The following is a 72,089-nucleotide window of genomic DNA, read 5'->3' as shown; positions in this document are numbered from 1 at the left end:
CTCAATACCAGAACTCAGGCAGAGAAATGTTCAAAAGTCAGACGAAATGTACCAACAGAAAACTCGTACTTAAGTGTTGATGTCTCTTTCTCCCAATGTTTCCATCCGCGAATCTGAAAACACACACACAACCTAGTTAAATAACAAAACTAAACTGAGATGTAAAACTATGAAGTATGAAATTTTTTGTAAGTTACCTTTAATTTCCCAAGCATCATGTTTAATTCATTAAAGAACCTTTGTAATTAATTAACCACTTTAAAAATTAACGTGAACGCGACACGTAGGAAATTGACTTCTCAAATAATATTATAGAGATATCAGATAACATCTACTTTTCAGATTCAACAATAAGATTTTTGTTCTATAGCTTAGTAAATTGATTATTTTCTTATATTTGTAAATATATTTTAGTTAGGTTATGTATAATTTAATATATGTTATTTTTAAAATCATATAGTAAAAATAAACTAAAGTGCTCGATCGATTCAAAGTTCTATAAATGACTATAACATCAATAGTCTTTTAAAACCTCAAACATATATATAAATTATACAAAAGAACTTAATTGTAATAGTTGGTTAATATATCTATAATATTATTTGAGAATTTATATTTATTTATTAATATGTTGAGGTTTTCTATAATTTTTATGTGTAAAAATAATACTATAAATAATAATATAATATGATGACAAAAAATATATTATTATTTTAGTTAATTTTTTATTTTAGATATAATAATTTGGATTGGTTCAATTGCTTATTTTGTGGGTATATTGTATTACACACTAGTGGTTAGTCTCGCTTCGCGCGGGATATTGGTTAATTGTGTAACATAATATTTGTTTTTTTTATAAGATCTAATTGTGTATATTGTAAATGAACATTTGTAGCTATCGGTTAACAAATTTCATTTCAAATGTTTAAATTTGTCTAATTTTATTACCATTGTTGTCAAAGAAGGTATCTCTGAGTGCGTAAGTTATCTACACCCTTAAAGTTTAGCTATATTTATTGATCATTTGTATTATTCATATCACATATATATTGTTATGAGGCGATTTCTGAATAATTCTTTGGAAGGAGAAGGATAAATATATGTATTATCTAACATATAACTTGAGTCGCTGGCAAAATTCTCCACTAATCTGAATGCTTTTGTGTAAAAGAAGAAATGATGTAATGTATTAGTTTAAGTTTATTTAGTATGAAAATATCCTCCAAACTGTATTTTATAGTAATTTTTTTCTTATTGAGTTAAGGTGACAGTGAGTAATGATGTTAGTACTCATAAATAACGGCTTGTAGAAAATGTATAAGTAAAATTAGTACAATATTGTGGTTCTAAACATGCAGTTCCCGCAATTCAAATGTGTTTTAAATGTAATATTAATGAAGTGAAGATTATTTAGTATTTAAAGTTTAATGTTTATTTTTTTAGAGTTTAAAGTGTTTTGGGTTTAAAATTTAAAGTTTAGAGATTTGGATTTAGAGTTTAAGTATTTAATTATTTCTTAAAAACATTTACTTTTACTATAACTAAGGGTTATAGGGAAATATACATATGGGTAAATAGCCGATATTTCTCTTTATTTTATCAACGGTTAGTTTTGATGTTTACTATGAGTTGATGTAATGTGTGTGGTGTGCACAACGGTAATAATGCCTTTCTCTAGCTCTCACAAGTACAAATCTAATTTGGAGAAATCCATTTGGATCATTAGTTTACATGAAAAATATGCTATTGAGAATCAAAACCCTATTTAGATTAACAACTCATGAATGACTTTTTCTCTGCTCCAGTTGTTTTAGATAATGGAGTTTGAAAACCGGTAGAAATAAAAATATGATAGATTTATGATATCTCGATGTCTAAGAACAGGATGTAAAGAATAGTACTGAGTTTGATCCAAAAAAAAAAGAAAAGTACTGAGTATTATAGCTCTTGATATATGAAAGACAATTACACTCTCATGACAAGTATAAAAGCTTCACCGATCGGGAAAGATGACACATATCGTCAATCTACAACAACATACAAGCATAAGAACTCTAAAATGATTAACCATGCATGACGTAATGCCTTAACATCCGACCTTTCTCTCTCATTAAACTCACCCACCTAACTCTCTCCCTCCAGTGTGTGTGTTGCTCCTGCTCCGACGTACGGCCAGCGCGTGAGCGCTTCCGCCGGCGTCGGAGGCTTCTTTTCTCCCTCATCTCCGTTTTGTTTTTGCTTCTCCATCGTTCTCTCACTCTCCCGTGGCTGTTAGGCGAAGGTCCTGGTTTGAGCTTCTTCGATCCGGCGAGACCTCCGTGCGCAAGGGAGTCAATCTGGTGTCGATTTGCTCCTTCTGGTTCCCTAGCGAGGTCGTGGTAGTGGTTAAGGGTGGTTGGAGTCGGCGTTTAGGGTTCAAGAGTAGATCTCGTTTAGGGTGATTTACTTTCGGTTTTGTTGCTCCTTGCGGTGGTTGCAGGTTTGGCTTCTCCACAGAGTCTCACCGGTCTCTGGTCTTGGTGGAATCGTTCGGCTGCGGCGGTGGTCTTTGTTTTGCTTTGCGGTGTCGTGGAGTGACCGGAGTCTAGTCTCCGCTGTCAGGTGAGCTCCGGTGGTTTCCTCTAACACGGAAACGAGTCATGGATCAGGTTATGCAGGAGGAGTTGGTAACTTGGCTCAGTGGCCTGGCTCGTGTGGGTTCGTGAGCTTCTTAAAGGGTTGTCGTCTATGGCTTCTTCGCGGCTGTTCGCTGCCCACATCACTTCTAATATCCCTGCTTTGTCTCTCTCCACAACCTCCGGGGTCGACGGCGGTCTGGTTTCTCAAAGGTGTCTCTTGATTTGTCATGTTTGCTCCTCTCCATTTGTCCGAGATTAGCTTCTCTTGTCTCATGCTACTGTTGTACGGTTCTCGTGTGGTGGCAAGTATTGTGAGGCTGAGGACCCGTCCTTAGTCTCGGAGTCAATGCTTGGCTATATCACTCATCCCAGTGCCTAAGTTGCTCATTTTTTCAGCTTTGGTAGTATGATTAGCTAGTTTGTGCAGGTGCAGAGACTGTTTGGTCAGAGTTCAGTGACAATTTCAACCCGTTCTTTGGCCGTTTGGTGTTTAGGGGCGCTGTACATTAGTACTAGGTGTTCTCTGCTCGTCTCCGGTCTAATAAATGCTCGATTTAGTTGAGGCGGGTGTGCTTGGCCGCTACTGTTGTTTTCTGTTCGTGTAGGCAGGTGCTATGAAGCCCTCGGCAAGCTGTTCTCAGATGGATCAATATCTTTAAGAGCGGATCATCGGGGAAGCCAAAATTACCGGGTTCTGGCTCTCGGTTGAACTTGGCTTATCTTTTTGCTGCAAGCATGTGGTGTGGATTTGGTCGAGCCTCTAGATACGGCCATGGTTTGTTGTGTCTGCCCCTGTTGATGCTAGATAGAGCTGTGTTTAGTTTTTAATTTCGTTACTCTACTTCTTGTTATCCTTTGTAATTCTGTCAAAAACGTAAAAACCTGGTAATAATATCTTTACATTTTTACCAAAAAAAAATCTCTAAAATGATTAACACTCCTTTATTAAAAGAACTCTTCACTCTCGAGCTGTTTATTTCTTCCAACTGAAAACCTTCTGGCTGTAACCGAAGCTTTTAATCAGTTCTCCGAACTCAAGCTATTAGTCACCAACGGCTCCTCCATGTCATCATTCTCCTGCAATACTTCTTTATTCTTCCTCTTCCTATTGTTAGCCTTTTGATATCTATCAAATTCACTTTTTCTCTCGGAAGAGATGGACCAATGACTGGTCTCCTGCATAGAGCTTAAAGCATCACCACACAAAAAGAGTAAAGAACAGATTTCTCAGTCAGTTGTTGTTTGGTCAAGTACTTTGGATCAAAATAACCAAAGCTTCCTTTCACCTTAAAGTTGCACAAACACAAAGATTATAAGAACTTCTTTTTTTATTAGATTTAGAAACTCTCTCAAAACTAAACCTTTCAATGTGTTTCTCTTGATGCAACATCTCTCCATGAGAACTCTTTATATAGGAAGAAGCTACATCTTTTCCTAAAAATAATATGGAAACATTCCTAAGCTCGATATGTTTTCCTTTTTCCTTAACCCATCAAACTTCACTTTAATGAGTTAACTTGCTCCTCAAGTTAATTGGAATTATCCAACATTCTCCCCCTTAATTCCAACTTGAATCTTAGGTATGTTGATCTTCTTAACTCCGATGAACTTGCGCATTGCTTCGAACTTGATCCTTGCCAATGGCTTACTGAGTATGTCTGCCTTCTGTTCCACTCCAGGTACGTGCTTCACTTCGATAAAGTCAAACTCCACACATTCTCGAATGAAATGGTACTTCGAGAGTATGTGTTTGCTTCTACCGTGAAACACCGGGTTCTTGGTGAGGGCTATCGCTGACTTGTTGTCAATCTTCAACACGACCTTCTTGTCTTCTTTGTTCATGATCTCGACCATCAACTCCTTTAACCAAATTGCTTGTTTTGCAGCTTCCGTAGCTGCCATGAACTCCGCCTCACATGAAGAGAGTGCCACTGTGGGTTGCTTGCACGATGTCCACGTGATCGGCGATGTTCCTAGGTAGAACATAAACCCTGTAGTGCTTCTTCCATCATCAACGTCTATGTTATGGCTGCTGTCACTGTAACATGTAATCTCCGTTGTTCCATCCCGTTTGAAGAAGAGACCATACTCTGTAGTGCCCTTTATGTATCGTATTAGATGCTTCACTGCTTCTCCATGACTCTCTCTTGGACTCTGCATATATCTGCTTAATACACCAACCGAAAACGCCAAGTCCGGTCGTGTATGAAGAAGATACCTTAAGCATCCTATGATGCTTCGATACGATGTTGCATCAATCTCAGGCTCCTCCTCTGCCTTTGATACTTTCAAACTCGTGTGCATCGGAACATGAGTATAGTTACATGACTCCATCTTCGTCTTGTCAAGTATACCTTGCGCGTATCCTTCTTGTTTGATGTGAATGCCATCAGCTCCTTGCGTTACTTCTATACCAAGATAGTATGTAAGCTTCCCGAGGTCTGACATCTCAAATCTTCTTGACATATCATCTTTGAATTGCTTGATAACGTTGAGTGAAGTCCCTGTTACAAACAAGTCATCAACGTATATAGCTATGATCAGAAGCTCCCCCTTCTGTTTCTTTTGATATACCGCAGGTTCCTTGGTGCACTTTGTGAACTCCATCTCCTTGAGAACACGATCGAGTTTGATGTTCCAAGCTCTCCGAACTTGACGCAAACCGTATAGTGCTTTGCTAAGTTTGTACACATGATCCTCCTTTCCTTTCTCCACAAAGCCTTCTGGTTGAGTAACGTATACATCCTCATTTAAGACTCCATTCAGGAATGCAGTTTTCACATCTAAGTAATGGATCTCCCATCCATTAGTTGCTGCTAACGCCAAGAGTAGTCGTATGGTTTCTATCCGAGCAACTGGTGCAAATACTTCGTCGAAGTCTATGTCTTGTTGTTGCACATAACCTTTTGCAACTAGCCTCGCTTTGTATTTGATCACCGTTCCATCTGCATTCCTCTTGATCTTATAGATCCACTTCAAACCTATCGGTTTCACTCCTGCCGGCTTCTTGACGAGCTTCCAGGTTTTGTTTTTGATGATAGATTCGATCTCTGCCTTCATTGCATCGATCCAAGCTTGTATTACTGCAGCTTCGATGTAACTTTCTGGTTCACCATCGATGGTGAGCAAGAGTCTGCCACTTTCAACTTCAGCGAGTAGGATGTAATCATCGAACCGTTTTGGTTTTCTGATGTTACGACCATATCTTGATGTTACATGCGGGTCTTGGTTTGCATTGTTGTTCTCTACTACTTGCTCTTGTTCATCTGCGTCTACAGCTTCTTCTTCTTCATTATTGTTTTGCTCTTCGTGGTGTTGGTGATCTTGATGCTCATCACCATCTCCTTCTTCTGTAACATCAATATGAGGAAGCTTGAATGATCCTGGTTCTTCGTCTACGTTTGTTGATAGTGTGGACCAATCCCAACTTTTCTTCTCGTCAAAGATTACATCTCTACTAACAACTATCTTCTTCGCGACCGGATCATAGAGTCTGTAAGCTTTTGAGCCGGGCTCTGTGCCTAGGTTGATCACCATCCTTGATCGATCATCCAGCTTCTTGAGATGAGGACTGTTGATTTTTGCAAAAGCTACACATCCAAAGACCCTTAGATGCTCAATGTTCGGTTTCTTAACATACAAGCTTTCGTATGGAGTGTTGTCTTCCAAAGCCTTTGTAGCAATGCGGTTTATGAGATACGTTGAATGACGTACTGCTTCTCCCCATAGCTGATTAGGTATCTTCATAGCTTTCATCAAACTTCTAGTCATCTCCATTAGTGTTCTATTTCTTCTCTCAACCACACCGTTTTATTGCGGTGTATACGGTGCGGTGAGATGTCTAGTTACACCGTTTTTTTCACAAAAACGAATGAACTCAGAAGATGTGAACTCTCCTCCTCTATCGGTGCGAAAAGTCTTGAGTTGTAGCTTCGTTTGATTCTCCACGTACTCCTTGAACTTTTTGAACCGATCGAACGCTTCACTCTTCTCTCTTAGCAGCATCGTCCACATATATCTTGAGTAATCATCAATTAAGACAAATACATATCTATTGTTTGCTGGTGTTGATGGTGATATCGGACCGCACAAGTCACCATGTACCAACTCCAATGCGTGTGATGCTCGATACTTTGCTTTAGGCGGGAAAGACTTCCGAGTTTGCTTCCCAACTAAGCAGGCGCTGCACACATCTTTCTCGTGTATCACCTGAGGCATCCCTACTACCATCTCTTTGTCTACCATATTCTTCATGACTCCAAAGTTCACATGTCCTAGCCGTGCATGCCACGTCCATGTAACATCAGTTTCTTGTATTTGAAGACACTTCGGATATTCAACCTCCATTGGCGTCTTGTACAATCGGTTTGGTTGCCTTGCGACTTGTACTAATAGCCTTCCACGGGGATCTTTCAGCATCAGTAAGTCTTCTTTCATATTGACCTCACAACCCATCTCGGTTGCTTGTCCAAGACTTATGATATTGTGTTTAAGACTTGGGATGTAGTAGATATCTTTGAGTGCTCTTCTCTCCCATGTTTTTCCGATGAACGTGATCGAACCTTTCCCAACAATCTCGACGTTTGATCCATCACCGAATTTGACTTTGCCTTTGATGCTCTCATCTAGGTTTGAGAAGAACTCTCTCTTGCCTGACATATGGTTACTTGCACCATTGTCAAGGTACCATATACTCGTATTTCCATCGGATACATCAAACCTCTTAGGAAACACTCTCTCTTCGTTGAGGAATACTACTTCATGCATATATAATGCATCTGCTTCTTGTGTTTCCGTTAGGTTAGCTTCTTCTCTTGGTCGTGTAAGACAATGTGACACGAAGTGCCCCATCTTGTCGCATCGCCAACATCTAACCTTAGAGTAGTCCTTCTTGGTCTTGTCTGAAGCTTCTCCTCCTTTGTTATGACCATCAGAACCATTAGACCTTCCTTGTCCTCTTCCTCTTCCACCATAACCTCTACCTCTGCCTCTTCCTCGCGAGTTGCTATGGCTTCCACGACCTTGTGCATCATTCTTTACAAACATTAGCTTCGATTGATCTTCATCTTGGGTTTCTTCTTTGATGCGTTCTTCGAAAGCCTTCAATCTCCCAACAATGTCTTCGAATCCCGTTGAATTTAGATCCAACACTTGTTCTAACGAAGCTACGATGTGAATGAACTTCGTTCTTGGAAGTCCCTTCAGAAACTTCTTTACCAGCTTTGATGCTTCCATTATCCCTCCTAACGCGGCTGCTCTTGATGCTAAGCCTGAAAGTTTTCCTGCGTAGTCATCCACCGTGTCTGTGTCTGTCATCTTCAGTTTGTCGAACTCAGACATCAAAGTTTGTAACCTTGCTTCTCTCACGCGATCAGCACCTAGGTTACGGGATTTGATAGCTTCCCAAATCTTCTTCGATGTATCATGTTCTCCAATCTGAAGTATTAGCGCCTCCGGGACTGATTGAAAGATTAGAGCAATTGCCATATTGTTCTTCTTTGCATCGTTACTCCCTGGATCAATTGTATCCCAAACTTCGTATAAACGAAGCATCACTTTCATTCGCATCGACCATACGGTGTAGTTGGTCGATGTTAGCATCGGACATCGTATGTCCTTCTTCATCTCAAGACCTTTATCACGTGCTTGAGAATCGTCTCCCATGTTTTGATCGAAGTTACAACTCCTCTTGTAAACGACCTTCGAAACCTGGAGCTCTGATACCAATTAAAGTTGCACAAACACAAAGATTATAAGAACTTCTCTTCTTATTAGATTTAGAAACTCTCTCAAAACTAAACCTTTCAATGTGTTTCTCTTGATGGAACATCTCTCCATGAGAACTCTTTATATAGGAAGAAGCTACATCTTTTCCTAAGAATAATATGGAAACATTCCTAAGCTCAATATGTTTTCCTTTTTTCTTAACCCATCAAACTTCACTTTAATGAGTTAACTTGCTCCTCAAGTTAATTGGAATTATCCAACATCACCGACATACCTACATGTGTCTGGTAAAGATCCGGACCAGTCTCAGGCAATAGAAAGTCTGCAACATTGACAGGAAATTATCATCCAAGAGAACGTTAGCAGACTTCACATTGCTGTGTTTGATGGCTATTGCAAAACCAATATGGAGATAGTGAAGCCCTCTAGCTGCACCAACACATGCCTCGATCCTATGCGTCCAGCTCAACCTCGGGTTATCCGACGCATACAAATGGTCCTTCCCGTTCTCCATATACTCATACACGATTGAAGAAATGCATGTGTATGAACTGAGACAGCATTTCAATCCATGTCCTGAATTTTATTGATGTAAAGCTGTAGCTGATTAGTATTTATGTGTTTAAATATTTCATTCTGTGTGTTTAAGATCCTTCTTCAAACAAATTGATTGATTCTGGTGATAGACCATATAATACAAAATGTCTACTTTCCTCGTTTTTTCTCCTTTAACTCAGGGATCCAGAGAATGGTTCGATCCACTTTGTACTTCTAACACATTCAGTCTTTCATCAATTCAAGAGCATAGAAGTTGGTTTCAAACCTCTGGTATGGTCTGGTATCATAAGCCTTGTCCCTGGTTGGATGCTCACACCTTTTACTGCACGTCGTTCATATTTTAATTAAAAAGCATCAAGACATCAATCTTAGTTGCAACACAAAAGAAACCTTCAAGATGATATGTTTACATATCGGTGATAAAGTAAAGAATAATAACTCACTTTGAAAACATATACCTCAGAAGATAGCAAAAGCAGCAGCAGTGGTGGTTGTCCTTGCAAGGCTTGGCTCACCAAAGAGTACGCAAATCCAGATTCTAATACTTACACAGGTTCAAGATCCTTAAATCCTGTGACATAATCCTTGATATCGAACCTGTCAAAAAAAATATCTTTGTTCATCACAAATACTTCCTCGTCTCAGCAAGTCAAATGTTCAACTCAACCACAAAAGTTCAAAAATTCCAGGCGAGTGAGATCGTTATATAGAGAAGAAATAAAAAACACGACGTACCGAGGGAGAGATATCGACTCCCAAAACCTCAGCAGGCGTATCTCGACGGTGGTGCAGCGACGGCCTTCTTTAAAGTCCGAGAACATGAGAGTGAAGTCTGCCATTCTAACTTCTGAAAGTTAGGTAATGAACTGATGATTTTCTGCTATAGGAAAAGTGGTGGTGCTAATAGTGACACGTCAGCTCAACACGCCATCAAGATGGTGCAATTAGAGTTGATATAAGCTTGAGAAAACAGACGTTAGAATATCGAAAATTGTCAAGAAAGTTTGTTATCTTCTTCATCTCTATTCTGGTTTGTTTCTCTACGATTTTCTAGGAAAATCACCATGGATTGCTCATCCTTGCTTTTGAGTTGTTTTTACATGTAAACACTTGGCAGGAGAGAGAGCGATTCTTTTTGTAATAACATTGGATCAAATCCATACGAGTCACTGTTCATCGTCTTCCTTCTCTGTTACGTTTTACTGTATCATTTTCACGGAAAGAAATTATTATATTTATAGTTGTAGATTGAATAATTGAGGGGATGTACTGAATGAGAAACCATGTGAGGAGTGGCGAGATTGTGTTAATGACGATGATTGAATGCAATAGAGTTTTGTAGCGGTGTAACGGTGCCGGATAGCAATAGCCGGTTAGAAGAACTTGAAGCATCACGGACGGCGGCTTCCACCAGATATTCGCCAGAAATGGTCGTTCCCCTCAACCCAGTCGGCGTTTTATAGTCGGTTAAGTCAACATAATCTTAACTTTGACGGCGTATCTAGACTGCAGTTCATCGAACATGTCTTGGAGAAGAAGACATGTTTTTGTGGATTAAAGTAATCTGCTTGGGAAGTCTTTCTCACCAATCGGTAGAGGCCCAAATAGATTGCATCAGAAATGATTTAAGTCCAATTCAGAATGGATTATGGAAGTATGCGTACCTGTGAAAATAACTCTTGCCATCTGTTGTCTGCTTGTCAAAGTAGAAATGGGTGCCAGAAATTACGTTTAGGAATAACTGACCTGGATATGAAGTGAAGCTCAGTCACAGAGTGTTGTAAAGATTGTTTGATATCTAGTTAAGTAAATAAAAACATATAAGCAATCAGTCAGTTATCTGAAAAAAACAATAGTCAAACAGCAGGAGTATATCTACCTCCAATAATTTTTGGGTTTATGCTTGTTGCCACAATAACCTTTGGATCTACGCCGTAGCTTCGTACACTTAACCAAACCGATACATCCATGTACATGTGTAATGTTTGGACTGATGTTAAACGTTTCATATTTTTTTAATGAGAGAACAGATGTTAATAAAGAAAGTTTTTGATGTGAAAATGAGACTGACATCAATCTTCTGTCTTATTAAAATATGAGTAATTTAAGCTTTTGGTTGAAAACATAAATAGTAATTAAAAATAAATATAATGTTGTTTGGAAACATGGATAACAATAAGTTAAGAAGAAAAAGTAATGGGCTTATGCTATTAAAAAATTGGAAGTTCATTACATTATATTAATTTATATTATTCAAGTAGATGTACTTTAAGCTTTTGTTTGGAAATATGGATAGTAGTAAAAAAATAAACATAATAGGGGTCATTAGTTGGATTGTAGATGTAGAAAATTTACTTTACAATTTAGTCTGTAGAATTTTTGGATTTAGCTTTAAGGGATATAGCTTTAAAATTTCCTACGGCTAAAAAGATGGGGGTTTAGAAAATAAGATTTTTACAACCATTTTTTGTGTGTTTTTGCTATACCTTTAGTTTTTTGGTTGTAGCTTTAAAAAACAAGATAAAGTATGATTGTTAGTATTTAAGGCTGTAGATGAAAATTAAAGTTAAAGTCACTTCGTACATCTCAACCAATCACTCCCAATGTTGTTTGGAAACATATCTATACTATTAAAGCAGGATCCTATTGTCTTTTTTACCTTACCCTGCCCTTTCTTTATTAACATTGCATGTTTCATTAAGGGCAATCAAGTAATATTAATAACACATCTATATTGGGCCATTATTTTCGGATCCAGCCCACTATCCACATCAGATCTCTCTTGGGCCATTTGGGCAGATTAAGAAATCAGATCCAATTCTCACATTTTTTTTCCTTTGGGCCATTGAGTCCAAGTTCAAATAATTTTTTTTTCAACCATTCTTAATTATTTTTTTTTCTTTTCTTAATATAATTTAAGCATTCATAAAAAAAATAGATTTTTTCATTGAAAAATATAAATATTTATTAAAAGTATATAATTATTTTTATTAAATATATTAACCACATAATAAAATTAATTCATCAGAGTTATACCAACTTAATTCATTAAAAAAATAAAGTTTAATTTTTTAAACATAAATAGTCATTTAAAATGAAACACGATAAAGAAAGATAAAAAGTTTAAGTCTTTTATAAAATAAAACACAAATATATGAAATATGACGCTAAATATTTGTCAATTGAAAAAAAGGAAAATAAACCCGCGCTTTGAAAGCGCGGGTCAAAATCTAGTATCTTATTAAAGTAGAAGTACTTTAAACTTTTGTTTGGAAACATGAATAGTAGTAAAAAAATAAATATAATTCGGTTTGGAAACATGGATAACAATAAGTTAGGAAAAAAGTAATGAGTTTATGCTATTAAAAAAAATTGGAAGTCCATTACATTATATTAAAAAGTAATGGACATGGTACTTGATATACATATTCAAATCAAAATATCTATCTTATTAAAGTAGAAGTACTTTAAACTTTTGTTTGGAAACATGAATAGTAGTAAAAAAATAAATATAATGTTGTTTAGAAACATGGATAGCAATAAGTTAGGAAAAAAAAGTAATGAGTTTATGCTATTAAAAAAAATTGGAAGTCCATTACATTATATTAAAAAGTAATGGACATGTTACTTGATATACATGTTCAAATCAAAATAATAATTTAAAACTGATTTATATCAAAAATTCATTCAAAAATATACATATATTCAAAAATTGATTTTTACTAACATATTTTCCAATAACCATTATAAAAATGTTTTTATTATATATAAGAAAAATACAATACAAAGCCCAATTTCAAACACCAACTTAAATTATGGTTTTTATATTTCACATTGAAATATAAGATAGATATATGTGATTATTTATATGATTGTACGTATAAAATATTATTAATTATAAGATTACTTATTTGATGGTACGTATAAAATACGATTAATTATATGATAACACATATTTGTGTAACCTATGATGACACATATATGATATATAATAGTGATTAGGGGTGGGCGTTCAGGTTCATTTTCGGGTCTGCTTGGGATTTCGTGTTTGGTTCATATCTTTGAGGATTTGGTTCAGATTTGGATAACCAATTTAAATTATTTTAAAAAAATTTAAATTTATTGTATGCTTTAATTTTTAAATAATTTATGAAAAATCGAATATATTACATATAAATTTGAATAACATATGTTAGAGTACCTAACTTAACATATAAATTGGTTTGGTTTAAATATTTGGATAGAGAATTTATAAGTATTTTTGGAGTTTTGAGTATATTTTAACTATTTTAGATATTTATGTTTGATTATTTGTATATATTTTCAAGTATTTAAACAAACTTAAAAGTATCATATATATTCTGGAAGTTTTTATATATATTAAATCTGAAAATAATTAATATATATAAGTATATAAATCTATTTTGGATACCCAAAATACTTCGGTTCGGATCGGATTATGTTTTAGTTTTTCAAATACCAAAATTTTGAATAATTTGGATATTTAATCAATTTTGGTTCGGATTTGGTACTATTTATTCGGATTGGGATCGGTTCGGTTCTTCGAATTCGAGTTTTTTGCCTAACCCTAAATAGTAATATAAAAAACAAATAGCATCATATAAAAAAATACACTCTCGCGGGCGCATGAGGCAAAATCTAGTTTGAATTATAATCGTTGCCATAAAATGAAACTGCCTTTGCCGTGTGCTTCTTTCATGAGTGTATGAACAAAAATAAAATAAAAAACAATCACAACATCATTGCGGAATTTGAATTCTCAAAATTAAAATATTTTTTTATTTTTATAATTTTTCTTTTATTGTTGCTCAAATTTTCTTATATTTTACTTAGCTATTGTTTATTATTATTTTTTCTTTGTTTTAATGTAAGTATGACCTTTTAAGATTATTAAAATTCTACGTTTTAGTCACATAAATTAAATAAAAAAAATCTGACTACATTTAACCCTTATTTGAAGGTGGTGTCTTAAGTGTTGACAGAAACACACACAAAGACACTAACAAGAGCTCTCAAGACTAAAACTCAGGTAGATAAATGTTTAAAAGTCAAACGAAACGTACCAACAGAAAACTCGTACTTAAATGTTGATGTCTCTTTCTCCCAATGTTTCCATCCACGAATATGAAAACACACACCACCTAGTTAAATAACAAAACTAAACTGAGATGTCAAACTATGAAGTATGAACAGTTTTATAAGTTACCTTTAACCTCCCAACTCCCAAGCATCATGGTTTAGAAGCTACCAAAAACGTGGAAACAGTTAAGAAGAATATGAGTATATGCAACTGATGAAGTGCCTCACTAGAGAAAAGGGGTTCATAATGAAACTTGATCCGAATATCAGAAGCAAAGAGATGAATCCAAGAACCATCAGCTCTGTATCTGAGAATCTTAGTAAAATTCATTGTTATTTGTTAATGGGTTTTTAAGCATGAATTCTGAGAATCTCATATATATCTTTGATATTTTGAATGTTTTGGAATATGAGTAAAAATGTAGAGAATCCATCTTCCAATAACATATAGAATGTAATAGAATAAATGAATCAAAATATGAAGATTTAAAAATTCATTAACTAATAACAATGAATTTTACTAAGAATTTAAGAATCCACTAACCAATAACAAAGGATTCTGAAAATTTTAAAAATCTTTAGAAATCCGCCTCGCAATAAACTCCCTTAATTTTGAGGCAAATAAATTTCAGTAGTAATGTTTGCATAAATTTGATGTAAATATAACTGATGAATATTTAGTAATAACAAAATGTTTGTGGAATTATATATGTAATTATCACATTAACTTCTCCAACACATATTATGCATCTTCTTCGGCTTCTTTTTATTTTTCTCGTTATCATTTCATTTTTAATTAATTTTATGCTAATGTATTCTCAATTTTTCAAATATTTTTTCTAAATATTTATTTATCTCTCTCTAAATAGTAATATAAACCATACAATCAATGAACTAAAATCCATCTTAGAATTCTTTTCAATCATAATATTACCTTATTCACTATATTATTTTACTTAAATGCAAAAAAAAAAAATTAAATCAAAGTTCTCACATATTCCGTTAAATATAACAAGTCTCATCTTCAAAGCCTAATTATTTATAAAGCATATATAGACATTATAAGAGATTAATAATTATTATAGATACGAGTATACGACTATATTTTATATGAATATGAAATCATTGTGTCGATTTCAATAAATTGTTTTCTATTCATTATTTTATGTAGTATATAAATATAAAAGAATTGATTAAACATTGTCACACTTTCTATAACTTTGAAATTAGCTACCATAAATTATTATTTGTAATATCATTTAGGTTATTTTGAATGTGATAATAATTAGTTTTAGACTTACCTTTATTTTAGATCTAACTAAAATAACTAAAATAATAAAAAGTTTTGTTCGTTATATTATGTAGTTTATAAATATAAAAAAAGAATTGATCAGACATTATTATTCTTTATATAATTTTAACAATAAGTTATCATCAATAATTATTTGTAATATAATTTTATTATTTGGCAAGTGATATTAAATGGTTCTAGTTTATTTTTTATTTTTAATCTAAACTAAAATTAATAAAATTAAAAATTATTGACCAAGCAGTTTATAAAAAAATTCTTTAAGAATTTACAAAATGATCGATATGTAAGAAAAAATCACTTAAGTGAGTTCTCGTTTAATATATAGGAGGATTTCTATTTTTATAATTGTTTTATAAAACTCTTATAAATAATTTAAATTTATGATAAAATAATTTTGTAAGCCTTGATAGATAATTTTATAATTTTTTTTATAAATGACTTATAATACATATATGGACATTATAAGACATTAATAATTATTATAATACTTTATATACGAATATAATGTTTTATATAAGAATATCATATCATTATATCGATTTCTATAAATTGTGTTCTATTAATTATTTTATGTAGTATAAAAATATAAAAATAATTAATCAAAAATTATACATTTTCTATAATTTTGACAATTAATTACCACAAATTATTATTTGTAGTATCATTTAGATTGTTTGAGTAATTGTTATTATTAAGTTTTGACTTGTTTTTTTTTATAGATCTAATTAAAATAATTAAAAATCCATCAATCAATCAAATCAACACTATAATAGCGCAAGACCCTTACAAGAAATAACACATCAGATTTTTAAGAACATGGGAGAATGACGTGTCGTTAACCGAAAAAATTAAGAAGCTAATGAAAACATTTTGTTTGTCCATGTCATTGCCTTGTGCTTTACCTTTTTGTTTTTTGATCAAGTGCCTTATTATTCTTCGTTTATCACTGTCGACACCTCGACATTAGAGGTTTCAGTTATTGTCGGCGAGAAATAGAAGTGATAGTCTGATAGATGGTTAAAGTCTAATCCAAGTCCTGATCTGAGATTCTTCTTCCTCTCTGCTCAGATGTGATCTGTCAAATTTTCAAATAATATTATATTTTCTCCGTTTCATTTTAGGTGTCGATTTGAGTTTATGTACACAGATTAAAAAAAATAATTAATTTATATATTTCTAATATAGAAATACAATTTCCTATAAACCTAACCATAATTCAATCAATAAAAAAATAAATTACTGAATAAAATTGAAAGTCGAAAACGACCGACAGTAACGAAAATGTTTTTGTAACGACACTTGATATAGATACTTTACATAAATACCATTAATGGGCTTGGTTTTCATGGCCAAAATATCACATAAAATTGAGGCCTTTAAACATAGACCCAAACTGCAACGTGGCCTTTTTGTCAACGCTCTTTCTCTATCTTTTCTTTTCGTGTGTGCCTCTGTTTCTTACTCGCTTCGACAGACAGACAGACAGGTATCGCCTCCCTTCCCCCACCTTCTCTTTACTTTGGATTTGTTCGTAAGGATCATCTCTCAATTCCAATCTGCAGATCTTCTCCTTTCGATTTTCTAATTTATTTCCTGTGAATTTTCTAGGGTTTAACGTGATAACCGATGGCTTCAAGTTCAGAGAACACTCGTGGTATTGACTGTTATCTCTGTATCTCAGATTCATTCAATTTGGTATCTGTTTCGTTGTCCCTTGGGCTTATAGATAAATTGTTTTTGTGCAGATGAGAAAAACGATTCCAAGAGTAAGAGCCCTAAACAGGTATCTGGCTCAGGAGGTTCTCCTTCTCCTTCACCTGCTGATTTTGGTATTGACTTCAATGCTTTTGATTTCTCTAGCATGGCCGGTATTCTCAATGTAAGCCTCTGTTCACTTTTTTTTTGGGTATTGTTTGACTCTATAGTTGAAGCGGGTTTGGTTTGTTTTTGATTCAGGACCCAAGCATCAAGGAATTGGCTGAGCAAATTGCCAAAGACCCCACCTTTAACCAGTTAGCTGAGCAGCTTCAAAAATCTGTTCCAAGTGCATCATCAACTGAAGGAGCTCTCCCTAACTTTGATCCGGAACAGTACATGGCTACAATGAATCAGGTTATGGGTAACCCTGAGTTCAGAACCATGGCCGAGAAACTCGGTAACGCCTTGGTACAGGTATAGCAAATTCTAGCTTCTTGTGAAATTGTTATTGTTGTTCTTGAGATCCTCTTGACATTGAATCTCTGATTGTGTTTTTTTTTTTTTTTTTTTTTTCAGGATCCACAAATGTCTTCATTTATGGAGGCTTTCGCTAACCCTGGAGCAACAGAGCAGTTTACTGAGCGTATGGCACAGATGAAAGAAGATCCTACCTTGAAACCTATATTAGCTGAGATAGATGCTGATCCTTCCGCCATGATGAAGTATGTGATGAAATTTGGTTTACTATCTTTCCTTTTATAGATTAATCTATGTGTATGTGAGGTTTGTTGATAAATTTGTATCATGGTCTTAGGTATTGGAATGATAAAGATGTTTTGAAGAAGCTAGGCGAAGCAATGGGTATAGCTGTTGGAGCTGAGCAGAATGTTGCAGCTGAACCTGAACCTGAGGAGGCAGAAGAAGGAGAAGATGAAGAAGAGTCTATTGTACATCAGACTGCTAGTCTTGGTGATGTTGAGGTAGTATTTTTTTCTACGACTACTCTTGTGTTCTTAACGCTGTGGCTTTTATATTCTCTTTAATCAGGATTATTGTCCTAGTTTAACTTTGGAACTCGATGTGCTTAATTTCTTGAACCAATCAGGGTCTGAAAGCTGCGTTAGCATCTGGGGGTAACAAAGATGAAGAAGACTCTGAGGGAAGAACAGCATTACATTTTGCATGTGGATATGGGGAGGTATGTCAAATCTCTTGATACAAACCGTAGCAACAATCAAGAACCTTTTTAATTGTCACTGTCACATTATCATATTGCAAGGCAATCTATATGGCTGTACAAAACTAAGAGTTTTGCACTTAGTTTGGCTTCATTGATAAGATTATTTATTACACAGAGTCACAATTACATAATGTTATGTTACATGTTAGAAAATCTCCCGGTCTGAGCCTTAACTGTTATTGTTTGAAATTTTTTTCTAGGTGAAATGTGCTCAAGTTCTTGTGGATTGTGGAGCAAATGTCAATGCAGTTGACAAAAACAAAAACACTCCACTGCATTATGCCGCTGGTTATGGACGGAAAGAGTGTGTAAGCCTTCTCTTAGAGAATGGTGCTGCAGTGTAAGTTTACTAAAAAATCTCAGAGTAGATTTGAAACAATTTTCTTATATGTTTCTATCAAACTCAAATGTTTTTCTTTATTGTTGTATTGTTTCCAGCACACTGCAAAACACAGACAGTAAAACTCCAGTTGATGTGGCAAAGCTTAACAATCAGCTCGATGTTGTTAAGCTCCTTGAGAAGGATGCTTTCCTCTAAGAGATTTGAGAACATGTCTTGTCGCTCTTCTGTGTTCTGTAATAGTATCACAGGCCATTGCCTTCTACAACCTTCGTCTTGGTCTTTTTCAGTATTACCTTTGGAAAAAAAGAAAAATTAAGAAAGAGTAAATGGATATTTTCTTTTATGGTTTTGCAATGAAGTATTTTTCTTCTTGAATTTGTTCTTTATTTTCGTTTATAGGTTCTCTTTTCTTGTGGAAAAAAAGACCCCAACAGATTATAGAAGAGAATCATGAGATATTAAGTCTCCTAATTTTAAAAATCAATAAAAATGAGGGGGATTTGCCAAAAATGATTCAAAACTATTTTGAATACAAAAGTGTACTCCAAATTTAATCAAATGCAAAAGTAACTTAAAAGCCTATTGAAATTACAACAACAAACATGTATTCAATGATGTAAATTTAGTTCATCTGAATTGAATTATTTTCATCATAGATGAGTGAATGTATATTGGCTCATGAGTCATTGGTTTAGGGTTTGATAACATATGTTATAGTATTGTATGTATCTTGAGGGTTAGATTCTAAAATTTTACCCTTTTTTTTTTTTTTCAAATTGACCCATATATATTCTGTAGCTATCTAATAATTTGATTTAAACACTTTCTAAGTCTTTTTTTAAGTCTAAGAAAATATTTTTTGCATAGTTAATTGATTTTAGGGTTTGGAAGACTCACAGAAGACTTAAAAAGAAGTCTTTAGACACTTCCCGCCTAAATTTTAGTAGAATTTAGGTTTTCCACCTAAATCAAAGTCTTCCATAAGTCGTCCATGAGTCTTCCATAAGTCTTCTAGAAGTCTTCCATAAGTCTTCTAGAAGTCTTCCAGAAAAAGTCTTTTCATGGATTAGATCTTAAAAATAATTTAAAATTTGTATAAAATATATTTTCATGGGTTAAAATTTGAAATCATGTAATAATAAACAATTTTCAATGATGTAAATTTAGTTTATTTGAAATTGAATTATTTTGAACATAGATGAGTGAATGTAGATTGCTTCATGAGTCTTTGGTTTAGGATTTGGTAATATATGTTATAGTATTGTTGGTACCTTTAGGGTTAGATTTGAAATCTTTTTTTTTTTTTCTTTTTTCAAATTGACATATATATGTTTAGTAACTATTTAATAATTTGATTTAAACACTTTCTAAGTTTTTTTTAAGTTTAAAGAGGTTTTTTTGCATAGTTATTTGATTTTAGAGTCTAGAAGACTTACAGAAAACTTAAAAAGAAGTATTCCGACACATCCCGCCTAAGTTTAAGTAAAACTTAGGGTTCCCTCCTAAATCAAAGTCTTCCATAAGTCTTCCATGAGTCTTACATAAGTCTTCCATGAGTCTTCCATAGGTCTTCCAGAAGTCTTCTGGGTCGAAAATATTTAACCTAATTGAAATATTTGTCTCCATATATAAAGAAAATTTACACATTCTCTTTCTTCCTTTCAAATGACTGCAACAAAAATGTAATGATTCTCACTCTAAAACTCTCCAACCTCTCTCTAATCTATTTGAACATCAAAACACCAAACTTTATATCCATTTCTCACTTTTTCTTATGTCTTCTCACTAATTTATCTTCTTTTTGCAGGTTTTTCATTACATGATTATCATCTTTCACTCTTTCAAAGGTAGATCTCTAAATTTTGGATATGAATTTATGTGTGTGTTTATATGTTAGATTCTAAAAAGCTATAGATTCAACATAGTGTGACTGTTTTGTTTATTTTGTAAGCATAAAATTTTCATTTTTGAAGTTTTTCTCTGTTTTGAAGTCATTTGAATGTTTTTGAATTTGCAGGTTTTTCCAGATCTGAGAGACTTTGAAAGAATTCTCAGAAGACTCTCAGAAGATTCCCGGAAGACTTCTCAGAAGCCTTCTTAGAAAGTCTTCTAATGCATTTTATGCTAGAAGACTTCCCACGAAAACTTCAGGAAGTCTTCCGAAGTATTTTGCCTAAAGTGGTATAAATTTTGTATGTGTGTTTTGTGTGTTTTATGTATTAGATTCTAAAAAGTTATAGATCCAACCTAATGTGACTGTTTTGTTTATTATCTAAAAATTTATTTTTGAAGTCTTCTCTATTTTGAAGTCATTTGAATGCTTTTGAATATGCAGAATTTTCAGATATGAGACAGATTTTGGAAGACTTCTCGCATAATTTTTGGAAGACTCTCGAAAGACTCTTGGAAGACTCTCGAAAGACTCTTGGAAGACTCTCGGAAGACTTCTTGGAAAATCTTCTAATTTATTTTATGCTAGAAGACTTCCCACGAAGTCTTCAGAAAGTCTTATGCCCAAAGTGGTACAAAGAGATGATGTGAAGTGGAGTCCAAACTTATCTATGTTGTGGAATAATATCTAGTTGTGTAATAATTTTGTTTATGGTCTTTTTATGATTTGTATGTGTAATATTTTAGTTGAGAATTATTTTATAAACTTTAAGAGATGTTAATCAAAAGAATGGTAAATATGTTCATGTTTTGCCAAAAATACTTGACTTCATTAAAGTTATTGATGCAACATACCAAAAAATATTTTAATCATTCTACCTACACATAACAAAACACAACAACACAAAAACTTAGTAAAATTTGCTAAAACTAAGAGAGAAGACTTCTCAAGAAACTTTAGTCAAATTCACAAAATATCAAAATTGAATTTTAAGTGAAAGTTAAAATTTTAAATCTCATGAAAGTTCAAAATTGTATCTTATGAGGAAGACAACACAAACACAGAACATCAACTTAATAAAACAAAATCATCGGAGAAGAGTTCTTATGAAATCTTCTACAAGTCTTCTATGAGGAAGACTTACAAAAGACTTCTCCGTTTAGCTAGAAACATTATTAAACATCAATGTTTGTAACTTCATAATTATCACCAATTAAGTTATAAATTCGACTCAGTATTCTCAATATTGACTAATAAACATGAATTAGTAAGAAGATATTAAAAATTCATTTTAATTTTGGATAAATTTGAAGTTTAATGAAGATTTACGTAGAAGACTTCTTTGGAAGCTATCCATGGAAGACTTCAAAAGAAGTCTACTCTTTGTAGACTTCAAAATAAGTCTACTCTTTGTAGACTTCAAAAGAAGTCTTCTATTTAGGTCATTTTTGCAATTGCAAATTTATAAGTGTTAACTTTCAAAAGTGTTTAATAACTTCAAGAATATCAAGTCATGTGGTTTAATGTGTCTTTTTAGATCATAAGATATAATTTTTTAACTTACCTGAAATTTAAAAAAAAATTCAACTTTCACTTAAAATTCAAGTTTGATCTTTTGTGAATTTGACTAAGTTTTTTTTAATCTTCTCTTTTAGTTTTAGTAAATTTGACTAAGTTTTTGTGTTGTTGTGTTTTGTTATGAGTGGGTAGAATGGTTAAAAAAATTGTGTGGTATGTTGTATCAATAACTTCAATAATGTCAAAGACTTTTGGCAAAACATGAACATATTTAGCAAATTCTTTTGATTAACATTTCTTTAAGTTTACAAAAGAATTCACAACTAAATAGTGCATATACAAATCATAAAACAGACCATAAACAAAACTATTACACATGGAACTAGATATCATTCCTCAACATAGATAACCTTGGACTCCACTTGACATCATTCATTTGTACCACTTTGGACAAAAGACTTTGGAAGACTTCCCGAAGACTTCGTGGGAAGCCTTCTAGCATAAAATACATTAGAAGACTTCTCAAGAAGTCTGCCAAGAATCTTCCGAGAGTTTCCGAGTCTGTCAAGAGTCTTCCTAGAGTCTTCTGAGAAATCTTCCAATGTCTAACTCATATCTAAAAAATCTGCATATTCAAACTTTGGAAGACTTCCTGAAGACTTCGTGGGACGTCTTCTAGCATAAAATGCATTAGAAGACTTCCCAAGAAGTCTTCCGAGAGTCTTCCAAGAGTCTTTTGAGAAGTCTTCCAAAGTCTGATTTTGATCTGAAAATTTTATATATTCAAAAGCATTTAAATAACTTCAAAACAGAGAAAACTTCAAAAACACTTTTTTATGCTTAATAATAAACAAAAAATTGTCACATTAGGTTGAATTTTTGAGAAGTCTTTCAAAGTCAGTTTCAGATTTAACCTGTAAATTCAAAAACATTCAAATGGCTTCAAAACAGATAAAAACTTCAAAAATATAATTTTATGCTTAAATAATAAATAAAACAGTCACAATAGGTTGAATCTATAGCTTTTTAGAATATAATATATAAAACACAAAATAATACATATCCAACATTTATAGATCTACCTTTGAATGAGTGAAAGATGAGAACAATGTAATGAAAAACCTGCAAAAAGAAGATAAATTAGTGAGAAGACATAAGAAAAAAATGAGAAATGGATTTAAATTTGGTTTTTTGATGTTCAAAGAGATTAGAGAGAGGTTGGAGAGTTTTAGAGTAAGAAACACTACATTTTTGTTTCAGCCATTTGAAAGGAAGAAAGATAATGTGTAAATTTTCTTTATATATGGAGACAAAAATTTCAATTAGGTTTAATATTTTCGATATAGAAGACTTCTTGGGAAGTCTTCTAAGAGAAGACTTCTTTGAAAGTCTTCTAAGAGAAGACTTCTTGGGAAATATTCTAGATCCTAAATTCAAATACATGAGAAGACTTCTAGAAGATGAATTCTAAAAGACTTCTGGAAGACTTCGCTTTAGGCGGGAAACCTATATTCTACTAAAATTTAGGCGGAAAACCTAAATTCTACTAAATTTAGGCGGGAATATGTCAGAAGACTTCTTGGAAAGTCTTCTGGAAGTCTTCCAAACCATAACCTAATCAAATAACTAACTAAATAACAAATAATAATTCATTAAACTTATAATCAAGTTATAAAGTGTTTAACATACACAAAACTAAACACATGGAGGTCAAAACAAGTTTTTTAAAGTTAAGATTCCAAAATCTAATCCTAAAAATACCAACAATACTATAACATATGTTACCAAACCCTAAACTAAATGCTATCATGACTAATTCTACATTCACTCATCTATGTTAAAAATAATTCAAATTTCTATCGTTTTGAAATGTTTATTAATATATGATTTCTATTTTTTCTCTTTCAAAATATTTTTTGATTAAGTTTATTAATTATTTTTAAGATCTAATACATGAGTAGACTTTCCCTAGAAGATTTCGGGAAGACTTCGATTTAGGCAGAAAATCTATTTTTTTCTAAATTTAGGCGGGAACCCTAAATTCTACTAAAATGTATGCGGGATATGTCAGAAGATTTCTTGGAAGTCTTCTGTTAGTCTTCCAGACCCTATAAACAAATAACTAAGCAAAAAACATTTTCTTAAACTTTTAAGATATTTTGAAAGTGTTTAAATCAAGTTATTAGATAGTCACTAATCACATATATGTCAATTTTTTTTTTTTTTTTTAAATGAGATTTCAAAATCTAACCCTAAAAATACTAACAATACTACAACATATGTTACCATACTCTAAACCAAAGAATATCATGACTCAATCTACATTCACCCATCTATGTTAAAAATAATTCAATTTCAGTATAACTAAATTTCCATCTTTTTGAAATGTTTATTAATACATGATTTTGATTTTTTTCCTTTGAAAATATTTTTTATATAATTTATTAATTATTATTAAGATCTAATCCATAAGAAGACTTTTTCTGGAAGACTCCTAGATGACTTATGGAAGACTTTGATTTAGGCGGGAAACTAAATTTTGAAAATTTAGGCGGAAACCATAAACTCTACTAAATTTTAGGCGGAATGTGTCGGAAGACTTCTTTTTAAGTCTTCTGTGAGTCTTCCAGACCCTAAAATCAACTAACTATGCAAAAACCACTTTCTTAAACTTAAAAGAAACTTAGAAAATGTTTAAATCAAGTTATTAGATATTTACTAAACATATATGAGTCAATTAAAAAAAAATGAAGGTAAGATTTCAGAATCTAACCCTAAATATACATACAATACTATAACATATGTTACCAAACCCTAAACCAATGATTCATGAGCAATTATACTTTCACTCATCTATGTTGAAAATAATTCAATTTCAGATGAACTAAATTTACATCATTGAGAAATGTTTATTATTACATGATTTCAATTTTTCACCCATCAAAATATTTTTTATAAAATTATAAAATTATTTTTAAAATCTACAGAACGAGAAGACTTACAAATAAGTCATCATAGAGAAGGGTTATAATGGTAAAACTGAATACATATTTTTTGTTTGTTCATAAGAGGGATGTTGTAATTTCACTAGGCTTTTGGGTTACTTTTGTATTTCACTGAATTTGGGGTACACTTTTGTATTCAAAATCAAGTTTTGAGTCATTTTTGGCAAATCCCCCAAAAATTTATTAGATCAAAATATATTTATAATAAAATATTATTATCTTTTAGAAAAGAATATCTGAATTATTCTCTTTTTAATTTGTTTTGTAAAATTATGTTTATATATATATATATTTATAAGTATATATTTTTTAAATATTATTCTATACATTAAATTCGAAAATCCAGAAACTCAAACTGAATCTTAAAGCCCTGGTCTGGAGAGTGGATCCGCCTAGGGATGGACAAAAAACTCTAAACCGAGTTAAACCGAACCAAAATTAGTTATTTGGTTTTGGTTATGGTTTAACCTAAAACTCCATATGGTTATCATTTTATTATGTTTTTGATTTAGGTTTGGTTTGGTTAAAAACCGTAAAATCGAAAAGTTTGTTTTTTATATAAAATCTATTATAATTTAATATTTCTTTGGTTAAACAGAAGTTATATATTGATTCACAATTATTTCTGGATAAATATTTAGTGTTTAAGTGTTTTTAAATACTTTGTTTATGTTTGTGTTACAATACTATTTCTTTATTTGTTTGTGATAAGTTTATTGTAAGTTATAGATGAAGTGAATGAATTTTATATGTGTTATGATATCATTTAATACTTTGTATTAAACTTATTTTACTCATTTTTATTTTTATACTTAAAATTTTTTCTTTTTCCAGTAGATATGTTAATGATATGTAGTAGAGTTACTTTTTATGAAAAGTATTGAATAAACTGAAAAAAAAGAAACCAAAATCGAACCAAATTCCAAAGGTTTCGATATGGTTTGATTTTTGTAAAAACTGATAAACTGTAAACCAAATAAAACCAAACCGTACCAAACCGAACTACATCATCGTATAGTCTCTTCGATAAATATGCTCTCTGCAGCAAACGACCATAACGAACGGTTTTACTTGCAGTATTGTGGAACCTCAGATAAACATTGCATCCTATATAATTTGCAAAAAATGGCATTGTCTAGGATTCACAAACCGAAACCAGACCAAAACCAGAAACCCTAGATTCATCCGACAACACATTATGGAGAAAAAAAATCTAATGGGCCTCTGGTCCATGTAACTCTTATTTGTTCTGTATCTCTCTACGTAATAATTGATGTAGTTTGAAAAGAAAGAGCTCTGCGTTCTTTCTCTTACTTCCCAAGCAATCGTCATCTTCTCAAAGCTTTTTCGATCTCCTCCTCTGGCATCGTAAGTTTTTTTAATTCAGTCTAAACGTTTCTTATTCAGTCTATTGGAACCTGTGGCGCTTAATCGAGTTGTTTTAGTGCGTAGGTAGAATAATTTAATTCATGAGTTGTTCTAGGGATCGAATCAGCGGTTTGCCCGACGAGGTTCTTGGCAAAGTCCTGTCTTTAGTTCCGACGAAGGTAGCTGCTTCCACATCGGTTCTGTCCAAGAGATGGATGAATCTGCTGGTTCTTGTAGATGCTCTTAACTTTGAGGAGTCGATGGGTGTGTATCCCAACGAAGAAGAAGCAGAAAGTGGTGGTTCTTCAGATCGCTTCATAGATTTCCTAGACAAGACACTTGCCCTGTTAAGCAATTCTCCCATCAAGAAATTCTCTCTGAGTCATCGAGGCCGCTTCAGTAGTTTCCCTGGTGTCTACGGTTGGGTCTGGACTGCAATGGAGGAAAGAGGTTTATTGGAGCTACACTTGGAATGCACCACGAACGAAGTTAATTTAGAGAGAAAGTTGTTAACGAGCAAAACACTGGTTAAGCTCACACTATCCCGTGAATATGCGTGTGATTTTCCATGCGCTCAAATCACTCTCTCTCTTAACAGTTGGAGGGCTTGATTATAATAACTATCGCCGCCTCATCAAAGGCTGCCCTGTCCTTGAAGAACTATTCGTAACTGATATCTGTGCTGATGCTGATGATCCTTATCCTCCGTGTTGCACAACCTCTGTGAAAAGTGCATCCATCAAGCGACTTGTGGTTTCTGTCGATATGCCGTATGGTTCTGATAAAGAGTCCTTTGAACAGTTTCATAACCAAAGTTATGTTAAAGCACCAAGTCTTGTCTACCTTGACTATTCTAGTCATGTCTTTATGGATTATCGGTTTGTTGATTTGGATTCGCTTCCCCAAGTCAGACTGAATCTCAAGTTATGGGATCGCAAACCAAATAAGCCTATATTTGGTGATGTTACAAAGCTAGCGGTGGGTATAAGCAACATTACAACCCTTCACTTGTCTCCTGATTCACTTGAGGTAGATATCATAGCGTGGTCTCTCACTTGCTAGCTAGCTAGATAGCATGGTCTCTCACTTCGCTTGTATATGGGTTTTTTTTGTTCATTATAGGCGTTTCATTTCTGCTGTAAATATATGCCGGTGTTCAACAACCTCCTCAACTTATCTATTGAGAGAAACAAGAAGAAAGGTTGGCAAGTAATGCCACTTTTGCTTAAGAGTTGTCCTCATCTACACACTTTACTCCTTAAGGTAATTTTGAGATTCTCTTTTCTTCTTATTCTTCGTGTTTTTCTGTTGTTTATACATTGTCAAGTTTGGTTTTTTCAGGGTCTTGTGCACGGAGTAACAGATAAATGCGGAGATGCATGCGCTTGCCCTCCTAATAACAAACACAAGAATAAGAGTAAGGTAATATCTTGTTTATGGACATGTCAAGTGAAAGTGCTAGAGATTTTAGAGTATGGAGGTTCTTTTCAAGAGCTGAAACAAATGAGGCATTTCTTGGTATTGACGCGGACAACAAGAACAACAGTATGTTCTTGCGAGCTAATATGTTAACTCTCCCCATAGTCTCATCAAATTGTAACAACATCCAGTTCATCTGATTCTTTTCTTTCTCGGTTTGATGGGATTTTGCCTGCAGACTTGGTTACAATCTGTTTCTCAATATCTATTGCCTTGTTGTTTCCCCTTGGTTTTTTTTTAAATTTATTTATTTAGAAGCTCAAAGATATGGATATGTTTGAGAAGAAGACACTACAAGAAAACACATGCTTAACGACGAAAATTAACGAGGAAAAACAATCCTCGTAAATTTGCGTCGAGTTTACGACGAATTTACGTGAAAAACTAAAGTCATCGTTATTTCCTCGTAACGTAACGACAAAACTGTTTCGTCGTAAAGTGGATGTAATTTTACGAGTATTTTACGAGGAAAAACTATTTCCTCGTAAATACGACGTAAACTTTGCGTGGTATTTACGAGGGAATAGTTTACGTGTATTTAGCGAGGAAATTTTTGAATCCACCAACTTTATAGGTGTTACACGTTTTTTTTGCCCACCTAATTAATTTTCGTCGTAAATTCATAGCAAAATTACAACTACCAGATTCGAATTTTCCTATAAATATGGATGTTTGAACATCATTTTAAACACACCAACAACAAAAAACGTGAAAGAAAAAAAATGGCTGGCTCCGGGACTATTTACGAGTTGCGGAAGTGGATGTATATGCATAGAGATGCTAACGGGAGAGTGACGAAAGAATACCTTGCGGGTCTGGAGACATTTATGCATCAAGCAGATTCAACACCGCTCGCCCAAGAAAGTGGTAAGATGTTCTGTCCTTGTCGGAAATGCAACAATTCGAAACTGGCAAATCGTGAAAATGTTTGGAAGCATTTAATAAATAGAGGTTTCACGGCAAATTACTATATCTGGTTTCAACATGGAGAAGGTTTTAATTATGATCAGAATGAAGCTAGTAGTAGTAATAGCAATTTTCAGGAAAAAGAACCGGTTGATCATCATTTGCATAATGAACATAGTTACCATCAGGAGGAGATGGTAGATTATGATAGGGTTCATGATATGGTAGCTGATGCATTCGTAGCTCATGATGAAGATGAAGAACCTAATATAGATGCAAAAAAGTTTTACGAAATGTTAAACGCGGCGAATCAACCACTTTACAGTGGTTGTAGAGAAGGTCTCTCTAAATTGTCGTTAGCTGCTAGAATGATGAATATTAAAACTGATCACAATCTACCTGAAAGTTGCATGAACGAATGGGCGGACTTGTTTAAAGAGTATTTGCCGGAAGACAATGTGTCTGCTGATTCTTATTATGAGATTCAGAAACTGGTTTATAGTCTTGGGTTGCCTTCGGAGATGATAGATGTTTGCATCGACAACTGCATGATCTATTGGGGAGATGATGAGAAGCTAGAAGAATGTCGATTCTGCAAGAAGCCACGATTCAAGCCGCAAGGACGGGGACGTAATAGGGTACCGTACCAAAGGATGTGGTACCTACCAATTACAGACAGATTGAAAAGATTGTATCAATCAGAGCAGACTGCTGGAAAGATGAGATGGCATGCCGAGCATACTCAGACGGATGGTGAGATGACTCATCCATCAGATGCAAGAGCCTGGAAACATTTCAACAAAGTACATCCAGATTTCGCTAGCAATATCCGGAATGTGTATCTCGGATTATGCACAGATGGATTTAGTCCGTTCGGAATGTCAGGGAGACAATATTCATTGTGGCCAGTCTTTCTTACTCCATACAACCTGCCACCGGAGATGTGCATGCAACGGGAGTTACTATTCTTGACCATATTAATACCTGGTCCGAACCATCCAAAAAGGTCCCTGGATGTTTTCCTACAACCACTGATAAAAGAGTTGAAGGATTTGTGGTCAACAGGGGTGAGGACGTATGACTGTTCAACGAAGACGAATTTTACGATGCGAGCGATGCTTTTGTGGACCATAAGTGATTTCCCTGCCTATGGGATGTTGTCTGGATGGACTACACATGGGAGATTAGCTTGTCCATATTGTAATGGAACGACAGATGCGTTTCAACTGAAGAATGGTAGGAAGACAAGTTGGTTTGATTGTCACCGTCGATTTCTTCCCATTGGCCATCCTTACCGAAGAAACAAGAATTTGTTTAGGCACAAAAGGGTTGTGAGAGACACTCCTCCTCCATATCTAACTGGAGAACAAATTGAAGCGCAAATCGACTACTACGGAGCTAACGAAACAGTTCGTTGGGGTGGTAATTGGCATGTCCCTCGTAATATGCCAGATTCTTACGGTGTTCATCACAACTGGCACAAGAAGAGTATATTTTGGGAGTTGCCATATTGGAAGGATCTTCTTCTGCGCCACAACCTCGATGTGATGCATATAGAGAAGAATTTCTTTGAGAACATCATGAATACAATATTGAATGTCCCAAAGAAGACAAAAGACAACATAAAATCGAGGTTGGACTTGCCGGATATTTGCTCAAGAAGCGAGTTACATATTAAAAGCAATGGACAAGTTCCCGTTCCGATATTCAGATTATCTTCAGAAAAAAAGTCGGTGTTGTTCAACTGGGTGGCATCAGAAGTGAAGTTCCCCGATGGGTATGTTTCGAATCTCTCTAGATGTGTTGAAAAGGGTCAAAAGTTCTCCGGGATGAAGAGTCATGATTGTCATGTGATTGTCATGTATTTATGCAACGACTACTGCCCTTTGCATTTGCGGAGCTACTTCCAACAAACGTACATGAAGCACTTGCAAGTACGTAGTGTATTATATCACAATAATTTACAAAATAATATATGACTAACAATGTGTTTAATTTTTTTTTGAATATAAAAGGCATTGGAGCATTTTTCAGGAATCTGAGCACACGCACTCTTAAAGAAGAAGTTGTGGAACAGCTTCAGGAGAACATTCCCATCTTATTGTGCAACTTGGAGAAGATATTTCCTCCCGGATTTTTTGACGTCATGGAGCATCTAGCTGTCCACCTCCCATATGAGGCATTGCTTCGTGGACCTGTACATTACGGATGGATGTATCAGTATGAGCGAGCCATGAAATATTTGAAGGGAAAAGCAAAGAACCTCGCCAAAGTTGAAGGTTCTATAATTGCTGGAAGTTTGACGGAAGAAGTTTCTCACTTCACATCGTACTACTTTGCGTCAAAAGTACGTACACGGAGAAGAGCTCCAAGAAGATATGATGATTGGGGTGTTGCGCCAACATATGCAGTTGCTGGTGTTCCAGACATCTTTAGCCAGATTGAGCGACTCGGTGGGAAGTCTAAAGAGGTTTGGTGGTCGAGTGAAGAAGACGCTCATAGTGCACACACCTATATTCTACTCAATTGCGAAGATCCATTGATGCGTTATTTTGAAAGGTAACATATATTGACACTTCGAAACACATATAAGTATAATTAATTGTATAATTGCGAGAGATTCATTCCTATAAAATGTGATTTTACAGCCTATTTGTTTCTCAAGTCGAAGAAACATTTCCTGGTATATCCACAAGTGACGTAGACAAAAGGAAAGATCAACACTTCATTAAGTGGTTGCGGAATCAGGTATTAACTAAAACTTTTTTTCATACATTATCTGTATTTCATTAACATTCTCTTTTGTTTTGCAGGTTGATTATGACGACGACGATGCAGATTATCCTAAGTGGTTACACGAAGTAATTCAATCTCCACTTGTAAAGGTCACCACATCACAGATGTATTTCACACGAGGCTATACTTTTCATACATATGACTATGGTAGACAGCGGGCGACCAGTAACTATGGAATATGTGTGAAAGGGGAAACAGATTTCTACGGGATCTTGACGGAGATTATTGAAGTCGAATTTCCAGGGATACTGAAGCTGAAATGCGTCCTCTTCAAATGTGAATGGTTCGACCCCGTCGTCAACAGAGGTGTTCGGTCTAACAAATTCGGTGTAGTTGATGTCAACGGTGGACGAAGGTACAACAAATTCGAGCCTTTCATCTTAGCTTCACAAGCAGACCAAGTTAGCTTCCTTCCATACCCTCGGATGAGAGATTCAGGTATAAATTGGTTAGCAGTGATCAAAGTTACACCTCGAGGACGAATCATCAGTGGAGAAGAACCACCATTGCAAGAAGAACAGAAAATGAAGTTGAGGAACCTGAACAAGAAATTGATGACATCCTTCTCATTGATCCGCATAATCACGAGTACGAAGATCTTACCGATGATGCCACAGACGAAGCTGTTGAAGACGAGTTTAATGAAAATGATGATGTTTCTAGTGATGACGAGAATGTCGATGTATCCGATTGATGTATTTGTTTTATGAATAAGATGAGGGAGTTTGTTTTATGAATAAGATAATGTGGGGTTTGTTTTATGAATAAGGTAATGCCGGGAGTTTGTTTTATGAATAAGCAAATGTGGGAATTGTGGTTTGGAATGGAAATAAAGATGGGGTTTGGAGTATATGAAGTAAAAAATAAGGAATATGGGGTTTGGGGTTTCGGATTCAAGGGATTTAAACATAACACTCGTTAATTCCACGTAACAAAAAATCGTCTTAAAGGACTCGTAGGTCAACGAGGAAATAACGACGAAATATAAAAATAAAGAACGCGGGACTCGTTAATTCCACGTAGGACAAAATCGTCGTAAATACCACGTAGGATGAATTTGTCGTAAAAAACACGTAGGATGAAATCGTCGTAAATACAACATAAGACAACGAGGAAATAACGACGAAACCTAAAAATAAAGATGGGGTTTGGAATATATGAAGTAGAAAATAAGGAATATAGGGTTTGGGGTTTGGGGTTTCAGGTTTCGGGTTTGGGGTTTGGGTTTCGGGTTTTTGGTTTCGGGTTTCGGGTTTAGGGGTTCGGGGTTTGGGGTTTGGGGTTTGGGGTTCGGGGTTTAGGGGTTCGGAGTTTGGGGTTTCGGGTTTAGGGCTTCGGGGTTTGGGGTTTCGGGTTTTGGATTTCGGGTTTGGGGTTTCGGGTTTTGGATTTCGGGTTTCGGGCTTCGGGTTTGGGGTTTCGAGTTTGGGGTTTCGGGTTTAGGGGTTCGGGGTTTGGGGTTTCGGGTTTTGGATTTCGGGTTTCGGGTTTCGGGTTTGGGGTTCTAGGGATTTAACCATAACACTCGTTAAAAATAACGACGAAACTTAAAATTAAATATGGGGTTTGGAATATATGAAGTAGAAAATTAAAGATGGGGGTTTGGGTTTCGGGTTTCGGGTTTGGGCTTCCGGGTTTCGGGTTTGGGGGTTGGGGTTTGGGGTTTCGGGTATGAGGTTTCGGGTTTCGGGTTTCGGGTTTCGGGGTTTCGGGTTTCGGGTTTCGGGTTTGGGCTTTCGGGTTTCGGGTTTGGGGGTTGGGGTTTAGGAATAACGACGAAACTTAAAATTAAATATGGGGTTTGGAATATATGAAGTAGAAAATTAAAGATGGGGTTTGGGTTTCGGGTTTCGGGTTTGGGCTTTCGGGTTTCGGGTTTGGGGGTTGGGGTTTGGGGTTTCGGGTATGGGGTTTCGGGTTTTGGGTTTCGGTTTTCGGATTCTAGGGATTTAAACATAACACTCGTTAATTCCACGTAGGATGAAATCGTCGTAAATACCACGTAAGCATAAATCGTCGTAAAGACCACGTAACCAGAAATCGTCGTAAAGACCACGTAAGCAGAAAGCGTCGTAAAGACCACGTAAAAAGATTTAAACATAAAACACGTTAATTCCACGTAAGCATAAATCGTCGTAAATACCTCGTAGTGTAAAAACTAGAAAAAAGGGAAAAGGATCAAAATACCAGAATAACATATGGCAAGACTTCCAGCAATTATAATACGTAAGTCTCGCCCACATGAATTCTAATATCTTATCCTTTTCCTATTTTTTTCAAATATTTATAATTTGAATATGATTTTGCTGAGGAATGTGATTTCAGATAGGTGTGTGATTTGGGAGTTTATGTGTGGTTTGAGAATGAGAGTTGTGAGTATATTTATAGGAAAGCAAGCCTCGTTAATTCCACGTAGGCAAAATCGTCGTTAATACCTCGTAAACAAAAACACGGGCCTTTGTGATTCCTCGCAATTTCCTCGTAAAAAAAAACACGGGCCTTTGTAACTGCTCGCTATTTCGTCGTAAACTTACGACGAATTTGCGACGATATGTAATCTTATATATACACCCGAGCGCTCACTCTTTCTTTCCTCTCTACTTCCTCTCTACTTTCTCTCCATTTCGTAGTAATGGTAAGCCTCTCTGATTCCTCTCTAATTTGGTTAGTTTAGGATAGATTAGGTGGTTAGTATAGGGAATTTAGATAGGTTTGCGGATTTTATGTTATTTAGTGTTGATTAGGTGGATAATGTTGGGAAATATATTGTTGATGTTAATTTTAAAAATTTCATTTTTTTCCCAGGTTCGAAAAAGAAGACTTACTGCCCATTACAGAGAGATCTTCGGTGAGCCGGGTAGTCGTTTAGACCCGGCCTCTTCTTCCGCTCCCAGTTCTTCGGGCCAGGAGACTGTCCCCGTGACTCAGTACACTCAGAGAGTCTCTGGGTCTACTTCTTCTAGTGCACCATCGGCTCCTCATGTGCCTCCTCCGATGCCTCCTCCTGTGCCTCCTCCGATGGCACCTCCGATGGCACCTCCGATGGCCGCCGATATTCATCCTGATCTGATGGTGCCTCCGAGTGCTCCTTACTCGCAGTACACTGTAGAGGACATTCTCAGTCTGCCAGGCAGAGAAGGTTTACCAGTCATCGACCCAGACCGACCAGACGGAACGTTGTGGTATGTTGCATTAATTTTTTTTTAATTCGTTTAAATTTCTTTTATAACATTAAAAAATAATTTATATTTTAAATTTGTATTTTCCAGGTGGGGGGTTGACGGATGTCTTGCATTGGACGTAACCGACACGATCAAGGGTTACTTCTCCATGGCACATCCAAACTGGAGTAAGACGCCTCACTACGTCAGAAAGACGTGGTTCAAAATTTACGCTGTAAGTTTCTATTTATTAATTATATATATTTTAATTTTTTCATGATTTATATATATACTTTCTAAAAAACTAATTGTTAATTTATTTTTTCCAACAGCAAAAATATAATTGGGCCTTGGGGATCACTGAGAGGGTGAGGAAGAAGTTTAACGCGAAAGCGAAAGTTCGCTTGTTGGACACGGTCTCCAACTGGAAGGGTGACTGGATCGTGAAGGGGTATGAGCGTGGCAAACCCGCTGAGCTCACCACGGATGTGTGGGATGGCCTCATCCGTTATTGGCGCCTTCCTGATTCCATTAGAATCCCTCAGGCTTGCTCTAACTCCCGTAACACGGTCGATGAGCACGGGAACGGGCCGATGCTTCACACTACGGGCCAAAAACCCCACGCCGGTGTCCGTTTGTAATTAAATATTTTATTAAATAATTTTTTTAATACATATATTAATTTATTCTAACTTTCTTAACTGTTCTTTAGGCCAACGAGACGGGACATCTCCCGTCTCTTATGGAACTTTATGAGAGGACCCACAAGAACAAGGCGAGCGTATTTGTAGATGGCAAGTCCGAACAACGATGTAGTTGCTCGGGTTGAAGACTGCCAGACTCAGCTGACCCAGCAGTCTACCGACGGATTACCCGTCACCTTATCCACACTTGAAGTGGATAAGATTTACGAGGAGGTAAATTTTCAAAAAAAATTAATTTTCAATTATTCATTTAATTTAACTTTAAATTTTTACTTACAATATTTATTTTTTGTTTTTAAGGTTGTCCCTAAAAAAAAGGGACGGGCGTTGGGTATTGGTTCTGTCAACGATGTTCCGAGAGCGACATCGTCTTATGGTCAGCGACGGGATGATGAAGTCACGGAGCTGCGTAGAGAGTCCGCTCAGCTGCGTAACGAGTTGACCGCGACAAAATCTCGTATGGGTGGAGTCGAGGGCTTCTTGGACGTTATTGCGGCCACAAATCCGGAATGGGAGTCCATGTTGAGGAACATGCGACAACAACATCCCATTCAAGGCGAGTCATCCGACGTACATAACGAGGCGGATGTTACGAGGAGGAGTGATGAATTCTACCGGGCGATGAACGACCCTTAGTTTTTTTTTGGTTGTTGTATTATATAAATTCAAAACTTATTTATATATAAAATATTTTCATATTGATTTATTTTTATTTTGAATTTTAATTTATTATTAAATTAAATAATTTTAATTATTTTTTAATTATATTTTTAAATTCTGTAAAATAATAAAAACGAAGTAAATTCGTAGCCAATGTACGACCTCTTTACGTGGAAACCTTACGAAGAAATGACGAGAAACATTTAACGAATATTTTACGAGGAACCATTTACGAGGAAATAACGAGGAAAAGTTTACGACCATTTTACGAGGAAATCATTTCGTGGTTGTTACGTGTATTTTGCGAGGAAACTCTTTCAAGGTATTTACGTGTAGATTACGAGGAACTATTTTCGAGGTATTTACGAGGAATTATAGCGACGTCCTTACGTGGAATATTGACGTGGTCTTTACGACGAATCGCCCTACTTCGTCTTTACGACGAAATATATTCCTCGCTAAGTTACGACGAATTAGCGAGGAAATATGTGTTACGACAGACGTGTAACGAGCAAACGCGTTTCCTCGCTAATTCGTCGTAAAGCCTCTTTTACGACAAAATAACGAGGAAAACCGCCCTCGTTAAGATTATGTTTTCTTGTAGTGAGAGTGTAATGATGTTTCATTTTAGACAATTTGGTGTATCAAAATAGCAATGCTAGCTTCTGTCTCTCGTGCAATTGGTGACGTTACTTATAAAATGTTAGGCACTGCTTGTTTTATCTTGGTCTCTTTTATTTGTGCCGGTGAAGCTGATGCTTTATGTGATATGTGATATCTGTTTTAGTTATACAGTGGTCATATCTGCAGCCTCTAAGGGATGGTTCCATTGCTGGCTTACCTCAGGTTCTACCTGCAGTTAGTTCAAAAAATTGCAAACACCCCTTAAAACCACCTTAAAGACGGACGATAACCCCTCATTCAAAGATAAGACGATTGATATCTTTATGTTAAGTATGTATTTTCAGTTTGACTACCTAAATCATGTTTTTTTTTGTAGGAACTACCTAAATCATGTTAGGTACACGGAAATAGCCTATACTGGTCCTCCAATATCAAATTATGTATTGAGTAATTGCATCCGATATCAACGTTCAGAAGATTATTTAGGGAATTGGCATAGTGGCTTTTCATGACTGTTTACCTGGTGCATATGCCCAAAAATACCCCTATATACTATATCTGACAACTCTATTGCGGACAGCTAACCTAGTCTATAGGTCCTAGTAGAAGTAGCAATAAAAGCACATAAGGGTCACTTTCACGTCAACCTCGTGTACTTCACGCAGCTGAAGATAAAAATCAGTCGGCAATAGGTGAAATTAAATTGATCATAAATATTTCTCAGCTTGTTTAACTACTGAACTTTCTCTTTTATCTGGTTATTTAAACGTATATGAAGAGACGAAATTGCAGCCGAGAAGAAAGAAAACCAAGAACAATAAATACATCCAAGACGCAAACGAGAAAATATGGTTTCTATTAGGCTAGTTGATTGTTCTGATCCACCGAAAGAACAACCTGTCAGACCGATCCCTGAGATGATGTTTGCAGTTGGAGAAGAACCAGTCGGCGTGCGTGTTCTCACCTATCTCTCATCCGGAGCCATCAACCGCATCTTTAATGCGTTAGAAGAGGAGGAAGTACAGGTTATACGGAGATCTGCGTTTGGGAAAATTCTGGAGATTGTGGACAAACCAGTATTTTCCGGGAGATTCGCCAGATTCATACTATCGAGGCAGTTGAAAACGAAAAAAAAAACATGAAGCTTGGTTCCGTTTTGCTGGTAAACCAATACGGTTTTCCCTTAGAGAATTTGCGATTGTGACCGGTCTACCATGTGGAAAGTTTCCAATGAAATCAAAGATGAAGCTCAAAGAAACTATTTCCGAAAAACCTTACTGGCCTTCCCTATTTGGAAAAGCTGAGGTAGCTACAGTTGCTTCCGTGATCAAGTTGCTTGCGAGGCGTTCAGTTGCAGATCGGGCTGTGCGCATCAAATACGCATGCTTGGCGATATTATCGTCTGTTCTTCTCCCAACAAACATGAAGATGAAAATTTGTAGAGAACATGCTGAGGCTATTGAAGATATGGACGAATTTTTTTCTTATCCATGGGGAAAACTTGCTTTCGACATGCTTATGGGAAGTATCAAAGAGATTCAACTCCAAACAATGAAGGTCCTCCTTGCCACTGTTCACAACCGACTGCCTTGACAATGGCGTGGACTGAAGAGAATCCTGGAAGGCGATTTTACAAATGCGATGAACATGGTTTTGTGGTTTGGCATGACAAGGAGAAATCATGCCGTTGGCAGAAGCAAAGTCTTTTGGAGGCAAGGGACAAAATCCTTACCCAGGCCGAAGAAATCAAGGCTTTGACGACCGCTCTACGTCGAGCTAATGCTCAGATTGCTGCATTAGAGGTTTTTCGGTCTTCTGGGTCAATAAATGAAAGTTTGAAGGCAATTGAAGATCACATTTCAGCACATATAAATGAGACCCAGAAGGTGGTCCGTAACCTTGTTCTTTATTCCGGTGGTGGGTTTGCAATAGCTAGTGTCATAATCATCTTTTACATGAAAAAGTAGATGTTTTCCGAACCCTTGTCGTGCACTCATGTTTCTTATCTGTTGTCTTAATATTAACTATTAATGTTCACCTCTTTCCGTTAATCTTTTTTTTTTTGTGTTACGTTCTTGTATTACTACCTATCCTTGTTAAAATTTTCCAGCTATGATCCTTTGTAATATATCAATGGTTATGTTAAGTTTCTGTAATACGAGGTCATTACAAATAAATCTTACGTTACTTAAATAATTGTGACTCTATTTGACAGTGTTACGTATTATCCTAACAATTTTTGTTTCTATAATGTGGGAACGATAAAACAAGTACAAATAAGGATTATGACTTTTTCAATTGATGTCTATGAAAGTGTACAAGGAATATATCAAGAGAAAAATGTATACTACTTATCTTTCTTACATGTTCCTCACGCGCCTTCACTCGTGTTTCACTTTTACTATAAGTGGGAACAAATGAAGACAAAACTGTCTCATTCCTCTGACATGTCTGACACACTCTTTTGTGATGCATAACCTGCATAGAGGACAAAGCGGTAAGTTTACATTGACGGCTATATCCGCGTACCTAATTAAAAAGTTGTGTGTATAGTTACTTCAATATCTTTTGTTTCTTGTATTTTCAGCCAAATACCTCTTATGTATTTTACCTATTTAACTTGCTAAATACTTTTGGTGGTTTAAAATTTTTGTCGATCATTCCATCTTAATTTTTTAAATTGAGTGTTAGTTAAAATTTTAATGAAATTTTCAAAAACTGTTAAATTTTAACACTCTTATTAAGAAAAAGGAAATTATGTGGTGTACCAATAACAATACAAAATATATTTTAAATTCGAGGTTAAATTTGAGCATTTTTCTCAAATTGCCTATTTTAAAAGTTTTGTCACAAAAATAGCTTACAATAAGTAAAGTGATCAAAATAGTTTTTTTTTTTTAAATTTTATTTTGAAATTTTTAATATTTATATTTTATTTTTTTTAAATTTGAAACTCTATCCTCAAAACCTCATCTCTTAAGTTTAAACCTTAAGTCTAGATTAGTTAACCCTAAAATATAAATATATTTTTAGTCTTTAATAAAACTTTTTTTAGTCATTTCTTTTATTGAAAATTATTTTTCTGACAAAACTTAAATCATAGGGAATTTCTCTTTAAAGTTTAGTGCAATTTTCAAAAACATTAATGGAAAAAATATATTTCGACAGCTTCTGAAAAAGAAGTTATAAATGTTGAATATCGTCGGCTTAAAAAAAGTAATGCTGTTGATCGGGCCGAGAGTAAGCCGAAGCCCATGAACCCAAAACCTAGAAACCCCGGTTCTAATTGAAACCCTCGATTTGCTTTGTTCCAATTTCGATTGAAAAGTGGGGTGGTATTTTCAGGAGGAGGAGGAGGAGCTGCGAAAATTCTCTTCCGAGGTTCGTAAAGTTCTCTTCCTTTTGTTTTAAATCTGAAATTGACTGCATAAAATAGATAACCTTTGATTCCAATTTCGACTTTTGTTAGCATGAAATTTTGTATGAATAAGTCTCTTTTCACTTGTGTTACTGTTAGGCCTAAAATGCCTTCGACTTAGTTTCTTTGTTTGCTTTTGAGTTTTGCTCTTTTATGTCTGGTTATGCTATGTTCACACTGATGTTTGATAGGTTCAGAAACACGATTCTTCATCCTCATTTAATCTTACAACACTAAGTAAGAACCAAACGTATCATCAACTGGGGATTTGTTGAATTGCTCTCACAAATCCCTATACAACCAATGATCAAAATACCTTTAAGCTCTTGTTTTGTTATTTTTCTTCTACCTGATTCAATTATGTTTTGGGGTTTATCTTAATTATGAGTGAATTGGTATTTGATAAAAGTTTCCCTGTATAGGAATGCTGTTGAAATGGAGAATATAACAGAAAGGGAGACTGATAGAGTTGGACAGGACACCAATAAGGAAATTGAGACTGAAGAGCAAAGTCTAGATAATGTTATGGAAACCGATAAACAAATTGCGACTGAACAGCAAAGTCTAGATAATGCTGATGATAAGAATCCAAAAGAGACAATAGGAGAGGACGATCCTGAAAGTGAACATAAGGATTCTCCTCCTCCCATGCCCATGGTCACTGAAGAAGGTACCAACGATGATGATCCACCAAAGATCGATGATGAGAAGAATTCTCAATTAGAAGTGAACAGACATCCAAGTCCTCCTCCTTCTGTGGAAGACACTTTAGAGCAGAACATTGCGTCCAACAAAGTAAGTTCGGATGTCTTGAGAAATGGCAGAGATTCTGACATGGTTGACGAAGATACTGCAGTTGTCCATGAAGAAACGACCACAGTACCACTCTCGGAGGACAAAGGATCGCCACGTCATCATGCTAATACTGTGACGGAGGAGGAAAAACCTGCAGAAGAACATGATATGACATCCTCAGGAGAACAAAACGAGATTACAGTCACTCCTGATACCAAACTCTCGGAAGACAAAGGATCACCGCTTCATACTGCTGATACTGTAATGGAGCAGGAGGATAAATATGAAGAAGAACATGACATGTTATCCTCAGGAGACCACACCGAGATTGCACTCTCACCTGATACCAAAGTCTCCGAGGAGAAAGGATCACCGCTTCATCATGCTGATACTGCAACCGAGCAGGACAAAACTGCTGAAGAACATGACATGACATCTTCAGGAGAACATAAAGAGTTTCCAGTGATTCCCGATACCAAACTCTCGGTGGACAAAGGATCACCGCTCCATCTTGCTAACACTGTAACGGAGCAGGACAAAACTGCAGAAGAACTTGACATCATATCCTCAGGAGAACAGAAAGAGTTTCTAGTCAACTCTGATACCAAAGTTTTTGAGGAGAACAATGACAAGATAGACGAGGGCGAGGCTAACAATATGAATTTAGCTGACGATGGAAGTAGGCCGGTAGATCATGATCAAGGAACCACAACGGAGGTTGAAAAAGGGCTAGAGGTGCCTGGTTCTGAGACCGTATCAAAGCTGGAGGATAAACCATCCGAGCCTCTCATAGAAACCACAGTGAATGTGGAAAAGGAGCCAGACATGCCTGCCACTGAAAATTTGACAGAAAATGACAAACTCTCTGATGTTTTGGCTGCTGGAGTTTCAGGAGACAGTGCCCAGACTTCATCTGATCATAACGAAGTAGTTGCTACACTTGAGGCTGAACCTATAGAAGACATGGAAATTGATGTACCTGATTCTAAATTGGTCACTGATGCTGGTATTGACTCTACTAATAACAACGATGTGAATGTTGACGCTCCTAATGCTGAAAAGAAAGATTATTCTATAGTATTAGTACCTGAGAAAAGTGATACTGAAAATGAGAATGCATCAGTGAGACTTGAACCTGGTCCTCCTTGTGTTGTCTCTTCGGATACAAAGGGGTTAAGTGGAGGCTTGAATAATGGGGTCCATAAAATAGGTCAGCCATCATCTGGTTTCGATGGGACCATGAGCGCAAATCAGGCAGCACCTGGTTGTGATGGGACCATGAGCGCAAAGCGCTCCTTCCTCTTGGATGACGCGTCGGATGGCAATGAATCTGGAACGGAGGAGGATCAATCTGCTTTTATGAAAGAATTATACCAGTTTTTTTAGAGAGAGAAGCATGGACTTTAAACCTCCAAAGTTTTATGGGGAGGGACTAAACTGCCTTAAGTAAGCTTGCTTCCTATCTTTTATTTAGATTGTGAAGAGCTAATTATCCGATTAATTTCTTTGGTGCAAGGTTGTTTAGAGCTGTTATTAGAGTGGGTGGTTATGACAAGGTACGTCCCACTGTCAATGCGCCTGATGAACATTCATCCTTTCTTTGGTGATCCTCTTATATGATTAGTTTATGCTTTATTCTGAACAGGTTACTGGATGCAAACTATGGAGGCAAGTAGGAGAGTCTTTCAGGCCCCCAAAGTTAGAAGAATCTTTTTGCATATTCCCCAAGAAGTTGCTCTAATTAATTGCTTAATTGTTTTCCAGGACATGTACAACAGTGTCATGGACTTTCAGAGGTTTTTACGAAAAGGTGAGAGCCTATATGAACTCTCTTTTGCTTCAGTCCTTCTGAAACAAAGTTTAAATGTTTGAAAACTGTGAATCCTCTGAAGATATATTTTTTCTTAAGGTCCAGTAACATCTTGTAATCGTTTCTTCATTCTTCAGGCTCTTCTTGAATATGAGCGGCATAAAGTCATGATGGGTGAACTACAGATACCCCTTGCTACTGAGCCAGAACCGATGAATATTGATAATCAGGTAAGATCCCTGACTATCATTTCATGCATCTGTAGTTTTTGTTTGGTCTTCTTCTTATGATTAATGTTTGTGAGTTTATAACTTAACCTGATGTCTTGTAGGCTTCTGGATCTGGTAGAGCGAAAAGAGATTCAGCAGCCCGTGCTATGCAAGGTTGGAATTCACAACGTCTTAATGGAAACGGTGAAGTTAATGACCCTGCAGTTAAGGTCCGACAGAATCATGTTACCGAACATATCACATTCACTCTACATCTTTGTTGCCGTCGTCTGAACCAAATAGTGTTTTGTAATTTGTAGGATAAGAATTTAGTTCTTCATCAAAAGCGAGAAAAACAGATGGGAAACACCCCTGGTATGAGTTCTGTTCGATGAAGAAGTCTTTGTTCTCATTTGTATTATTGAAGCTTTGCCTCATTTTAGTACGTACTTGTCACAATGTCATCAGGTTTGCTGAAACGCAAGAGGCCTTCGTCTACTGAGCATGCCATCCAAGTGTCTAGACCTATGTATGGTTTATTAGTTTGTTGATCATGACTTTTCAACGTGTGACAATATCACATTTGAATCCTGATTCTGTTTTCCCGCTTTCTTTTTCTAGGTTGGATGTGACAGTTGTTGATGTTGGACCACCAGCTGACTGGGTGAAGATTAACGTACAGAGGACGGCATGTTGCTATCTTACAAATCTGAGCAATCCACCTACCTTGTTTTATGTATTAATTAATAGTCTCTTCCAATAACTGCAGGAAGATTGCTTCGAGGTGTATGCATTAGTCCCAGGACTAGTCCGTGAAGAGGTTAGCTCTCTCACACACTTGGAGTAGAATCTATGTACATACTCGTTTTGTGTACATGTGAACTTATCTTGGCAAATAACAACACAGGTCCGAGTCCAATCAGATCCGGCAGGACGGTTGGTAAAAAGTGGCGAACCAGAGAACCCTATGAATACATGGGGAGCTACTCCTTTCAAAAAGGTAATGTTGCCAAGAACATAACACATTGTTACAGGATTTGATTGTATAGAATGTTGAATGACATTTTGTTGAATTGCAGGTGGTTAGTTTGCCGACAAGGATTGATCCGCATCATACATGGGCTGTGGTAACCTTAAACGGGCAGTTATTCGTCCGTGTGCCACTTGAGCAATCTGATTAGACACGGTTTACAGTTTTAACAAAGCCTTTGAAGATTTGAGACGCAGAGATAAGAATGGTAGAGAGTCTTTTGTTTGTATATTTATGATTGAGAACATGACACACAACTTGAGAGAGCCCATTTTAGGATGTTTTAATTAGGCCATCTAGTTCATGGTCTCTCTTCTCTTTAATTAGATCCTTAAAAAATCACCATAGATTTGTAGCACACGTTATTTAAACCTTTTCTACTTTCTTTTCCACATTGTGGGCTTGTCTTGTTTCTCCATCCAATTGATCCAAAATATCTAAATGATCTATTTGGACGTCAGTTGGCATTGTTCATTTTTCTCATCAAGATGGTTTATTTAGATGAATTATCTTAATGAATTACTATTTTTTATCTCTCTTTTTATCTAAATGAGTTTAGTAAATAAAAGATTTATATACTTTTGTTTTGACTTAAATCATATTTTTAATTTATAGTTAACTACACTATTTTTTGTTATTTTATCTAAAATATAGTTGTTGTCCAAAAATATAATTTTACAGTCTTTGTAGAAAAATGCATTTTGTGATTTTGGTGAAATATAATTTTTCATTTTTAGCAAAAAATCAGTTTTTGTGAAAATACTTGCAAAAGTTTACGGTTTTAGAGGAATAATGTACTTTTACAGTTTGACAGTAAATGCATTTTTGTGAAAATAGGATTTATAATGGTGTCCGGAAAATATGTTTTGGGATATTTGCGTATAAATGTGATTTGGCGGTTTTGCATTAAAACGTGTTTCTGCGGTTTTGGTAATTTTGATGGGAAAATACATTTTGCACTTTTATTGAAAACTATGATTTTGCGGTTCCGGTGGAAAATATGATTTGATAGTTTCTGCGAGAAAATGTATTATACGATTATGGTGGAAAAAATATTTTTGTGATTTTGACCGAAAATTGCATTTTGGCAGTTTTAGTAAAAATGTGTTATATAGTTTTTTAAGAAAATATATCATGATTATTTATTTGTATAAACCTTGTTCTAAATATTTTGTTTAGATATGGTAAAATTATTTTTTGTTATTTTGGATAATTTCATCTCTATCAAGATGCACTAATTTATGCTAAAATTTAAAATCCTAATATTTATGCTAAAATTTAAAATTCATTTGGATGGACCACTGATTCTCACTTTAACATAAAACAAACATTAATATTATCTCCTTCCAGATTGATAGACAAATGAACATGCCCAATGTAACACTCCATGCAAACAGCTTCATCGAGCTCGAGACAAACTTAATACAACACCACAAAAGCACTTTCAAATATTTTTGCATCAAACCGATTATATATAAAAGATAGAGATGTTTTAGTGAATTATAACAAGACTGGGCTGGTTTAGTTGTCCTTAGGGCGGAACTTGCAAGCGGTCTTGAGCTCCGCGGCAGGTTTATCGCCGGCGAAACCAGCGTCAACCCAAGCCGAGTAGCCTCCCTCCATGTTAGCCACATGCTCGTACCCCTGCAGAGTATTGACATACGAATATATAATATAACTTATATAAGTACGATGAATATTTGTGTATATAAAAAATAAATGTATATATTGTTGTTGAATAGACTCACCGCATTGAGAAGATCGACGCAAGCACGAGTTGCTCTTCCTCCAGAATTACAAGCCTTAAAAAATAGTATTAGGAACATTTTAGATGATTTTAGAGTATCTATAGGATATTTCCAGTGTTTTTAAAACCGGACCGACCCGATGGTTGGACCGGGTTCGACCATGAACCGGTTGTATAGCCGGGTTGGTCTAGTAATTGGTTCGACCATGAACCGGCCACATAGCCGGATTATATTTCAAAGTTATTAAACCAATAAAAACCACTAAAACTATCAAAAATCTATAAACCATCCATATAAACAAGAAACTAATTTATATTTATAATATTTTATGTTCAAAATTGATTTATATTTTAACTATGCATCATGTTTACTAACATTACTTTTATATTTACATACTAAAAAATATTAAACCATATTATTGAACCAGGTTTGAACTGGTCGAACCATATTGAACCGTGACCCAAAATATGTATAAAAACACTGGATATTTCATAAGAATTGTATTCCAAGAAATATCCCTAGAAATCAATCTTAACATCAATTTCTATCGAATACATAACCAGTCATCACTTATTACATTTTCCATTTTCTTTTTCATCTCTCGGTGTAAGCCATTATATTGTTTTGATCCTAATGTCCATTTTGAAAATGTTTTTTATAAACAGAGGCAAATTCTTCATTTGTAAATTGATCAATTTCAATGAAATAAGCATTGCCTTCTCTCTTTTTTTGTTAATTTTCCCTCTAAAAGTTGGGTTTATATTTCTGGGGGCTTTCCTAATCTTGTAAAATAAAGTTTAAGACCACACACTTTTTATCAAAAAGATCAGATATAAAATTATCTTAACTAAAAAATCTAAATCCAATATTTGATAGAAAAAAATAGTCATGAATTAAGTGAAGCTTACCACGATCAGATTGTCATCTTTCTTGCAAACCGATGACACTTGCGGAAGGAAATCCGGATTTACAATCCTACCTACAAACCATTCACAATAGTTTTTCTTTTTAAAATTTTATTGTCAGAACTTTTGCAATATGGCATTCTGCAAAATTTTCAAAAATTACCTTCATCTGTTTTGAACATGTAAGGTATATTCAAGGCATCATCAAAGTGGCTCTTTGCGAATTCTTCGTTTGTCCTAAAATCACCCATAAAGATCAAAAATTATTTTTATATATAATTATAATATAAAACATGTATAACTAGAGAAGGATAAAATGAAATAATATATATTTTATACTAACCTAACATCGAGATATCTATGATGGCCAATGGTAAGCAAACCTTTTGCTGTATAGACATCAACACTTTCAACATCTTCAAAACTGTACAAAAATGAGACAACAGAAATCTAAGACTCAAGATAGATATATGAGCATATACATACTTAGGATAGAGATTTGATTTTATTCACACGTCTTTGTGTTTGTTTTCTCCATGGGAAAGCCTTGAAGAGATGTCTTGTTAGATCTTCTTTTGTGGGGGTCTTCTTCTGATATGATAAAGGTTGAAGAAAGAACATATGAATACGACTTAAAAGAATACGGCTTAAAATTATACAACTTGATCATGTATATGTTAATTTATTCAATTATAAAGTGTAACAAATAAGTTGACCAACTATTTTTTTATTGGGAAAATTGTTTTTTAGAGCAAAAAAATGATAACTATGTCCCTTTAGACTAATCTCTATTACTTTATGTCCCATTAGACTATTTTTTTTTCAAAATGGTAGTAATGCCCTTAAAATTGTAATTTTTTAAATAAAATAAATAATGAGTTCGATCATGCAGGATCGATCGATCCTGATCATTATGCAGAACAAAAAAACGGGGAGTATATACTGATCGACCTGGTCCATTTCACTCGATCGGCGAAGGTCGATTTATATAGATCGATCTCTAAATATAGATCGATTGATCTTGTGCCTAGGAAAGTATCCCGAATCGATTTTTTGGTTTTCTTCGATTATATCCGGATTGATTCTCACTTGATTTGAACCGACCAAGCATGATTTCAACTCTTTAAAATCAATTTTTTTTTGGATGAAACCCATAATTTCTCATCTCCTTCACGAATAAGGGGGGAGAAAATCAAAGTATAAACCCTAACTCACTCAATTTCACTTTGATTTGGACGATTCTTCGGCCTAACCCATACGATTTTGTGAGCTTTTTACGAATCGATCACTCTTTAGTTTGTTCTGCAAAGGTATGAAACTCTATCTCCACTTCTTTCTAGAGTTTGAAAATAGAAAGGTAAAAGGTAAATTTTTTGAGTTTGTTAGGATGTTTAGGCTTCAATCATGTGTTAAGGTGATGATTAGAGACGATTTTGTACACAACCCATGGCTTAAATCATATTTTTTGGATAGATTTAGGAATTTTAGGTTTTGTTTTTAGGAAAAAAAATCAAAACACCAGAAAATTGGAATTGATATAGTGAAAATGCTAATTCTTTTAGGTTTTGTTGACATTGGTTATTGATAGAGTATTAAGAGACATTATTTAACTGAGCTGTGATATTTGTTATTAATAGCTATTGTGTTGTATTGTATTCAATTTTCAGGTATGGAGTTGGAGTTGCCTAGTCGTTTATACGGTGAGGGTTTAGAACCTCAGGTTAAAAAGATTAATAACAGCTGCCGACTAAAACTTCTCGAGTTGCTGAAGGAAAAAATGGAGCCAGAATTCGATGAAGTTATGAAAGATCTCATTTTCTCGCATATCATGGTTATCCAGAAGAATGATCTGAAGTTTTCGGCGAGGTTGGTACACTCTTTCTTGTGTAAGGAGTTGATGACAAGCCACTACAAGAAAACACGGATTTACCGACTGTTTTTCCCGACCACAATTGCAGTCGCTAAATTTACGGACTGATTAGCGACTGACTTGCGACCAAAAAATAATCAGTAGCTAAAGAGTCGTTAAGTAAGGACTACGGAGTAACGTCGCACTTTAGTTGTAAATTAGCGACTAAAGTGTAACTAATATGTAGTCGGTAAATTACAGTCGGCAATTGGTCGCTAATTTAGCGACTGATTACCGGCTGAATATGTGGGTGGAAAAACAATCGCTTTTCAGTCTTTAAAAATCGGTATAAAACACATGAATGTCGTTTTGGAGGTATGTATACCAAATATATACGATTGAATATATCAGTCGGAAAATCAGTCGAAAATTAGTCAAAAATTAGTCAGAAATCAGTCGGAAAATATTACCCTAAACATAGATCTCATACCCTAAACCCTAAAAATGGTTTTAAACTCCAAATTTTAAATATAAACCTTAAAACTATAAACTTTTCACACTTTAAATCTTAATCTAAACCCTAAACAACATTTCTCAAAATCCTATATTATAAATACAAACTCCAATTATAATATTTTAAAACCTAAACTCCAAAACTTAGATATAAAGTTTAACATCAAATCTTAGATCTATAACCCAAATACTATACACCAAACTCTAATCTCTAAACCTAAACCATATTCTCCAAATCACAAATAGCAAATCTTGAATTTCAAATTTAAATACAAATCTTATATTATAAAACACTAAACCATATACTCCAAATACTATAAAGTAATCTTAAACTTAAAAATTGTTCTTTTAATAATTGATCTCAAACCTTAAAATTTAATTCTTCACACAACCAACTCTAATATTTCATACTCTAATATCTAATCCTAAACTTAAACTAAAAATGGATTTTGAAATTAAATTTTAAATTTTAATCTAATTTCCAAATAATATACAATTCGAAACTTTAAACACCAAACTTAAATCCAATACTCCAAATCATAAATTTAAACACAAATGCTTGATAATGTAAATGTATAACTTAATTGTTATAAAACAATTAGTATAATAATATAATTACAAAATTTAAAACAATATTAAATGAAATATATTGAATTTTAAGTTAATTGGTTAATCTTTAATAACCATATGTTGATTTTAATATAATTACAAATGAAGCTTTGTTTCCCTTTGTCTTATTAGTTATTACTCAATATTTAAAAATTAGGATAATATTTTCTGACCATTGATTGTTTTGGATCTGACGGTCTTTGTTTTGGATCTGATAGTCTGAGACTAATCTTTTTTCATTGGTTGATATCAAATGGCAAGGATTGTGTTAGATTCAATAACAACCATTGATTAAAGTTTAATCAAATGGTGGAGATTCAATCTCAACTTTATCGTTTGTTTTGTTCTTCTAGACTTCTACCCACCACAAAGAAACATCTAACTTGTTTTCTTTTTGTTTTGAACGACACATCTACTTGTTCTCTTCATTAAGATAATTGTCAGACGACGAAAAAAAACTCGTCGTCTTCACTATATTTTGTTCCAGTGTCAGACTTCACTTTGCTCAACCCACGGCGTCTCCTCCCTTGCTCAACCCACGGCGTCTCCTCCCTTCTCAACCCACGGCGTTTAGACAGAGAAGAACCCACCGTGGCTTGACAGAGAAGAACCCACCGTCGCTTGACAGAGAAGAACCCACCGGCGCTTGTCAAGAAGAACCCACAGGCGTTTCACAGAGCGTGACTGGAGACGGAGAAGACAGAGCAGTGTGACCGGAGACGGAGAAGACAGAGGAGGAGGAGGAAAATGGCGGTGGCAAATCTCGAGCTTCTCTCCCTCAGTCTCGGAAACAAAGAAGACAGAGGAAAAGGACGACCGCGGTGGCAAATCCCGAGCTTCTCTCCTCTGCGTCTCCGGTTATGCTCTCCGACGTTGCCGCTGCGTTTCGCCTCTGCTCACCTTGCCGGCTATGATGGAGAAGACAACACGCTGGGCTGAGGAGATTAGGTCTAGTTTTTTTTAATTTAGGTTTTGGTTAGGTGTGGTTATGTAAACCGGTTTAGAAAGATCACTAATTGTAAACCAATTTTAATTTCTAAATAAAAATTTATTCGGTAAAATTTTAATTTTGTAAACTGGTTTAAATGAATAAACTAAAAATCCGATTTTAATTTTAACCAAATATATGCATAAATATTTTTTATTTATATTTTGTAAATATATATATATATATATATATATTTGTAAATATATTTATAATAGTAGTCGCAAATCAGTCGCTAAAGTGGTCGCTAGTCAGTCGCTAAAATTAACGACTGAATAACGACCACTTTAGCGACTGATATATTGGTCGTAAATCAGTCGGTAATTACCGACTGATAAATTTAGCGACGAGCACTATTACGACGACATGAATCAGTCGTTAATCAGTCGTAAAACTTGATTTACCGACTGATTTCCTACTAATTTTGCAGCAAGAAAACACTTGTTTTCTTGTAGTGAGCAAGAGACATGAGAATCATGCTGTCACTGGTCTGAAAGTGAAGCGAGAGAAGAACAGTGGGTTAGTGACATGGAAAGATGATGATGGTTTTTGGAGCAAGCAGATAAAGACAAATGAAAAAATAAACTTGCAGATCATAAAAAAGAAGCATTTTGAAGAGAGCAATACTTTGACTTGGGTTGATAGGGTGAGACTGATATATCTTTGCGTTATTATGGGTGTGGTGATGGGGAAGGATGAGAAGGTGAATTTCCCGCATCTGTACATGAAATGTGAACAATTTGATTGATAAAAAAATCTTTGAGAGTTAAAAAAAAAACAAAGAACAAAGGATGAAGAGATTAAACCAGTAGATGTAAAAGGTGCTTTGATATATTTTTTTTTTTTGTCATCGATTTTTACAGATTCATATAGACTCTGTAAACCAAACTGGACGATCTGCATCCATGTGGACAACGTAAGACGGTTGCATCCTAGCTCTACGGGCTAGACTATCCGCCATTGCATTATGCGTCCTTGGAACATGGATAATTTTTGATCAGATGAAACTCTCTTTCAGGGTCTTGATATCTTCCAAATAATTTACAAAAGCTGGTCATTCTTCTGGTTCCAGAACCATCTTCACCAACTGAGAACAATCCGTTGCAAACGTAACCTGAAATTGACGTAGGTTTCTCATACATTCCATTGCCCAGAATAGCGCTTCCATCTCCGCATGAAAAAGAGAAAGGCTAGCCCGAACATTCCTTGCCTCCAACAGACCATCAAATCCTTCCAGCGTACTAGTACTAAAAGGAGAAAGGTGCTTTGATATATAAGACATAAAATTCGTTGAATATCGCAGTCACCTTTTCTCAATTATCCAATAAATTATTACTTGTTTGAACCTGATACAATGCAATTTTCCTATTAAATATGTCATCTATAAATAGCTTAGTTTAAATATTTATGTTGACTATAATAGTAAATAGTATTAATCTAATGTACATGAAATTTCTATATTAAAATATTATCTGAGAGGTTACTTTTTTATATTTCGTCTTTACGTCAATTCTTGAGATAATTAACTGGAAAGATAACTTTAGTGAACTCAAAATTATATCGAACTACCATATTAAATTTTTTTATTGATTAGTTAAAATTTAATTTTAGGTTTGTTTTTATACTGTCCAAATTACATATATAACACAAAGGAAATATTTAGAAAATTAGATGTAATATTATCTTATGTAAAATTAATTTCATAAAAGAAAATTTACAAAAATAGTTTTATATTTTTAGTAATTCAATTAATTTTTTTTTTTTAAATAATCTCAAACAACATAATATATTTAAAAGGAACTAAATATATTACTATGAATTTATTTTATCAGATATTACAAAAATAATTTTACTAACACTAACTGAGATATATTTTCTAATTATTACACGTATTAATTAAGATTAAAATTTTAAAATAAACTAATATTAATTGGTTATAGTGATTTAGTTATTTTGTAAAATTAAATATTTAATTTCGAATTGAAATTATATCATGTTTCTATTTGTCTCACAAAACAATATAAACAAAAATATACTATTAAAAATATATTTTAAAGTATAATATAACTGAACTATATGCAACTAACAAATTTAGACAAATATTTAACCTATTTAAAACCAAAAAAATTATTATTCACTTCAGATGAATAAATGAATTCGAGTTATGGGTTAATATACTAAAATGTTTTATACATAAACCACATATATGTTATTAAAATAATAACATAATATTATTTTAGAAATTCATTTTTCATAGTCAGAGTACAATTACATGCATGATCTCTAGAGAATTACCTAATATTTATTTAATTAAGAGATGTTAAAATATACTGATGCTTTAAGGTATATAAAAACTATATTTGTAAAAACTAATAATAGAATTTTAACTATATTTAAAGTATTGTTCGATACCTTCAATTTTGTATAACTGTTTTACTTAATATAAATTAATTAAAATAAAATCCTAAACTCTAAGTAATAACAATAATACTGGATAGAAAGTATCAAAATAGCTTACTGTAAACCATAATATACATAGTTAGATTTTGAAATCTTTTATTCAGTACTAACTTTATTATAATATATATATTAAAATTTTAAGCCTTTAAATAAAAAAAGTATAACTACTCTATGATTAATTCATTTACTTACAGTCTCCATTTCATTTTCAGTTTTAAATTAATTTAATATTTCATTTGTAAATTTGATATATAAAATATAGAAAATATTTTTGTAATTATTAGATGCAAAGAGTTGTCCATTAAATATATAAATTACCGGCTAAACATTATATTTAAAATAATTCAATTTTTTTTAAAAATTAAATATTATCTTATCTATTTTGAAAAGATATATGTTTAGGTGTTTATATACATATTAAGAAAAATATTATTCTTTTTTAGAAATGTATCATATTTATGACTTACTATTTCTCACTTTTAAGACGATATAATTTAATGAACATTTTTGTCTCAAATCTACAATTTAACCTACTCTAATAAATATGCAAAAAAAAAATGTATATCATTGAGTCAATCTCTTTTCTAAACATTGATTTTTTGAAGCGGAATGAGTTTTATTTTTTAATTTTTAAACGTTAACTAGTTAAAATTTTGTACTTAAATAAGAATAAATACAAAATATGATTAAATGAGTCTTATTAAGTGATGAAGTATACTTTAAAAGTTAATTAAATATATAAATATTAATTGATTTATTTGATATCTTTTCAAAAAAGAATTAAGCTTTTGCCACAACTACCCATGACGTTCCATTGGTCGTACACGGCGTATAGACCAGATATCTCCGCCTTATCATTTACCAATTTGGGTAGATCTCCAAGGAGTAGTTGATAACCTACGTTACATGGAAACGGAAGCGGGTACGTGGAAGCGGAAGCGTACGGAAACGCAGAAGCGAGATTTTTAAAAAATTTAGGAAGCGGGTACGTGTTGGAAGCATATATCTTTATGTATATATATATATTAAAATATAAGAATTTGTTTTTAAAAAATAGTACTAAATATTATATGATATAAATTTAAAATAAAGTATTTATTCATTTATAATAATTTTGAAATAATTTCATATTAAAACTGTGAAATACAAATAAATTAAGTTTAAAAGAAATTATTATATTAATTATTTTTAATATTTCATAAATAATTGACACAATATATTTGAATATACGATGTATGTTTAATAAAAATCTCAATACATAAAGATAATTTATAGTATTAATTTTAATATTTTAATATTTATATTCTCTCTATTCATTACAGTTAAAATTTGGATTTTAAATAAATTAAAAACTATGATTATATTTTTTTATTGATATATGATATTGTATTTTTTTGAAAAGAACGGAAGCGTAATTCCAAAATGGAATCATAAGCTTCCAACGTGTTTTTAAAGAGAATATTTTGGAAGCGTTTTGGAAGCGAGATTCCGTAAGTTTCCACAAGGTTCCGATTCCGATTCCGGTTCCGAAGCGGGAAGCGGACGTCCGATGAAGCTTCCGTGCAACGTAGTTGATAACCTATTCACTGAAAAGGGACTGAAGCTTTTTGGTGATCAAACGAGTATCAGTAAATTTAATTTGAATTTCCAAATTCATAAAATACGCGAACCAGTCCCATTCAATTTCATAGTCTCAAAGTGATTGTATTCTTGTTTCTCTTGATGTAATTTCTTCTTTGTGAAGACTGAAATGTAATTCAATGCTACCCGTGCATATATTAATGCAATTTGAGACCAAGTCCAGAACTGTCAGAATAACAACAAGATCTCATACAAGATATGGTCAAGTGTTATGGCATGGGCATTAGCAACCGTCTAACTGGGGATATGTCATCCTTTTGCCACATGCAAAGTTTTAAAGAAGGCCACAGTATCAGAACCTTCGGCTACTTACACTAAATCAGATAATTTCTTCTGTTCAATTTCATCACAAGAGACTCCACTAAGATTCTTCCTGCGATTGACAAAACGTTTTCAAAGTCCCTTGGCTTCTTTAAGTTCTTTCAACTCAGCAAATCCAGCCAGATACAACTGAAACAAGGGAAGACTTTAGAGATCAGAAATTCAAACAAACTCAAGATGCATTAACACCATATCTTGATATTTACCTGCAATGCCTCGTCCAACACCTTTTTATTTTCAATCAACTCATCCAGTTGAGCGTAATACTCCTGAAACAGTGAAACATGAGAAGACATTACATTGTCTTTTCAAGAAAATCAAACAACTTTAACACCACCTCTTGCTTACCCCTGATAAAGACTCCGCCTGAGCCAAAGACTGCAACATGAGAAACAAAAATCAGTTGGAAATCAACTTTCTTTCAAAAACACCATTTCTTGCTTACCTCTGTGGCTTCTTGAAGTACCCTTTCTGGATTAGGGAATAGAACACCATCTGAAAGAAAAGTCAATAAAATGCATTGATCAAGCTTCTTTCCCCAAAAATCTACAAGTCAATAACCAATAACAGCCACATACGTGTATGGAATCCAAGAGCAAAAATTACTGATCCCTTAAGACCTCCCCAAGATACTCCCTTCTGCAAAACTTTCCAATACATCATCAGTTGATGGTTTATCAAGATCAAGCAACAAAGATGAATACAAGAAGAAACTGTTACCTTTAGAAGATTAGAGCCCAGTAAGATTCGAGGCATGATGTTCTTGATCCCCTGAAACAGAAATTTCAATAAATCTATTGTTCTTCAATAATATACATTTGACTGTATTATCAAAAACAATCAACAGAACAAGAAATTTCCATGAGTTTCGTTTCATACAACAGGTAACATTTCAAAACCAGAACACACTCGTTATCCATGAAAGAAAACAAAAAGACATAACTTTCGTACGGAGTATTGTTTCTTCAGAAGAAAAGCACGAGTTTTTAAGCATTTAGCGATCTTATGGGGTATAACGGGAACTAAAGAAGCCTACACAAAACAACCCAGCAACAAAATCGAACACAAACCCTAAAACACAAATCGCACAGAAACCCTAACAGCAATATAAACAGTGTTGACTGCTAAAAGAAACCTTTGCTTGACGTAGAGTTCCTGTGCGAAATTTGACAGTTCCTCTTCGGTGTCGATTTTAAGGAAGACGGAGCAAGCAAACATGGGTGAAAGGGTGGAGGAAACATAAAAGAGAAGCAAACCGGATTTGGTCCGGTACGATTTAATTTTGTTTGGTTTCTCTCTTGCCACTGCTACTAGAATTAGGTCTAAGCACACTGCAGTTTACTGTTCGGTTTCGGCTCGTATATTTTGTTTTTCGTTTTTGCGATTTTTGGTTCTAGAAATTAAAAAACTGTTCAGGTATTTACAAAATCTTGATTCTGTTTTGGTTTGGTTATTTTAGTTTTTGATTCAGTTATTTTGGTTTTTGGTTTGGTACGGATAGTAAAGACGGAAACATGCTAATATCCAAAAAATAATTGGATCCAATCTGGTTCTGGTATTCGAGCAATTTCAGGTAATATAGGTAAGAACAGCAGATAATTCGGGTTTTTCAATTTAAAAATCGGGTAATTTAGGTGATTCAGATAAAATATCAAGTAATTAAGGTAATTTTTAATATTTTGGATAAAATAATATTTGGGTAATTCAGTTTTTGGATAATTAGGTTTATAAATAATATTTTTAGAATATTTAATTATTTAGAAATTAAGTATTGTTAATTTTCTAGGTATATAATTTGTATTTTAAAAATTCGGATACACATTCGGTTCTCGGTTCGGTTTCGAGTTTAGTTTTGATTATTGGTTCCAAAGATATATGATCCACTATGTTATTTATGAAGTTCAGTTACAGTTTTGATTTTTTGGTTTGGTATGGTTCGGTAATTTCCGGTTCCGAATATATAAATGTGTCCAGTCCTATCTTGAATATTTTTTTAAAAAATGTATATACATATTTAATTATTATTAGGTTTATTTATGACATATTGAATTAAATTCATACAAATTAAGTAAATAAACACTGACTGTATTTTTCTAAGAAATTTTCGAAAATATAGAATAATCAGATTTTTAACCAGAAGGTTGTATTTCAGACTTATTTAAAATTTTGGAATTTAGGTGTTGTTTGTTTAAGTATTCACTTAGATTAATCTGTGAATCGATGTTCGTTTAATATTTTTTTCCTCCATTTTGATATTGCATGACGGTAATTGCAAATCTTTTCTCACAAAATCTTTGATTATCCGTCCTTCCAGATTGTCTCTATCCCCTAGAAATGGTATCCATAAATCCTTCTTGTCCAAGTTATTGTTTGTTGAATCAAAATTGGCTTTTTTATATTTTTGTTCTTTATGGATGCTACCACTGATCTATAGTCCGAACTTACCATTTCTAAAAATTCAGTGTAAGAAAAAAGAAATAGGTCATGTTAGTCTTCATTAGCTAATTCGTTATCCAATCTGCATATGATCATTTGTTTTTCTCCTTTTCCTTGCTATGACATCATATCCCCACAGATGGGAACTCTAGGAGACCAAAATTCCTTATTGTGTTGTTAAATAAGATTAATTTGATGCATGCCTTAGAGGTTTTCCATGTTTTTCATGATTATCGGTGATCTCATTTAATTCACCAATAATGAGCCATGCTATGTCTCATCAATCTATATCGTGTTAAGTGTTCTCATGCGTGATCTCTAAGTTTCGTAACCGGGTCACCATACACAAAAGAAATTAATATTTTTTCCTCTCAGTTACTACCTCGATATCAATGATTCTATTGCTTACAAATATGATATAGACGTTGAGAATATTTATAATATATAGTTAAAGTTTCAAATAGTCTCACTTGGGTCAAATGTATAAACATTATCAAACTCGAAATGAAATTGCAATTGTCGTACGAAACTGAAATATCGTTTTTTCTGATTTTTTTTTGTCATCAACATAAACAGACTATGAATACTCTGCAAAACAAACTGATAGCTCTGTATCCATATATGAACGACAAAAGATGGTTGATTCTTAGCACTGCGTGCAAGACTATCTGCCCTTGAATTCATCGTTTTTAGTATATGAATGAGCTCTGAAGTGTGGAAACTTTTTTTCAAGATCTTGATTTCTTCCAAATAACTTGCAAAATCTGGCTATTCTTATGGTTCTAAAACCATCTTCACCAATTGAGAACGATATGTTGTGAATGGGGACCTGAAACTGAGGTAAATTCTTCACACATTTCATTGCCCAGTAAACACTTTTACTCTCAAGTGTTTCTTGCCACCAATAATCCATCAAAACCTTCTAAAGTGTTATACCAACCTTGCCCCGAGTGTCTATCTTTGTCTTTCCATGATCCATCCGTGAAACACCATATGTCCGGTATGGAAGGTAAGGTTGTGGTCTCGATCTCCCTATTTTGGGAAACCCTGTTTATAATTGTAGAATGTGCCTTTACCCAGAGTAGTGATTCCGTTTCTGCCAGTTTAAGAGTGTCTCTTGAATCAATGTCTATGTTGGTAAAAACCTTATTATTTCTTCCTTGCCAAATACACCAAAGGATCTATGCAAATTGACGATCTTCCATCTGCAACAAAATTCTCCAATACAAATGTCCATATATATGACCGCTGGTGGACATTCAAAAACATATGGTTTACTGATTCTTTTGGTTCTCCGCATCATGCATAGCATATATCACTTTGAATTCCTCGCGTGCGTAAATTTTTCTTGACCGCTATAAATCTTAGATACTATTTTTCTATGATAGGAACAAAAATTCAGCTTTGTTTGGTACATAACTTCCCATAAGTAGCTGATGGTCCAATTACTTCCTAGCCCTTGACAGTTGAAACTTAAATTCCGCATTTAAAAGTCTGTGGAAATGCTTTGTTGAGTTTGAATATATCCTATGTTGCCTTATCGATCCAATCTCAACCCTCTTCATTTTGTTGACACACTTTTGTGATTGCTATAAAATATGTGTAAAGTGATAAGCTTTTTGACAAGAAACCAGAAAGATCATCATTTTTATCGTAGTTTGTTTGTGCGAAAACCACCAGTACAGTCACTTGAGTCATGCAGACATGCAAGACTGGTCTATGAAAACTATTTTGAAACATTTGAATGGGGTTTCCATTTCATAGGGACTCCATTTAAAAATATATGTATATATATATACATTTTGATACAGTAATATAAAAGTAGATTAAAAACAAAATAAAAAGTGAAAAAAAATACTCTGTAAAAACGACTAAAATATTAGATGTTATAATATTATGAATCAGCTATAAATAAATATTATAATATGAAAATTATAAATTTTAGAAAAGAACAATTTATTTATAATATTTATAAAATATTAAATAAATTATAAATATTTTATTTTGAATCGAACTTCAAAAATGTGGATTAGTAGTACCATAATTTGCCTCAAAGATCATTCCACACTCCCAAAACAATCATGTCCCTTAGAATCTATAGTCCCGACAAATCATTTCCCTTGACAACATTAAAGTTATATCCAAACCTCTGTCTACCTATTTTCACGGTTCCAATAACAAAAGAGTAAACCCATTCAATATCTTCAAACTTATTGTCATGTAACAAACATGTTGTCCTCGAGACTGAGTAATTCTCTACTTTTGTGTATGAACTACCCTTGAATTGAAACACCAAAAATACCTTATCAATAAGATGATTGATTACTATGCTCGCATAATACTGCCTCATCTCATGCACTTTCACTACAAGAAAACAACGATATTCTGACGGACATTCCGACGGAAAATGAAATCCTCGGAATATACCGAGGAATTTCCGAGGAAATTCCGAGGAAACACAAAATTGGGTTTCCTCGGAATTTCCTCGGAATATACCGACGGAATTCCGAGGAAACTACAGTCCGTCGGAATATTCCGAGGAAAACTGTGTTCCTCGGAAAAAACCGATGAATTCCGAGGAAATATTATAGCCGTTGGAGAGCCGTTGGGGGATTTTACAAAATTTCGAGGAAATTCCGACGAACTAGTTTTGTCCGTCGGAATTCCGTCGGAATTTCCTCGGTATGTCGGCAGGATTTAAACTATAAATACAAGCACTCCTCTTCCTCTTCATTCACTTCATATCTTCATCCTCCCTCTTACTCTATTTACACACGAATTTGATTCATAAAAAATATGTCTTCTTCAAATTATTTTCGTTCTTGGATCGATCGACCTCATTTGGATCCGAACACGAGATTGCTTACGGAAGAATACCAACGAGGTATAACTGAATTCATGGGGTTAGTTCACCGACAACCGGAAGCAAAAACAGGTATGTTAAGATGTCCTTGCTCTAATTGTAAAAATAGAAAGGTTATTAAAGAGTGGGATGTTTGGACTCATCTATATTTGAGTGGGTTTACACGAAGTTACAAAATTTGGTATCATCATGGGGAAACTGATTATGAACATGGTAGTACTAGTGAACCTCAGCCAGCGGTTAGATTAGAAGAACCAATTAGAACGGATGTAGATTATGGTGTAGGTACTGAGCAGATGGTAAATGATCATTTTAGAGGGGAAGATTTACCCAATGCAGAAGCTAGGAGATTTTATGATATGTTGGATGCTGGAAAGCAACCATTGTACGAAGGTTGCAGAGATGGTCATTCAGCTTTATCATCTGCTACAAGATTGATGGGCATTAAAACAGATTATAATTTGGCTGAAGACTGTGTGGATGCGATTGCTGATTTTGTAAAAGGTATTCTACCCGAGGATAATGTAGCTCCTGGTTCATACTACGAGGTTCAGAAACTCGTAGCTGGTCTTGGTTTATCGTATCAGGTAATAGATGTATGCAGCGACAACTGCATGATTTATTGGAGGGTGGATGAACAGCGGGTTACATGCAAATTTTGTGGAAAGCCTCGTTATAAAGATACAATTGGAAGAGTTCCAGTGCCATATAAAAGGATGTGGTATTTACCTTTGACGGAAAGGTTGCAGAGGTTGTATCTGTCTGAACGCACAGCGCAACCAATGAGATGGCATGCGGAGCACTCAACAGATGGTGAGATCAGACATCCTTCAGATGCAAAAGCGTGGAAGCATTTCCAATCAAAGTATCCCGACTTTGCGTATGAGAGAAGAAATGTCTACCTTGGATTATGTACTGATGGTTTCAGTCCGTTTGGCAAGAGTGGAAGACAGTATTCTCTATGGCCCGTCATTCTTACACCATACAACCTCCCCCCAAACTTGTGCTTGCGACGAGAGTTTTTGTTTCTCTCGATTCTCGTTCCCGGACCAGAGCATCCTAAGAGATCACTTGATGTGTTTCTTCAGCCACTAATATATGAGTTGCAACAACTATGGGCTCAAGGTGCTGAAACATACGATGTTTCGTGTAAAGAAAACTTTCAAATGCGGGCAGTACTAATGTGGACAATAAGTGATTTTCCAGCATATGGTATGTTGTCTGGATGGACAACGCATGGAAGGCTATCATGTCCATATTGTCAAGATAACACTGATGCTTTCCAACTAAAGCACGGAAGGAAAACGTGTTGGTTTGACTGTCACAGGAGATTCCTACCACCTGATCATCCATATCGTAGGAGTAGGAATTTGTTTACGAAGAACAAGAGGGTGTTTGACAGTCCACCTCCGGAAATTTGTGGGAAAGATTTGAAGATACAACTAAGAGATTTTGGTGCAGAAAGGACGCCAGAAGTCGGTGGACATGAGCGTTTTCCGGTAGATGCTGTTGGAGAACTACATAACTGGCACAAAAAAAGTATTTTCTGGGATCTGCCATACTGGGAGGATCATCTGCTAAGGCATAATTTAGATGTCATGCATATTGAGAAGAACTTTTTTGACAATCTCATGAACACGATCCTTAATGTTCAAGGTAAAACAAAGGATAATTTGAAGTCAAGACTGGATTTAGTCGATATATGTGCTCGTTCAGAACTTCATGTTGATGAGAATGGTAGGGCTCCTTTTCCCATATACCGACTTGATGCAGCGGGAAAAGATGCGTTCTTTGATTGGATTTCAAACGATGTGGAATTTCCAGACGGTTACGCATCAAATTTGCGTAACTGTATCGACAGAAAGGAAGGAAAGTTTACTGGCTTGAAAAGCCACGATTGCCATGTAATGATGCAGCGCCTCCTTCCGTTCGCCTTCAAGGAAATATTACCACGAAATGTTCATGAAGCAATTGCAGGGATAAGTGGTTTCTTCCGCGATTTATGCACGAGATCAGTGACTCTTGAAGGTATTGAAAATTTGAAGACTAACATAGCCGTGATTCAGTGCAACCTTGAGAAGATATTTCCTCCCTCATTTTTTGATGTTATGGAGCATCTTGTTATTCACCTGGCAAGAGAATTGGAACTTGGTGGTCCTGTGCAGTATAGATGGATGTATCTGTATGAGCGGTATATGTTCCATTTGAAGAAGATGGTGAAAAATTTAAGTAGGGTGGAAGGTTCTATAGTCGCACAGATGATCAATGAAGAAACTTCAAACTTTGCCGAGTACTACTTTCCAGCAGAAGTTCAGACCAAAAACAGAAGACCTGCTCGGCATGATGATAGAGGCGAACGGGCAACATATCATGTTACGGTTCCAGACATTTTCACAGACGTTGGACGACTTAGCGGAAAACCAAAGGACCGTCGACTTACTGAGCAGGAGCGCAGTCATTTGCAAACATATTTGCTCACCAACTGCGAAGACGTTCTTCAATATGAGAGGTAAATAAATGAGCTTACAAATTTTTATTTTAACAAGTTGAAATTTAAATCTTAATTAATTACATTATTGTCATCATATACAGGATTTTCATGGCAGAAAAGCGGTTCGAGTATAGATACGCCACAGAGGACGAACTAGAAGAAATGAAGCAGAGAGAATTTACTGGATGGATGTTTACTTATGTGAGTGCTTTAAACAAATTAAAATATATTTTATCACATATTTATACTAATTCACATTTATTGATATAATATATATATATGTGCTATTAATAGGTGTCTGCTGGTTTGGCCAGAGGTGAAACATTTGACGATTGGATACGTGAGATGGTCGTTGGACCAAACTTTGTTGTGAAGTCATATCCGAGATTTTGTACTCGAGGATATGCATTCACAACTCAGAAGAGGAGACGTTCGAGTACGACTTATGATGCTGGCGTTTGTTCTGCATCAGGAGATGATGTATACTACGGACACATACATGAGATTTTGGAAATCAAGTATTTGGGCATGGTTGGATTGCGCTGTACTGTTTTCTATTGTGATTGGCACGACAACACCCCAGATCGAGGTGTGAGAACAGATGCATTTGGTGTTACATCAGTAAATTCGAGGCGAAAGCTGCAATATTATGATCCTTTCATTCTTGCTTCCCAGGCCGATCAGGTAATTAAATGTTAATTATTCAGAATGATTCATCATCATGTGTATTAATTTATAATTTTTCTAAATGTTACAGGTTTGTTATATCAAGTACCCCCGGGTAAGGAACAGAGATGATCCATGGGTTACTGTTACAAGACTCAACCCGAGAGGCCGAGTTCAGGGAAGTTCTGAGCTGGAAGACCCACTACAACCAAGCACATCCGGCAACTGTAGTGCAGCAGAAGATTTAGCTGGAGTTGGCCTTGTAGTCGATTTAACCGACTTTGGAGAGGAAGCCGTCGTTCACGTAGAGGATGAACCAGTAATTGGAGAGTTTCACCAAGATCCAGATTCAGATTCATCTGGTGATGATGACTCGGAAACAGACTACCATTGAACTTTTTTTTTTTTTTTTTTAAGAAATACCGAGGAAATTCCGAGGAACACTTGATATAACCTCTTTCCTTGGATAATAGTTATTTGGTTTATCTAGCAAGGCAAAGCTGAATACGAATTAAAAGCTACACAAAACACAACCAAATAAAACAAAGAAACCATGTAAAAGAAATACGAACTCATAATTAAGAAACCTAAAAAAAAACTCAGTTCAAAATTAACAGAAAATAAGACCATAAAACGTTAGAATAGAAAAGAAAATAAAATAGCCGGTGATAGCTCCTACTCCTCGTCTCCTGCTCCAGATGTTCCTGCATCGTTGGGTCTCTTGGACCTCTTTCTTACCCTGTGTGTACCACTCGAACCCGAACCAGAGCTGGATGGAGAGTTGTCCCGATGAACTACATCATCCTTTTGGCAACGACACGGCCTGATACGTGAAATGGCAGCCCAGATCTTGTGTAGCATGTCGTTGTTTGTCTTTATGCTCTGATCTCTCCAATGTTGTTGCTGGCGCGAAGTGGCGTTCGGTGGAAGCTCTTGCAGCTTGTACTGGCTGGAGTCTGATGGGAGTAGCTGATGGGGTTGTGAATCATCTGGAATGGCTTGTGCAGCCTCATCTTGTCCTTCTTCATCAACCACGCCCTTGCCTTTGGTCTGATATTTTGGCGTGAAGAAGGATGGCTTGTCTACTAGTGCGGTAGCAGGGGGTAGAAACTCAACTGCAGCCTCTGAAAGTAGAGCAGTCAGGCCGATCTGAGGCAGGTGGCAGTAGAGTGTTTTCTTCGCTCGGTCCTGGAATACGTAGACGTAAGGACCATCCCGATCGATCCTCGAGTGGGGACCAGCTATGAACTCCTTACTTACTAGAGAAATGACATCCAGGTAGTTCCAAGCAATGTTGTTCGATCTGTCCAGTGCTACCTGGTGGTTCTCACAGTCTACACCCACATGTCTAAGGATCCGAGTAATCACTGCACCAAATCCACATGCATTGCTCTTGGATTTGGTTACTTTCCCCTTGTATCCTGCTAAGTTTGCGGCCAGCACCGCTCCCATGTTGAAGGCAGTAGCAGGTGGGAATGTAGAGTTTCCAAATGCCGGTAGCAAATGCCTCACACCTTGGTACAGGAGGCACAACTCCCATTGCGTGACTGATGCGGCTGTGGTTGTCCCGTATAGCAATGAGCCAATGAGGCGTGTCGCATATCTCAGTACTGGGCTCCGGATAAGTGACTCCTTTGCCTGAGAAGATCTATAAACCCCTGTGCCAATCGTTTCCCAGAAGTTCAACAGCTCTGAAGTCCAATAAAGACCATATGTCCTCTCCCCCGCACTCAATCCAAATAGTCCGCAGAGGTCTGTGAAAGATACCTCATAGTATACTTTCTGCACTACGAATGCCAGAAAACCTTCCTGATGGCTATCATCGGGACGGGTGACGTATGCGGATGCTATGAACTGGCGTACCAACTCCGGATAAGTGGGTTCCTTGAGGTTGCATAGTTGGCCTAGACCCATGTTCTGGAACAGTCCTTCAATGTCTGCTTTGATTCCCAATATTGTCATCGTCTCAGGACATGCTAGTTGTGTAGCCGGAACGGCTACCTTCTTCATGTTGTTGTAGTGGGTGGTATCAGACTTATCCCACTTCTTTGGCCTTTGCTTCTCCAGCTGTGACGAACCCGCTTCTTGTGTGTTTTTCTTTGCTGATGTTTTCGTGCGCTTCATTCTCTACAAAATAGAATCATTGCTCTCAACATGGTTATAATCAATTAAGAAGGCAAAGCTGAACATGAAAATGAAAAGCAAAATCGAGTTGTGATAAAAAAAAACGAAATTGAAAAAAATTCTCTATCCCTAAATCATCTCAAATCATGTTCCAAACTCGTTGATCACAGACAATTGTGTTCTATTCCATGTTTAAACATCTGTTTCATGCATATTTGATCAAGGAATCAACACGGAAATAAGAAATTCACAAAACCCAAAAAATTGCTCAAGAACACGATTTCAGAATGTGGAGATTCGCGGAGTATACCTGTCTTAGGGTGAAGACGAGTGTAGGAATCAGGTAGAGCTCGAAAAATCAAGTGGAATAGAGCCCAAAATTGTTCAAATCGGATGATTATAGAGAGAGAAAGGGGGGGGGGCGAATTATAGGGGAAATCGGAGGGGATGAGAGTTCTAAGGTTTAGATCCAAAAAAGGTCGGGTTTTGCCTTATAATTCTGTTTTCCGAACACGCATCGATCGATGCGTTTTGTTTCTATAACGCATCGATCGATCACATTCTTACGGCCCGGGCCATCTTGGTAATCGATCGATGCGTTTTTGTTCTATAACGCATCGATCGATGCGTTTTTAAAAAAACATACAAGATTTTCCGAGGAAATTCCGAGGAACAATTCAGATTGTCGATCGATCGATGGGATACTCTCATCGATCGATCACAATCTTACGGCCCGGTCCATCCTAGTAATCGATCGATGCGTTTGTGTTCTATAACGCATCGATCGATGCATTTTTAAAAAAACATACAAGATTTTCCGAGGAAATTCCGAGGAACAATTCAGATTGTCGATAGATCGATGGGTTACTCTCATCGATCGATCACAATCTTACGGCCCCGTAAATCCTAGTAATCGATCGATGCGTTTTTGTTCTATAACGCATCGATCGATGCATTTTAAAAAAACATACAAGATTTTCCGATGAAATTCCGAGGAACAATTCAGATTGTCGATAGATCGATGGGTTAATCTCATCGATCGATCACAATCTTACGGCCCGGTCCATCCTAGTAATCGATCGATGCGTTTTTGTTCTATAACGCATCGATCGATGCATTTTAAAAAAACATACAAGATTTTCCGAGGAAATTCCGAGGAACAATTCAGATTGTCGATAGATCGATGGGATACTCTCATCGATCGATCACAATCTTACGGCCCGGGCCATCTTAGTAATCGATCGATTTGTTTTTGTTCAAAAACGCATCGATCGATGCGTTTTTTTTAAAAAATTACGTTTTGAAACCCCAAACACTAGTTCGTCGGAATTTCCTCGGAATATTCCGAGGAAATTTCGAGGAAGAAGAGGGTTTCGTCGGAGTTCCCTCGGAATAATCCGAGGAAATTCCGAGGAAATAGGGTTTTTAAACCGAAAACAACGTTTTGCCGTTTGAATAACACCTATATAACCCTTATTAAGTGTCTTACGTTCATTATGAAGTCAAAAATTTGTTCCTTACCGTATAATTAACACTTTTCCGATTGTATGAACGAAATCTCGCAACATAAGAGAAACACTTATACCTTTTAACGAACGGTAAAGGGAATACTTTCAATTAGTTTTGAAATTTGTTATTTCATGGTTTATGCTCATGTATACAAAGAATCCTCAATGGTATGCATTACAATTGTATAAGAAATGAAATACGGCAAAAAAAATTGATGTTTTGAAACCCCAAACACTAGTTCCTCGGTATTTCCTCGGAATATTCCGAGGAAATTCCGACGGATATTTTACTATCTGTCGGAATTTCCTCGGAATATTTTCATTTTACCGGGCAAATATTTCGCGAAAATTGAAATTAGAATTCCGACGGAATTCCGACGGATAATGTCCGTCGGACCCTAGGTTTTATAACCACGAGCCCCTTCTTCTTCCCCATTTCTCTCTTCTTCCTCTGCGCGACTCCTCTCTTTCTCTCCGGCGATTTCCCCCTGAAATCCGACGATATCTCCGGCGATCTCCCTCTTCTCTTACACAAATCATGTAAGGACCCTATCCCACTCTCTTAGGTTCTATTTGTTAGGTTTTTGTGTAGTTTTGATAGATTTTTGTTAGGGTGATTGGTTAGGATTGTGATTTGGTTGTATAATAGGTTTAGAATTGTGATTTGGTTGAATAATTTGTTTTGTTGAATTGATTTAGAATTTTTTTATAATTTTTTTATTTTTTGTATTTATAAAATCGATTTTTGTATATAAAATCGATTTTTGTATTTTACAAAACGATTTTTCTATATAAATTCGATTTTTTGGATTTTACAAAAAAAAATTTCTATATAAATTCGATTTTTTGGATTTTACAAAACATTTTAATTATTAAACAATTTTTATTTATTAAAACTATTTTTGTTTATTAGAACTATTTTTATATATTTATTAAAAAAATTTAATATATATAAATCTTTTTCTGTGATTAAATTATTTGGGATTTTTTTTTAATAAAAAAAATTAATTTATATATTTCTGTATTTATTAAATATATTTTTTTTAATTTACAGGTCTCATGATGATCAGACCCGGCCTCGACAGCGTCGTGGTCGTGGTGGTACGGGGAGCCAGTCTCGGGATTCCAGCCATTTTCAGGATTCCCCTTCGCCCCACAGCTCCAACCATACATCTCCCTCTGCTGCACCCGCTCATGCTCCTCTCGCTCCCGCTGCTGCATCCGCTCCTGTTCCTCCGGGTCCTCCGGGAGTGATGAGGGTTGCGGAGTTGGTTCAACAGCCCGGTCGTGACCATCTTCCGTATCTCACTCCGTATCCACATGGACGGGGTCAAACATGGTAATTAAACATTTTTTTTTCTTTAAATTTGGATTCATTATTAACCGTTTGTTCTTTTAATAAGGTTCAACCGATCCGGGAACGGGATCAGCGCATGGATCAACCGTATGATGTACTCGGCCCTCGACAGTGGACATCCGACTTTCACTCACTTCCCAACCGACAAGCAGGTTCTGTGGTTTCGTCAGTTTGCGGTAAGTATTCTAATTTTTTACTTATATTTTTAATCTTTAATATAAATTTTCTACTAATTGTGTTTTTTTTTCAGCAAGAGTTCAACTGGAATTCCGATGAGACGCTCTTTATCTATCACCACTTCGTCCATAAAGTAATGGACAACTATGGGAAGCAGATCCACGAGTGGAAGAAGAAGTGGGAAATCAATAAGGTTCGATTTAATTTATTAAACAATTTTTTAATTTATTAAACTATTTTTTAATTTATTAAACTTTTTCTTTTTTTTTTAATTAAAAGGTCCCAAAGTCGATGAACGATACGGTCTGGAAGGAGTTGTGTGCGCATTGGGATAAGGAGGAGACGAAAGAAACTTCTTCCACCAACTCCACCAACCGCAGGAGCGACCGTAAAGGGAAGGGCATCTACAAGCATAACTTGGGTGCTCAATCTATTGCCACTCTCGGAGATCGCATGGTAAGTTCAACCGCTTTTTCTTCAATTATTTGAGTTTCAGAATTTAAATTTATTGTGCATTTCTTCTAATTTCTAATGTTTCTTTAATTTTATGTTTTTTTTCAAGGCGGAAGAAAATGATGGCGAGCCGGTCGATGATCTCGCCCTAATGAGGAGGGCGTATACCAACAAGAAGACCGGCCAGATTGATGACGGTCTTGTGAGGGACGTGGTCGACCTGGTCCAAACTCAGGTGGTAGACGAAGTGTCTCAGCTTCAAACCGAGGATGACGCTTCGACGGCTTCGACCAACTTGTCCCGGTTTCGAATCAACGAAATCGTTGAATCCGTAAGTTCTTTTTTTTTTAAGTTCAATTCATTTATTTCTTGGTTTAAATTTCTAAATTTGGCTTTTTTCTATTCAGTCGGTTCCAAAGAAGAAGGGACGTTTGTTCGGTTTGGGTCGTCGCACCCGGTCGGTTCCTCCTTCTTCTGCACCACCGCCCTTTGTTGATCCAGAAGTACTTACGGCTCAGTTGAAGGACAAAGATGATCGAATATCTTTGTTGGAGACCCAGATGGCGGCTCAACAGGCGGGCTATGAGGCACAGAGGAGGCTGAACCAGCAAATGATGGAGATGATGCAGAGGATGTACCCGAACGAGGTGTTCCCGGACGTGCCAGACCCGTAGTTTTTTTTTCCCCAATCTCGGAATGTTTTATTTTTATTTGTGAAACTTTGAATATTAATTAGTATGATTTCAATTTTACTTTTAATTTCATATTTTCGAATTTAAATTTCAGAAATTTTATTTTTTCAAAAAAATTAATATTTTTTACATTTCGAGGAAATTAATTATATTTTTCACTACATCGATCGATGCGTTTTTGAACAAAAACGCATCGATCGATCCGTTTTTTTTTAAAAATATAGCGAGGGACATTTCCCTCGGAATTTTCCGAGGGACAACTCCCTCGGAAAATTCCGAGGAACGGATCCCTCGGAATATACCGAGGGAACAGTTCCTCGGAATAAACCGAGGAAAAAGTCCGTCGGTATACTCCTATCGATCGATGTATATATGTCCAAACACGCATCGATCGATGAACTTCCGAGGAATTATCCCGACGAAGTTCTACCTCGGTATATTCCGAGGACTTTTCCGACAAACAAGGGATCCTCGGAATTTCCTCGGAAATTTATTTCCTCGGAATTCCGTCGGAAAATTCCGAGGGATTTCAGAGGAAAAAAGAAATTCCGAGGAATTATTTCCGACGACGTATTTCGTCGGAATTGCGTCGGAATAACGATATTCCGACGAAATTCCGACGATTTTTTCCCTCGGAATCCTTGATGTTTTCTTGTAGTGTTTATTGAAATCATCGCAAAACCAACAACAATAAAATAATATTAAAAAAAAACTAAAGTTCTAATACAGCCCCAGCTAAGAAACATCTTTTTTTGCCAATACCAGACATTCCTACAGAAGATATTATTTTCTAATAAACTCTTAAACTCTTCAATTTTGAGACTTTACTATTCAACATCTCAAAATAATAGTTTGTTCCTAATTTTATTCTCTATAATTATATAATTTATATATAAGTTTACAAATATTAATCTTTTTGTTATTTTAATCTTTATAATTATATTTGAAGTAGCATTAAATATATATCAATAGATAAATATGTATGTTCATTTAATATGAAAATATTATTTATATAAAATTAGAACATTTTTAATCTTTCTCTTTACTTGAAATACATTTCTTTAAGAAATCGAAAATTTTCTCATTTAATGAAACTAAAATATCCATAGATGAATTATAAATACTGTTTTGGCCATGTGATAAACTGATAAATGATAATCGCTCTTTAGTACACATGGCAATTATTTTTCACCGTATAACAAATATATAAATTCATATGCTTGAACTCTTGCTAATTAACCGCAAAAATGCTCGTATTTGGTTTAGAAAACCCTAAGCGCCGCTACAGAAAAAAAAGCGATCCTTGCGTTCTCCATCTCCGGTGGCCGGCGAGCTTCGTCGGTGCCGTGAGAAGGCTTTTAGTGTATGTCTTTTGTTGTGTCTGTAGTCTGAGCTGAAGCTATTGATATCCTTGAAGATCTGTGGGTTTAGATCTGACCTCGATTTCTCCTTGTATCTGGTTTGGGTAGTTTAATCAGATTCGTAGCTTGTTCTGGTGCGCGGTGTAGGTTATGCCGGCTCTGATGTGGGGTGGTACTTCTTCCATCGGATCTGGATAGGCAGAAGACTCAGCTAGTTCTTGGAAGATTGTCAAGCTTATCTCTTCTCATGTCTCTGTTTTGGTATGTCGTTTGGTCTCAGTCTCGGGTAGTTGTTTAGTCTGTGATCTCTGTTCTGTGGTCTTCATCCAACACCTGCCGATATGAGTTTGGTTCTGCATCAAGGTAGTCGGTTCCGGTGTGATCTTGTGTAGCTTCATCCTGAGGCTGCTCTGTGGAGGGAATTCGAGGGAGTGTAGCGGATTATGTTAAAGCTGTTGAATTTGCAGTTGAAAAAGGTGAACAAGGTTTCTTCAGCTCGTTAGAGTTTGATGGGTCTTTCGGCTGTTTGAAGATGGCTTCCTTCGTGTTCTAGAGTAGTGTTTTATACTGCTTTGGATTGTGGGTTGGTTGTTTCTTGAGGCGTTCGTATGCGTATGGCCTCGTCGTTCGATCTCAGTGCTTGGTTTAGATATCTTCAGTGGGTGGAGCTTCTGTGTTGCGTAGATGTGCTGTCCCTTGTTTTGAAACCAACGGGTTTTCTGGATTAATTGGTAAGGGGCTTTGGAACTGTGGCTCAATTGCGTGTTGTCTTGGAGTAGTTAATTGCCAACCATCGTCTTCTTTGGCTGCTCGAGTTGTAGATTTGTTCTCTGGTGGCTTCTTGTTGAAGAAGCAGCTTGTGTGTTGTGGTTTGTCAGGTTTCCAGAGGGAAACCGTTCTTGGAGATCATCTTCCAACTCTAATAATAGAGACTGGCATCGCTTTTTCGCTTATATCTTC

The 72,089-nt window shown here is 35.2% G+C and overlaps 6 protein-coding genes and 1 pseudogene across 7 annotated transcripts in view; 5 read left to right on the top strand and 2 right to left on the bottom strand.

Moving 5' to 3' along the window:
- LOC106393349 overlaps positions 1 to 3,327 on the top strand; it is an 11,542-nt gene extending 8,215 nt beyond the window's left edge. The window contains exons 5-6 of the mRNA XM_022706568.2: positions 2,480 to 2,601; positions 3,228 to 3,327. Coding sequence (XP_022562289.2) covers positions 2,480 to 2,601; positions 3,228 to 3,327 — 222 coding nt within the window. The remainder of the gene's footprint in view (positions 1 to 2,479; positions 2,602 to 3,227) is intronic.
- A 13,364-nt stretch (positions 3,328 to 16,691) lies between these two features.
- On the top strand, positions 16,692 to 18,971 carry LOC106396883 (ankyrin repeat domain-containing protein 2B). Of its 2 annotated transcripts, none has more exons than XM_013837386.3 (9): positions 16,692 to 16,801; positions 16,924 to 16,969; positions 17,061 to 17,194; positions 17,272 to 17,487; positions 17,590 to 17,735; positions 17,828 to 17,993; positions 18,119 to 18,211; positions 18,454 to 18,593; positions 18,692 to 18,971. In XM_013837386.3, exons 2-9 carry the CDS (start codon positions 16,942 to 16,944, stop codon positions 18,789 to 18,791), a joined length of 1,023 nt encoding a protein of 340 aa, XP_013692840.1. In that variant the 5' UTR covers positions 16,692 to 16,801; positions 16,924 to 16,941; the 3' UTR covers positions 18,792 to 18,971. The 2 variants fall into 2 exon arrangements, with proteins under 2 accessions (XP_013692840.1, XP_013692841.1); XM_013837387.3 differs by having other exon boundaries at positions 16,752 to 16,846.
- A 6,603-nt stretch (positions 18,972 to 25,574) lies between these two features.
- On the top strand, positions 25,575 to 28,082 carry LOC106395253 (annotated as a pseudogene).
- Positions 28,083 to 38,303: 10,221 nt separating this feature from the next.
- Positions 38,304 to 38,675, top strand: LOC106393348. Its single transcript, XM_013834051.1, has one exon. It carries the CDS (start codon positions 38,304 to 38,306, stop codon positions 38,673 to 38,675), a length of 372 nt encoding a protein of 123 aa, XP_013689505.1.
- Positions 38,676 to 39,892: 1,217 nt separating this feature from the next.
- On the top strand, positions 39,893 to 44,364 carry LOC106396881 (AT-rich interactive domain-containing protein 3). Its single transcript, XM_048762300.1, is given in 14 exon segments — positions 39,893 to 40,089; positions 40,549 to 42,292; positions 42,294 to 42,367; positions 42,438 to 42,477; positions 42,567 to 42,619; positions 42,686 to 42,731; positions 42,869 to 42,961; positions 43,063 to 43,170; positions 43,261 to 43,315; positions 43,409 to 43,469; positions 43,562 to 43,628; positions 43,710 to 43,760; positions 43,848 to 43,940; positions 44,020 to 44,364. Coding segments are annotated over 13 exon segments (2,574 nt in total). The 5' UTR covers positions 39,893 to 40,089; positions 40,549 to 40,561; the 3' UTR covers positions 44,122 to 44,364.
- A 918-nt stretch (positions 44,365 to 45,282) lies between these two features.
- On the bottom strand, positions 45,283 to 47,355 carry LOC106395255 (protein HIGH ARSENIC CONTENT 1, mitochondrial). The gene is made up of 6 exons (XM_013835763.3): positions 47,139 to 47,355; positions 46,967 to 47,047; positions 46,787 to 46,860; positions 46,627 to 46,697; positions 45,719 to 45,772; positions 45,283 to 45,614 (listed from the first exon to the last, which is right to left on the bottom strand). Exons 1-6 carry the CDS (start codon positions 47,291 to 47,293, stop codon positions 45,492 to 45,494), a joined length of 558 nt encoding a protein of 185 aa, XP_013691217.2. The 5' UTR covers positions 47,294 to 47,355; the 3' UTR covers positions 45,283 to 45,491.
- Positions 47,356 to 71,358: 24,003 nt separating this feature from the next.
- Positions 71,359 to 72,089, bottom strand: part of LOC106394440 (probable E3 ubiquitin-protein ligase ATL44) — a 1,778-nt gene continuing 1,047 nt past the window's right edge. The window contains exon 1 of the mRNA XM_013835010.3: positions 71,359 to 72,089. This exon is cut by the window's right edge and continues 1,047 nt beyond it. The gene's annotated coding sequence lies outside the window, so the exon portion shown is untranslated.

The sequence above is a fragment of the Brassica napus genome, chromosome C7 (assembly GCF_020379485.1).
Source record: "Brassica napus cultivar Da-Ae chromosome C7, Da-Ae, whole genome shotgun sequence".
NCBI classification, from domain to species: Eukaryota; Viridiplantae; Streptophyta; class Magnoliopsida; order Brassicales; family Brassicaceae; genus Brassica; species Brassica napus.
Note: the sequence above shows the minus strand (reverse complement) of the source record. Positions and strands in the feature narration are given on the sequence as shown.

Bases quoted from the DNA above. Each gene is read 5' to 3' on its own strand.
- LOC106395255 (XM_013835763.3), bottom strand. From the start codon at position 47,293: ATGATCAAGTTGTATAATTTTAAGCCGTATTCTTTTAAGTCGTATTCA. The intron at 46,698-46,786 runs GTAATTTTTGAA...AATGGTTTGTAG, and splicing joins CATGTTCAAAACAGATGAAG to GTAGGATTGTAAATCCGGAT. The intron at 45,615-45,718 runs GTGAGTCTATTC...AATACTCTGCAG, and splicing joins GCGTCGATCTTCTCAATGCG to GGGTACGAGCATGTGGCTAA.
- LOC106396883 (XM_013837386.3), top strand. From the start codon at position 16,942: ATGGCTTCAAGTTCAGAGAACACTCGTG. The intron at 17,195-17,271 runs GTAAGCCTCTGT...TTTTTGATTCAG, and splicing joins GCATGGCCGGTATTCTCAAT to GACCCAAGCATCAAGGAATT. The intron at 17,488-17,589 runs GTATAGCAAATT...TTTTTTTTTCAG, and splicing joins TCGGTAACGCCTTGGTACAG to GATCCACAAATGTCTTCATT.
- LOC106393348 (XM_013834051.1), top strand. From the start codon at position 38,304: ATGGCGTGGACTGAAGAGAATCCTGGAAGGCGATTTTACAAATGCGAT.